Raw genomic sequence first — 71,689 nt, 5'->3', positions numbered from 1 at the left:
TCTATACACCCTCTGAAGAGTCCCCAGAATTACAAACGTAAACTACCCTCAGCTGGCAAAATCATGGCCATCTTACAGCATGAGGCAAATCACAGTCAGCTGCTGTGGACAATCTGAAGCAGCCCCACATCCCACACCCGAGATTAAAACAAAACATAATCACATAACATTTCTATGTTAAAAAACAAAACAAAACAAAACAAAACCAAGCCGGGCGTGGTGGCGCATGCCTTTAATCCCAACACTCGGGAGGCAGAGGCAAGTGGATCCCTGTGAGTTCGAGGCCAGCCTGGACTACAAAGTGAGTTCAGGACAGTCAAAGCTATACAGAGAAACCTTGTCTCAAAAAAACCAACAAAACAAAACAAAACAAAACACCCACCAAAATTCTCATTACGTTTCTCCCTTTCTGTTTTGTTTTGTTTTCCGAGACAGGGTCTCTCTGTGTATCCTTGGCTGTCCTGGACTCACTTTGTAGACCAGACTGGCCTCGAACTCACAGCAACCCACCTGCCTCTGCCTCCCGAGTGCTGGGATTAAAGGTGTGCGCCACCACCGCCCGGCTCTCCCTTTCTGTTTTAAGCCATTACTTGTACTGTGTTTAGTGAGAAATTATACATAGAGAGTTTTCAATGAATTAAGTGCTTTGTAGATCAGTGGTCAAGCTTTTCAGGAGACCTCTCCTGCTCAATTCCAATTTTATAAGTTTTTGTTTTTTTTTTTTTTTTGAGACAGGGTTTCTCTGTGTAGCCTTTGCCTTCTTGGACTCACTTTGTAGATCAGGCTGGCCTCTAACTCACAGAGATCTGCCGGCCTCTGCCTCCTGAGTGCTGGGATTAAAGGCGTGTGCCACTATGCCTGGCTCTTTATATGTTTTGATAGTACCCACAGCTTTCATTTCCTGTGGAAACAAACAAAATCGTGTCTCCAGTGCAAAACTTTTGCAGGCCTCCATTTTTATGTTAACATGTCCTCATAGTATATAGGTGTAATTAGTTCCACATTTTCTACAGCCAAGAGTCTCTCAGCTGCTGTTGTTCCTTTTTCATTAGCATTCAGAAAGTTTAGATCCCTGGAGATCTTTGCTCTTCCTTTTTGTTTTATAAGCATTTCTTTTAAACTCTGATTTGATCTTTCTACACCTGCTTGTCCTGTCGGATTGTATGGTATACCTGTACTATGCTTTATATTATATTAGGCAAAAAAAATTGCTTCATCTTTCCTGGAGACATATACAGGGGCAATATCAGTCTTAATTTTGTGCAGGTATCCTCATAACTGCCATTGCTTTCAATAAATGTGTAATTACAGAACCAGCCTTTTCAGAACTCAAAGTAGTTGCCCATTGGAACCCTGGCTATGTATCAATAGTATGGTGTACAAAGTTTAACTTCCCAAATTACACAAAATGGAACACATTCATCTGCCAGGTTTCCTTTCTTTTGGTCCCCTAGGGTTACTTCCTGCAGGTAATGGGATTTGGTTATACAAGAACAAGTAGGACGTTTTCTTATAATGTCCTTGGCTTGTTACCAAGTGACAGACTTTTTTTTTTCCTTTAAAACTTTACTGTTAACATGGTATTTTTTTTCATGAAATTTGGAGGCTTTTAAAACATTTCCTAATAATAACTGATCAGTTTCCTAATTTTCTCTTGCCAATGGACCTGGCAAAACTGTATGATATTGAGTATTGGTGATAAACCATGGAAAGTTTCTATTTCTGATTTCCTGTTGCAGTTGCATAAATAACAAGGTTAATTCTGAATGGTCAGAAGTAAATTCAGCAGTTTCTATATGCAAAACAGCCCTTTGTGTATATTGAGAGTCAGTAATTATATTAAAGAGATTCAGGAAAATCTAGTAATACCGTAAGGATTTCATACAACTCTGATTTTTTAGCTGAAGCGTATGGACTATGAGTTACTTTGCTTGACTTATTGTCTGCCGTTACCAACATACTTGCATCAGTATAAAACGTAGGTGCTTTAGGAATTGGCATACCCTTTACAATACATGGGAGAATCCAAGTATTTCTTTTTGTAAGCTGATGATGCTTGCTTTTAGGATATTTGTTAATTTCTTTCAAAAGGTTACTACAACATCTTTGCCGAACTACATTGATTATGCATAACGAGGTAATCTCAGTTAGTATAAGGTACTATAATTTTGGCTGGGTCTGTCCTGACAATTAACGTAGTCTCATTCTACCATTTATGATTAAATCAGAAACCTTTTCTCTGTAAGTTTTTAATTTTTTACTTTATGTGCTAAGAAAATCCATTGCTCAATACTATCTTCCCTTTGCCCAGTAGGAGAATGAGTTCAAGGCAAAAGAACCAAAATGCATCAAGTTTAGGAGCTATTCAATCCACATATGCATCTTACAGTCTCTGTTCCACAAGTTAACTCTCTCTCTCTCTCTCTCTCTCTCTCTCTCTCTCTCTCTCTCTCTCTCTCTCTCTCTCCTTCAGTTGTTAACCATCCTGGACTGTTTAAATCCAAATATCCTTGTAACAAATTTGAAACAAATTACTTAACTCATGAGTAGTTTAGCCAATGGTAAGCCGTAGCCAATTAATATTGCCCATTAATTTTTTGAAGCTCATTAAGAGTTTGCAATTGGTCTCTTTAGATCTGTACCTTTTGTGGTTGATTTTTTTTGTTGTTGTTGTTGCTGACCTATTTTAACCTAAATAGCTAATAGAATCTCCTTTCTGTTTTTCAGGAGCAATCTGTAACCCCCAGTATAGCAAAATTCTTTGTGTTTCCTTAAATGTTTTCTCTAAAGTATCTGATTCAGAATATGCCAACAAAATATCATCTATGTAATGATAAATAATGGAAATTGCCTACAAACTATTTCTAGCGGTTGTTGCACAAAATATTGACACAAAGTTTACAGTCCCTATGGAAGGACTTTCCAATTATATATTTTTACTGGTCCATTATTATTATAAGTAGGTACTGTAAAGCAAACCTTTCATGCCAGAGGATTGTGAAAAAGCAATTTTTAAAATACTATCATAGGCCATGACTTAGGTGATAAAGGAATTTCAGGTAGCAATAGACCCATTGGCTAAATTACTCAATTTAGTACCCTTAAATCAGTTAACATTCTCCATTTTCCTGATTTTTAGAAAAAAACAAACACAGGAGAATTCCATGGGCTGGTAGAATATTCTATTTGTTGAGCATCCAGCTGCTCTTGTACCAGCTGCTCTAGTGCCTGCAATTTTTCCTTAGTTAAGGGCAATTGCTCTACCCAGGCATGTCAGTCAACCATTTTATGGGTAGGTCCAGTGGTATTCCAGCAGTGCCCTCCCCCCATAAATTTGGAAACTCAATTCCTATAATGTCCTGTGTTTAGACAATTTAGCATAGCCTGTGATTGTGTTTGATGCCCTGTGTCAACACCTTCCTCAGGAGCATCTACCATTTTACACCTAATTTCATTATGAGCTGTCTCTGTGATTGCAGGAATACTAATTAGTGCCCCATTGTTGTAGAAGATCCTTCCACAGAAGTCTATGGGTATATATCAGCCATATAAGGTCTTAAATTCCCCATTTGACTATCTGGTCCCACATATTTAACCTGTTGTACACTTGGTTCTATTTCAAATAACTTTCCTTCTTCTTTTTTCCTCAAGATAGGGTTTCTCTGTGTAGCCTTGGCTGTCCTGGACCCACTTTGTAGACCAGGCTAGCCTTGAACTCACAGAGATCTGCCTGCCTCTGCCTCCCAAGTACTGGGATTAAAGGCATGTGCCCTACACCTGGCACCTTTCTAACTTCTAAAAACTGTATAAATCTTTTGACTTGGCCATTCTAGATTACAAGATTTTTGGGAAATGATAGTCACATCAGTTCTTGTATCCACCAAACCTTCTAGTTTGACACCATTTCCATGCAATTTAAATTTTGGCCTCTGATCATTAACCACTGTTTGCCAGAACCCCTGTTTTCCAGTACTTCCAACCCCCTGCTCTTTCTACTGGAGCAGCTGTAATGTAGGGAAACAATAGCAGCTGGGCAATCCTATCACCTACATTATTTGCATCTCATTTGTTCCAAAGGTCACAATTTAATTTCTCCTCTGAAATCCCAATCTATAATTCCTGGATGCACAATAAGTACTTGGGAAGTTAATCCACTCCTCCCCAAGATCCTCCCTACTCTCATTGAGTTGAAAGGATCGTACACTTCACTGGTTATTTTGTTTTGTTTTGTTTGTTTTGAGACAAGGTCTCTCTGTGTAGCCTTGGCTGTCCTAGACTCAATTTGCACACCAGGCTGGCCTCGAGCTCACAGCGATCCTCCAGCCTCTGCCTCCTGAGTGCTGGGATTAAAGGCGTACACCACCACGCCCGGCCCTCAGTGGTTATTTTGTAATACTGAAAATTAGGGGAAAGGGCTGGGCATAGTGGCACATGCCTTGAATCCCAGCACTCGAGGCAGAGGCAGGCGGATTGCTGTGAGTTCGAGGCCAGCCTGGTCTACAAAGTGAGTCCAGGACAGCCAAGGTTACACAGAGAAACCCCATCTCAAAAAACAAATAAACAAACAAACAAACAAACAAAAAACCAAGTAAGCAAAGCCAAGCGCCTAAAAGTGTTGCGGAAGGAGAATAGTGGAATAAATGCAGCTACTCACGCCCTGCGCCCCTCTCCACGGACAGAGCGTTGGTAAACTGGTGGGTGCTGTTTGAGCTCACTGAGAAGCTGGGTCTGGAAGCAGGGTACCCTCACCCACTCCATTTCAGACCTAAGCATGCTTGTATCAAAATGTCCTTCAAGGCCTCTTCTGGGGATGGGTATCCCTCACTCTGTGACAGGGTGGACAGAACAGGCTAAGAACAGAAGATAAGCTATCGCCAACAGCCACGATATAGAACTGCCACAGTGGGAAAGACAGACTGGGAGCTTGGCATGGAGAGCAAGCTCAGCTGGGGACGCTGGGTCATTGTCGTAGCTTCCCCACTTGGTTTCTGCTGGATGCCCACAAATTCCAGGTTTGATGACATCATCTTTCTGCAGTTGTTCTTTCCTTTGGAAGTATCACCCTAAAAGATACTGCTCTGCCTAGAACTTCTACTGGCTGCCTTAACGGTCAACTTCCATCCTCAATTTGATGGTGACTTGTTCTGTCTGTCGTTTCTCCCATATACCTACCTACTTACCTGTCTATCCCATTCTGCTTTTTTGTTCTTCAGCTTGTTATATAATTAAATTATACAACAACTCATTTAAACCAAAAGTGTGGATATTATAAATCACCTTTAAGATTCAAGTCGAACAGCCCCAACTTCTCAAAATTTAAAAAGAAATTGTGAACTAGTAAAAGATATGTTTTGTATTAACAGTTGGGTTTCTTTTGTAATGGGCGTATATTTAAGTTTTCATGTAATAAAACTACATCACTCACCAAATGAAAGTCATTAGACACTTACAACAACCAAGCAGACAACATACATTCCTACTCACACACTCACATTCATATACACACACATTCGTGTACACAATCACACATGCTCATACACACAGTCACATATTTATACACACTCACACTTACACACATACTTACACACACTCACACACATACACACACTTATACACACACTCACATATATACCCACACAACTCACACATACCAACACGCACACTCATGCACTCACATATACATACACTCATACACTGAGATACACACTCACACACTAATATGCATATACACGCTCATACATTTACTCACACACAAAGTCACATACACACTTGTACACATACATATTAACACACACTAACATTCATCCAAACACACATAAAATACACTCATAGACACTCACACACTCATACACAGTTTATTACTGAAAAGAGGTAGAGGGCTGGTGACAGGCTCCGAGGCAGAGTGCCCGCCTGCGTGTGCGAGGCCCGGGTTTCAAGTTCCACATCATAAACCCAAAATGAATCAAAATGAAACCAAACCAAGCCCCACTGCCTAACACCTGCCTCCACTTTCTCTCCAGGAGAAAGTAATAGAAAAGAGCTGATCTCTAAGAAAAACATTCTACAAAACCAACAAATTGCTTACAGGAGAGGGAAAAAAAAAATCCTAAGAAAACAAACCTATTTTAAAATACAAATGTAATGAAATCAATCACAAATTTAGAATGCTCTTCCTTTTTAAGTTTTTTGTTTTGTTTTGTTTTTTGCTCCAATAGGGACAGGGCACCATTTCATATACGTTCAAACCACCACAACAAAACCCTTGAAAGCTTTGAACATGCGTACTTAGTCACGCCTGCCAGCAACCCGAGGCCTGGCAGGCTCTTCAGAAGCCATCTTGGACGCGGCATCAGGTTCCTGCAGTCAGACACAGAACCTGGGAGGCTGTTTTGCTCATCCTCCAGGCACCATAGTCAGTCTGTGCCTTAGTCGGTTTACTTCTTTGCTACCTCCGGCATCCTTTATCTATTGACTTTGATTTGTGTTTGGACCCAGCGCTCCCTTGCCAAGGCGACAATGCGACAGCTTTGTTTTAGATTGCTACTTGGCTATCTTTGCTTCTTACCATCGGCCGCCTCAAATCATGTGCACACTAGCTCAACCCTGACCTTCGAGCAGACTTTGCTCCTTTGTTTTTCTCTCGGACTTTCTCCAGAGTTGCCAACTTTGCTCCCTGAAGCTTTCGTCCTAGACCCTACTGATTTCCAGTTGCATTTTTGATAGATTTTCGAGTGTGCTGTATCACTGTCAGGACTTTTATTTTAACACAGGGTCTTTCTGTTTTGCCCAGGTTAGCCTTGAACTCTCAATCCTCTCTCGTCTCCCCTTCCAGAGTCCTGTGGTCGTGGGCATACACCACTGTGCCACCTCCCCTCACCCTCCCCTGATTTAGTGAGTATGCTTCATAGTTCCCACATCATTTTCCCCCTAGCTGCTTTTATCAGTTTGTTGGAGCTCATCCTCCCCTACTCCACCCCCCCCCTTTTAGAGAGGATACAGACAGAAAGTTCTAGAGTCCCTGTTTTCCTTCAACTGTCTTCTTTTGCCTTCATAGTCTCTTGACAGTATGGCTGGAGATGGAATTTCATTTTGTCTGTACGAAAGGTTGACCGGTCAAAACTAGGGACCTGTCTAAAAGATGAGGAAGATGCATGGATTTGCTCTCGTGAGCAGAAAGGCGGGGAGAAGACGAAAAGGGGGGGGGCAAATCTTATGGTTTTGAAGGAGTAGAGGACAGGAAGCAGACTATGTTGTGTTAACAGTGCTTTTGAGAAAACACATTCCCAAACTCTCTATCCTAGTCTCCAGACGAAAGCTGCACTCGGCATTCTTTTGAGCATGGGGTGGACTTAGTTCCAATGAACAGAACAAACAGAGGTAACAGTGTGTGACTTTGGGAACTAAGTCATACAAAGGTACCATGGCTTCCCTGTTGGCTGCCTTTAAGAGGTGTACTGGCTAGTTTTATGCCAACTTGACATAAGCTAAGTCATCTGAGAAGAGGAAACCTCAATTAAGAAAATGACTCTATAAGATCAGCCTATAGGCAAGCCTGTAGGGCATTTTCTTACCCAGTGATTGATGGAGAAGGATTCGGACCATTGTCGGTGTGCCTGGGCTGGTGGCCCTGGGTTCTATAAGAAAGCAGGCTGAGCAAGCCATGAGGAGCAAGCCAGTAAGCCGCACCTTCCATGGCCTCTGCATCAGCTCCTGCCTCCAGGTTCCTGCCCTGCTTGAGTTCCCATCCTGGCTTCCTTTGATGATGAGCTGAGATGTGGAAGCATAAGCTGAATAAACCCTTCCCTCCCTGAGTTGCTTTGGTCATGGTGTTTCATCACAGCAGTAGTTACCCTAAGTCAAGAGATCTGATGGTTTCCATTTTCTATTCCTGGGGATGGCTGCTTTGAGGGAAGCCAGTGCCACAAAGGAGTCTTGACTTTTAATTTTCAACTTAAAAACAAAAAAAAATGTGTGCGCATCTGCTGGGGTACTGGCACTTGAGTGCAGTTGCTGTGGGGCCCAGGAGAGGGCACCGGATCTTCTAGAGCTGGAGGTAGAGGTGGCTGTGAGATGTACAGTGTGGGTGCTGGGAACCAAGCTCAAAATCCCCTGCAAGAGCAACGCAGACCCGACCACTCTCCAGCTCCGAAGTCTGAATTTGTTGAGGCTACCATGTTCCTAGGAAGCCCAAGGCAGCCACGTGGAAATACAGCATCAGACATGCTCAACCTGCATCTGTAACCAACAATAGTCAACCAAGTGGACACAGGGTGTCAGACAAAGAAGTGAAAGGACTACCTTGGGTTGGACATCCTGTCCCCAGAGTCACACTGTGAAGATGTCTGGCTCTAGTGGCGCTCCCTCAGTCATCTGTAGATCCCAGGCACTCTAGTTCATGTCTCATTTGTCTATGCACAGAGATGAGGAATCTATCCTATGCTCTAACTGATGTCTGACTCACAGAATCATAAGTATATGCTACAGTTTATATCCTTTTAAAAATAATTTATTTTAATTTTATGTTCACTGGTGTTCTGCCTGCATGTATGTCTGTGGGTATCAGATCCTGGAGGTACAGTTGTGAGCTGCCATGTGGGTGCTGGGAATTGAACCCAGGTCCTCTGGAAGAGCAGTCAGAGTTCTTAACCGCGGAGCCATTTCTCCAGCTACAGTTTTATGTCTTGACTGTCGTCCAAAGCCTGTGCTAAAGGCTGAGAACCTAACATGGCAATACTGTGAGTGGTGGAAATCCTTAAGAGCTGGGGCTTTGTGGGGGATCTTAGGCCAATTCGGGGGGTATGCCCCTTACATGGATAGTGGGATGCTAGTCTTTCCCTCTCCTATTCCTGTCCATGAGGTAAACAGGCCTCTACTCCCAGCTGTTCCTGCCATGGCACATTATGCCACCACAGACCCAAGTAACAGAACCATTTGGACTTTAGAATGGGGAGCCAAACAGAACTTTTCCTGTGTTCACAAGGATTTATCTCAGGCACCAACCAAAGTAAAGGAGCTTACATAGCACATTTTAAAAATTAATTTATTCAGATTACAACTCAATTGTTATCCCATCACATCTATCTTCCCGTTCCTCCCTCTGTTCCACCTCCACCCTATTCCCCTCCCCTAGGTCCATGACTGAGGGGGACCTCCTCCCCCACTTTATGGTCACAGGCTATCAAGTCTCATCTTGGTAGCCTGCCTATTCTTTCTTTGAGTGCCACCAGGGCTCCCCACCAAGGGGAGGTCGTCAAAAATGGGGCACCAGAGTTTACATAGTACATTAAATGGTAGTTACTTTATGCTAAGTTTTTTTGGAGGGGTAGCTTTTTAGGTAGCAGTAAACAACTGCAACACACACACAATTAAGAAATACTTAACTGAAACATTTTTAAAGTTGTATTTAAATTTTTATTGTTTATTATTGTGTGCCTGCATATGTACGGATCCACATGCACACAGTATGTTGCATGGCGGGCAGAGGACAACTTTTAGGAGTTGGTCCTCTCTTTGCACCATGGGTACTAGGGATTGAACGCAAGAGTAGAAAGCCTTTTTACCTGCACAACTGTCTCTCCATCCCTCAAATGTGTTTCAAACATTTTTGCTAGGCATTTTTCATTGCAAAAATAGCAACTGTATATTCTGTCTCATTCAACATGGAAGTATTGTTTGCTGTTTAGACCAGGGGCCTTCTTTTTCTTCTTCTTCCCCACCTAGGTTTTTCTGTGTGACCTTGGCTGTCCTAGAACTCACCCAGTAGACCAGGCTGTCCTTGAACTCAGAGACTCGCCTACCTCCCGAGTCCTAGTATTCAAGGCAGGCACCACCACTGTTGGGCATCCTTCTTCCCTGTTTCCCTCTCCCTCTCCCTCCCCCCTCCCTCTGTCCCTGTCTCTCTCCTCTCAGTGTCTCAGCCTCAGAATGCTGGGAGCATAGGTGTGAGGCAGCCTACGACTCCATTAACTAGTACAACTGTTCCTAGGTTTAACGAAAATACATTCAATAAATGAGTCCTGCTTCCCTTTCCCCTCTCTTTGCTGATTATCTATCCATCCACATTTCAGCTCTCAAAGCACTGGAGTGATGCTATCAGTCAGTGAACGTCTGCTTTTCTGGAGGCCAGGAAAACCAGGCAGGCCTTTGTGGATGGAGGGCTGGGCAGGTCTCAGGCAAAAGGGAACCGCTTCCTCTGACCTCAAGTGGCTCTGGATACCTCCCCCGAGGGAGGCGAGGCAGTGGCTTCATAAGAGCCCAACTCTGATAAGAACTCCAAGGTTAACAGCTTCAGGCTCTGCATGGGCTTAGGGAAAACAGCAGTTAAACTACAATGTCAGGAGGAATTTGGAGAGGGAGAAATCTCAGGGCGCCACCAGGTTATCCAGCTTTGGGTAAGTCCTCTCCTCTCTGCTCAGGGTCTTCCTTAGGAGTCTCTTTAGCCAAAGCCTGAAGTGGGAAAACCTGAGGTCATCAAAAGTGAGGTCTGGCAATGCCTCAAAATGGCAGGAATGAATGTGCCCCTCCCCCTCCCCCCAGTGCTTTAAATTCCTTAGAAAATGTGGGCTGACATTATGGAAAGAGCAAGTTACAAAACAGTCTGTACAGAGTGTTCCCTGTTCGTAACTTTCTCCTGCTGCTCTGCATAGAACCAAGTTGGGGAAGGCTGTTTGCCAACGTGTTATCTGTGGTTATCGAAGGGGACAGAAAACATTATTCCCAGCAATTTTAATTTTCTTTCTGGTGTGTTTCCAGATTTCCTACAATGAACATCTATTACTTTTTATGAGCGAGAAATGAAGAAGGCCTTTTTAAAAGCGGGCAGTTTGACACATGCCCCTGTCATGCTTGAGAAACATGGAAGTTATTTCTAGATAGACGTTTAAAAAAAAAAAGAGAACTCATCCACGCAGTTATGTAAATGGAAGCTGTGGGGTTGTGGAACAAATCTCACCTTTATTAGCTTAAATCAGCACACATTATCTCTCAGGTCTAGCTGAAACTTCTGCTCAGAACCTCACAGCTTCCATCAAGGTGTTGGCTAGACTGTATTCATATCTGGAATTCTAATATTGTTTTGGTTTCTGTGATGGTTTGGATAAGAGTGGCCCCCAGAGGGTCGTATATTTGAATGCCTAGTCCTCAGGAAATGCGTCACTACTTAAGGAAGATTAGGAGGTGTGGTGTTGTTGGAGTGGTCTTGTTTGGAGGAAGTGTGTCACTGAGAGTGGGCTTTGTGGTTTCAAAAGCCCAAGCTGGGTTTAGTCTCTCTCTTCTTGCTGCCTGAGGATCTGGATGGAGACCTCTCAGCTCCGTCTCCAGCGCCATGTCTGCCCGTGTGCCGCCATGTTCTCCTCCCTGAGGAGAGCGGAGTAAAAACCTCTGCAACCGCCAGCCAGCCCCGATGAAATGCTGTGGTCACCGTGTCTCTTCCCGGCAACAGAGTAATGACTAAGACCGTTTCCATGTGTCCCCAGACACTTCACACACTAGAAACTTAATCCACAAAGCCATAGGCTATTTAGAGGCCATGCTTTTACAAGGTAATTAACTATATGAGGTTATAAAGATAGGGACCCTGTTACAATAAAATCTGTTCGGCTTAGGAAGCCAATAACGGACACAAAGAGACTGAAATGTAATCCAAAGCTGCAAGGACTACACTGGGCAGAACCAAAATAAACTACTCTAATCCTACATTATACCCCAAGCACTTGCCAATCTGGTACTTCTGGGGCCGCTTCTCTCCTCCAACTCCCTGTCAACTGTCAACTGTCCACTTTAATTGTTAACTGCCGGCTCCGCCCCCTCTCCAGGAAGTCCTGCCTTCCACTTCCTGTCCTTTTGCCCAGCTGATTGGCTAAACAGCGCTTGACAGTTGTTACATTCGTTCGAGACATTCCTCCACAGGACCCTATGGTGGTATTAGTGGGGTTTATTTTTGTTTTGCTTTTTTTTTTTTTTTTTAAGACAAGGTTTCTCTGTGTGGCCTTGGCTGTCCCAGACTCACTTTGTAGACCAGACTGACTTCGAACTCAGAGCGATCCTCCTGCCTCTGCCGCCCAAGTGATCGGGTTAAAGGCGTGGCCACCACCGCCCAGCTCAGTATTAGTGATTTTATGAGTTGAGACAGTTTACTATTTAATACCCTCTGCCATATTAGGATGCATCAACAAAGCTTTCCCCAGATGTCAAGTAGGTGCTGGCACCCTGCTCTTGGACTCCTTAGCCTCCAGAACGGAAAGAAATCTCTTTCTCTTCCTTACAGAGGACCCAGTCTCAGGTATTTAGTTATAGCATTAAGAAACAGACTGTAGGGAGGCAGAGGCAGGCAGATCGCTGTGAGTTCAAGGCCAGCCTGGTACAAAGCGGGTCCAGGACAGCCAAGGTTAAACAGAGAAACCCTGTCTCAAAAACCCAACAAACAAACAAACAAACAAAGAAAATAAACAGACTGTAAGACAAATCGGAAGGATCCACTTTCATGTTTGGTCATGCTGTTGGCAGAATTTTGTTCTCTGTGGCTGTAGGAGAGAGTCCCAGTTTCCTGCAGTCCTTTGGTGGTAAGGTATTGTAAGCTCCTTGAGGCTACTCATTTCTTTTCCAACATAGCCACTTTCTTCAATAAACCATCAAAGAAAACTTCTAGAACAAATATGCTAGCAAGATGTACTATGGAATAGAATATGGAAACATATATTATGATGATATAGTATCACAATATTTTATATAATCTGACATACTCATAGGGTCACATTTGATCATCTTCGTCAGATACTACTGGTTAACAGCAGCGGTGACAAGTACCACTTTAGTGAAACAATGATACTATAAACAATATTTCTTAAAGTTCATGGTGATGATCTTGTCCACAATGACTCTTTGAAGATGGAGCTGCATCGAAGTAATAAAGGTTAACTGAGGAAGAAAGGATGAGACCCCCAACCCAATAGGATTAGTGTCATTTTAAAGAAAAGATGCCAGAGAACTTTGTCTTCACTTACACATACCAAGGAAAGTTACCACATGGCTGAGATGGCAGTCACTCATGAGCTAGGAAGACCAGTTCACCAGATACCTGTGGTCATTATCACCACAGGCTGCCAGGCTCCACGAGCCAGTGTGTGTAATCTGTGCGTGACAAGTATGAACAGCAGCAGACCCAGATTACTGAGGAGGAGATAGGCCTGTCTGATACATTCTACATTGTGAGGTTGTTGGAGTTCCGTACAGAAATTCTGGAAGCGTCTAGGTAACATGTGGAATATTATAAAGTGTAGGGATGCTGTAAGTTTTCAGTGGGCTTCCCAGTTTATGTATATGTCCAATGTGGCTTATTTTTACTTCAATTCTTAGTAGACATCTGCATTTGAAGCTTTTAAACTCTTATTTGTTTTGTTTATTTATTTATTTGTGAATGTGTGCGTGCATGGGCGTTTGAATGCCAAGGCATCTGCATGAAGGTCAGAGGACAACTTTGGGAGCCAAGTTTCTCCTTCCATCTTGTTGAGGCAAGACCTCTCTCGTTTTTTGTTGTACGCCATGTTCCAGGCTAGCTGGCCAGTGAGCTTCCAAAAGCGTCTCTTGTTTCTGACTCCCATCCTACAGTAGGAGCGCCAGGATGGCAGATGCGTGACACCACATCCAGCTTTTTTTTCATATGAGTTCTAGAACTCAATCTCAGGCCTCAAGCTTGTGAAGCTGGTGCTTTGATCTGCTGAGTTGTTTCCCTGACCCTAACTTTTGAGTCGTGACAGATCTTGAATACTTTTTTGTCATATGAAATTTCACCGGCCGTGGGTATGAAACAGCGGGCACTATAGGATTTGAGAAAAGTGCTGACATAGGAATATCCCTCTGTGTAGACCTAGCACACAGACATAGAAATGGTTTCCTGTCCCTTATTGGAGTTACATGAATGCTTGGCTCCAGTTTTCTAAGTGGAAGAAATATAAGGGAATGAGAGAGGCAAGCATTATGGTTTGGATGTAAATGGGCCCCATGGCTCACAAGTTGAAAGTTTTGATTGCCAGCGACTGGTGCGATTGAGAGATGATTGGATCATGAAGACTGCAACACTGCTGATGAATTCATAGCTAAACGGGCTATTAGGAGATGAGGCTTAGCAGAAGGACACTAGAGGTGTCTTCTTGCTTCAGGCTCAGTGTGACAGGGTCAAGGGACTATGGATTAAAACAAACATTTCTCCTCCTCCTCCTTCTAAGATTTATTTATTATTTATACAGCATTCTGTCGACATGTGTGTCTGTACATCAGAAGAGGGCACCAGATCTCATTATAGATGTGAGCTACCATGCGACTGCTGGGAATTGAACTCAGGACCTTTGGAAGAAGATGGTGCTCTTAACCTCTGAGCCATCTCTCCAGCCCAATGTTTCTTCCTTTAGATTGTTTTTCACAGACACTTTGTCACAGGGGCAGAAAGCTAACAAAGAGACATAGGTGGATTCTGCCTACTGCCTCCTGGCAAAGTAGAGTGCGCATCAGATACAGGCTGTCACATAGACTAGACCTCACATGTGTGAGGCAAGTGTTCTCCTGAGCTGTAACCTCATCCTCTTATAACTTTTATTTTGCAACAGGGGCTCCTTAAATTGCCTGCCCAAGCTGCCCTCGAACTCATAATCCTCCAGCCTCAGGCTCCCCAGTCCCATCAGACTCTGTGCTCCTGAACGTGAAGCAAGAGTATCTAGTTATCCTGAAGCCAGCGCACACAGATGAGGTGACACTCTGGGAGGCTGTTGGGACAGAATGCTATTTGATTGGGGCTCTTTGCTTTAAAAGATAAAACTGGGAGAGAGGTCTCCAGTTTCCAGGCAGAGAGATATGAACACAACCCGAGTCCTAGTTCCTAGCAATGCATTTGGTGAGGCGCTAAGAACAACTTGGTGTCAATTTCCTTTTCAGCAGACGCCAAAGACGCCTGCTACTACAGACCTGAGGTTTTGTGAAGCCTTTTCACATTCATTTTCGCATCACTGTAAGTTAGATGCACTGGAGAATCCCAAAGAGGTTGGGGATTGGGGCTGGGAGTGAACCTCCTGAGCCAGGAAGAACTGAGAGGCCATGTGACTTGACCCATTTTCACCGGAGTGTGTGCGTGGTCTCTTCCTTTCACTCCTGGCTGCCTTCTTCAAAACCCCAAGCCGACCCTGAGGCTATCTTAGATTAGTGGTGTGTGACACGTGTATGCACATGAGAGCATGCTTATATGGTGCACCTTAAATGATCACATTGGAAAATGAGTAATGTAGGGTCTACACAGAATGTGCCACAGTGTAATTATGCTAGTCATAAGGCAATCCAATTTCAAATGCTAATTCAGTGTGCGTTAAATGTGGCTCTAACGACCATCATTATCTTTTGAGCATGTCAGCGAGTACTTGTGACTGTACTGTGGCCTCAGCATGGAGAGGTTGAGCCTATGGGTCCCGAGGCCCTTAAAATTTGACACTTTTGTCAAATGGTCTGTCTTCATCCTGTTTCCTGGATCAATGACTAGATGTAATTTCATCTACTGTGTCTAAAACTTGAGGCTTCATGGATCAGGATGACAACTAGAGACAAAGCTGCAGGTCTATTCTAATAGTTTAGAATTATAACTTATATATCTTGATTCTTGCTGTAAAACTTCAGGACTTTTGTGGAGGCAGGTTCTCCATCCCCCACCCTCCAAGGGTTTCTTTGTGTAGCCTTGGCTGTCCTGGACTCACTTTGTAGACCAGACTGGCCTCGAACTCACATCAATCCACCTACCTCTGCCTCTTGAGTGCTGGAATTAAAGGCATACGCCACCACGCCCAGCTTGGAGGCAGGCTCTTACTATGTTGCTTACACTTGCTTTTAACTCAATCCTTTCTTAACTTTTCAAGAAAAAAAAAATTTATGTGTACATTTTGCCTGCATGTGTGTATGAGCAAGTGTGTGTCTGGTGACATGGAGTCAAAAGAGGGTTATGTGGGTACCAGGAATGGCACCCTGGTCCTCTGCAGGAACAACCTGTGCTCTTTATTTCTGAGCCATAGCTCTAGCCTTTCACAATCCTCTTGCCCCAATCTCTCAAGAGGCTGGGATTACAGGTGTGTGCCAACGAAGCAGGTTCTACCTGTGGATTTTTTTGTTTGATTCAGGCAAAGAAATGGGAAGCCATTGTTTGAGTGGCGTGTGGCAGGCTGCTCTGACAGGGGAGCATTGAGCCTTTATCAAGGCCTCTTACCCTCTTTGCTAAAAGGCGAACAGGTAACCAGCATTCCTGAGGGCAGTAGGGAGTTGATTTTCCTTCTACAAGATACTGAATATGACAGTGCGTGCATGTCACACATCTTAATGGTTGAGGATGAGGTTAAAAAGATGTCAAGAAAGGGGCAAGAGCGACGGCTCAGCGGTTAAGAGCGCTTGCTGCTCTTGCACAGCTCCCAGGTTTGGCTCCAGCGCCTATGTTATTCACAATTAGAATTCTAGTTTCCACAGAACCTGGCTAATGCCCCTTCCTGACCTCTGAGAGCACCAGGCACGAATGTGGTGTATATACGTATATGTAGTGAAACACATACACACACACACACCTTAAAACCCAAAAGCCAAGGACATGGCTACTGGCTATCCTGAGCCTTACAGGAGGATGTCACTTTAATGACATTACCAACAGGTGCCATTTGCTGAAGGCTTGTATGTATCAGTCATGGTATGTGTGCTCACTATCCTGTCTTCTAGCTGGCAGTGTTGGAGAGAGAGATTGTTAACACAGTGGTCCTTTGATAGGTTCAGCCAAGTGGCACTGGGTGTTTTAGTTTAAGTCTATTCTTTTTACATAACAAAATTGCCCAACAAAGCATTTCTTAGGATATATGCCTATTGTTTAGTGACACACAACTGTGTGGTTAATTTATAGAAAGCCTGTGGATTGGGGATAGTAATCCTAAATCTGTTACCTATGTTTAAAGTTTGTTTTATATAGACAAATACATCTATTGCTCTCTTTATGTCTTCTGGGGTCCCTGTTTCATGACTACCTCCTGGTTTTCTTAGGATTCATCATGTTGCTTTTAGATTTTAGTAATACTACAAATTTAGGTCACTCTTAATTTAGAAACTTGGGAACTCATCTTTAAATGCTAGTTTGCACAAAGGACCAGGGTTCTATTTCTTGTCTAAAGCCATGTCTTGGACCGAAACGGATTCTCTTCAATTTAAGTTATCCAATGAACAAGTTAACTATCTCTGCTTAATGGTTTTGGTCTTGGATCCCCAACATTTGCTTTTTTTATACACTAGTCCAAAAATCAAGATAGGATACTGTTACTAGTTGTCTTACCATGAAAGGGAGGGAAAAACTTTCCTTTTCCAAAGACTTCTAGAAGGGTTATCATACCTTCAGTTCAGTTTCAGGGCAATAATCAATTGCTTTCATGGGGGTCTGAAGTTTACTATTTTATTCTCTGGTTCCTTCAAGACATTTGGTTACCACCAATAGAAGCTCACTTAAGAATTATATTTATTTATATGGATGCTCAGCACAAATGTGGAGGTCAGAGGACAATTTGGTGGATTTGGTTCTCTCCTAGTACATAGGTACTAGGGGCCCAACAGAAGTTGTCAGATTTGGCAGGAAGTACATTTATCTGCCGAGTTCATACAAAGGGTGACTTTACAAAGGTGTAACAGCCTTTAATTGTAATAGGTCTTGAAAATGGGTATTGAGCTTTCCATAGTATTATGCATCATTGCCTAGTTTCTTTGGAACATATTCATCAGAAACACTTAACTCCTGCTACTTTGTCTCTCATTTCTTTTTAAAATCCGAAGTCCTAGCTTAGCAGTGGTGGTTGCATGCCTTTAATCCCAGCATTTGGGAGGCAGGGGTAGGTGAATCTTTGGGAATTCAAGGGTATCTTAGTCTACAAACAAGTCTCAGAAAAGCCAGGGCTACACAGAGAAACCCCGACTCAAACAAACAAACAAACAAACAAACAAACAAATCAGGACTGGAGAGATGGCTTAATGGTTAACAGCACTGTCTGCTCCTCTAGAGGACTGGTGTCCAATTCCCAGCACCCAATTGACAGCTCACAATGTTTGTAGCTCCAGACCTATGGGATCTGACAACCTCATACAGACACACACATAGCCAAAACATCAATATACATAAAAATAAGATCAAAGTCTTGGCAGGAAATTAATTTTGGTAAGACTGCTCAAACCCTGGCCAGGAGTATGAGGCCAGTGTAATGTCATGCACTATTCCATTAAAACCATGCCATATAGAGAGGGAAGGAGTAGCATTCCAAAGGAAGAGTGGAGCTTTGTCAGTGAAGAAAGTGATTTCGGGCAGGCCAAAGCAATGGATGTCCCTTATGACAATATTTAAATGGAGAAGAGAATCCTCAGTGGAGCAGTACCCAGGATGTAGATGTAAAGGTCACACTGTCAAAGCACTGAAGAGTGCTTCAAGATACAGGAGTTTTTCTAAGTGGAAAATTCAAGGTATTTGTGTAGCATCTTTAGCAATCCAAAAGGCCTTACTAACCTTTACTGCCAGGGCACAGGACTTAATAAAGTGAACTCAAGTTCTTTGCCTAATGTGGGCAATACAATCAGGATTTAGTAGTTTAGCCACCACTTTAAAATCTGGAATAATTTTTTCATGTAAATTGAACCTGATAATCTTGATGATTCAAGTTGTTTTAAACTAAGAAACAATTACTGAACTCCAAGCTTCCTGAAGTGTAGGCATAATATAGGAATACATGTATTAGACTTAATATACAGGGGCTACTGCTATTTTACAGCATTTGACAAATAGGCTGAAGGTTAAGTAACTAACCAAGGTCAAACAGTATAGGCATTTTTACTTTTAAAAGCCTTTATTTTAAAATAAAGTTTAAAAGTAAAAGTAATGTGGTAGTGTAAAATAGTTAAATACAGAAGTTGAATCTCATGTAATCTACACTGCTCAAGGCAATAATAGACCTTTCTTTGCATTTACAAAGATAAGCAGACCTTTAAATGAGTTTACCACACATTTCTCTCAGCTTGTCTCACTTAACCCCTTGTGGCCATTTTTCTATGTCCACTCACAATAAATGTACATTATTTATGTTAACTACTATGTAGATTTTTTTAATGGCTGAACCATATTGCAGTCAACCAATATTTGCTTGAATTTTTCTACTGGTAATTTTTGTGTTTCTGTAGTATATTATTCTCAGTTTCTGTTTTTCTTTTAGAAAATAACTTAAGTGTGGCCTTGACCTCTATCTTAATAATGTGATTATGTCAAGTTTCACTGCTGGTAAATACTGTATTAGTCAGGACTCAACTTCAAGTAATAGAAACCCAACTCAAAGTAACTTAAACAAAAAGGGTATTTATTGGCTCACATAACTGAAAAGTCCAGGGGATATACCACTAGCTTCAGGCACGGTTGGATCCAGGGGCATATATGTTGTCATCAGAACTCAGGTCTCTTTTGGCTCCATTTCCCTCTATACTGGCTTCATTTTCTGCCTGGCTCATTCAACATAGTAAGCCCTGTTGGTTTGAGTTTTCTTCTACAACACTAAAGTATCTAAGTAAAGAGAACTTCTCCACAACTGAGTAAAACACCTAGGGTTGATTATCATTAAACCAACTTGAATCATGCGTCCATTCCTGAACCAATCACTACAGTCAAGATGGACTTTGCTGATTGATGAGGTTGGAACAACATGTCCAGCACAAGATTCAAAAAGTCTAAACCACATGGACTGAAAATTCGAAGAGATGGTTCCAAAAAAATATCAGGAAGTTGTTGTAGTGAGATGGAATGGATGCTGGGCAATGCTGGCAAAAACATCCAGGATAAGGCCAGATACAGAGAGCTTAATCTTTGCCCATAAAGTTGACTTAAAGCGGCTGGTATTTCTTCCTTGGTAATCAAATTCCAAAAATCACCAGGAGTGATGTCTGTCCTCAGGAAACCTACAATTCACTCGAATAAACAATAATTTCTATTAGCATTATATTCTATGGATTCACCATAGGTTTCCATTCAAGTCAGATTTATCAGAGCCCCATTACATTGGCGATATGAAGCAGTAAAACCAGCCTAATTTGCAAGCAGGTCTGTGAGGCTATTTAAGTTACTGGCAAATTAAGTTCAGCGGTAAACTTCTGGTGTTGCTTTCTGTCTCTTGTCATGACGAACTTGAAATTTCTGAGTCCTGGTCAATCATATTCATTTCTGAGTTACCACAGAAAAAAGCAATGTACTCTGCTTTTAACCTGCTATACTACTGCAGATGTTTCAGGTGTTGAAAATACGCAGTGATTCTCACTCGAAAAGTTGCTGGTTGAAGAGTATGCAGCATGGTCCTTCCTGTTGTGAATATTAAGTTCTGGTGGGGTGAGGTACAGGTTTCTTCTATTCAAAATTCCTTGGTGGAACTGGGCACAAGAGAGGCTGAAACTGACTGTAGTCTTCTCAAGGCCAGCTAGTCTGATTGCAGTAGCATGGCAAAAGAGGCAGGTTAAGAGCTGAAGACAAGTAGACAGACAGTGATTTCAGCAGGGCCAGCTATACCAATAGTTAAGCTATAATTTGGAAGAACAGGTAGATTAATAATGAAGCTCTATAAATTAGTTTTTGTCCTGGGTACTCCAGAGTTAATCCACAGGGTTTACTCCAGACACAGTTTTTGGATCTGAAAGGGCCAGTTGGGTATAGCAGCTTTCATCTTCCTGCTCATCTGTGCAAGAACTGTCAGCTTAGAAGGCTATATCCTCAATGCAGACTTGAGGTTCTAGTTAGGAGTCTATGCTACATCTGGGAGCAATAGGATTGTAGAACCAGGTTTGTCATAGTTGGTTCTACTTTCTTTGGTAATCAAGTCTTCACCTTCTGTAATACAGCCCATCTCCAAGAAACATCTTAAAGGCAAGTCAAGACCTCAGACTGGCTGGATGGCACTGTGGGGAGATTTAGATGAGATCTGAGGCATGAAGATAGCAGAAAAGGCCCTAGAATTAAGGCTTTTGCCTTAAGTTTTAGCTTTTTCTACTTATCCAATCACAGATTATTCTTGATTCTTCATTTTAACTGAGTATGGCAGGAGGGAATGATTGGCAGTGTAGATTTGTTTTATTTATAAATACAATTAAAAGAGAGCAACAATGTAGAGGTGACAGAAGTGAATCTGTAATTTCTTCTTTACAAATAACAGTTGCATATACAAGTAGAAATCATCCAGATTTTGATTTGCTGACTGTAAGAAGTCTAGAATAACCAGATTTGAGTCTGATTTGCTGATTTGTGGTGAAAGTCATGTAACCACAGTTAGTTTACAGGATAAGAAACAAGGATATAAAGAAGGCAGTTCCACTGTTTACCCAGTGCACTCAGAGTAGCTGATGGCAGTTGGCCCTTAAACTGACTATGAAGTAGAATGAGATTTTTTTCAGGTCACAAACTGAAGTCTTGTTCACTATGATTGGACTTGGATATTCAGGAATTTTATCCTTTCTATAAAAATAATCTTAATGCTTTTAAGAATACTTCATAGTAAGGAATAAAGTCATTCACTCGGAACCAGTGTAAAGGGATAGTATGACACAGATGAAATTCTATTGAAATATCCACAAGGACAGAAACTCAAGAATACTGAAAAAATCCTTAGCTGCCATTTATAGATTTTTTCCCCCATGTCAGTCTACTTTTCCAGCAAAAAGGTTGGTAATATTCTACATGAAGTGCCTAGCAAGCCATCACAGCCTAGAGTAGAGTCAAATGTCTATGTCCAACTATGTCCATCACATGCAGTTGATGGTACCAGGCATGAAGACTAATCATTAGGGAATATCTCACTGGGTAGAGGAAAATTTTCCAGCTGTATCTTAAGTCACACATATGATAAAGGATGTTCAAAGAATGTGTCTTCAGGCTCATCTGTTCCATGTAGAGGTGAGTAGTTAATTTGGAATAGGCAGATATAGAAGTGCTGGAGGAATTTAGTTTTTGTTTAAGCCCTGAAAATAGTAGTTTAAAAAAAAAAAAAAGGAGTTTAATCACTACTAGTTGCCTCACATAACTTGAAATTTGAGACAATAACCAGGTTGCAATCTCCTTTAGGAAAAATTGTATTTGAATTCTGCTTCACAGTTAATGGTTATCCTTTGTACATGGAGTACCATAGTTAATGAGGAGAGGTCAAACACAACTTGGTCTAAGATGGCCTCAATGAGGCATCAGCTTCAATACCAGCTTTCAGGCAATTCGTATATCCAAGTTTCAAGACTTCCAAGTCACATGTGTCCAGTACCATTAGTTATAGGTTTGTGAAAGTCAATGGGGTTCTTCAGTGAAGGATAAGTATGAATTGCTCATAGCCAACTCCAGAAGTCCACCTTGGATGGAATGCTATTAATACAATTTCACGCAACAATGCTGTATGATCATTTTCTGGATAAGGCATACCCATCTCCAAGCATGCTCAGCAACAACTGAATATGAACTATACTGAGTTGGAAGTACATAAAGGATCAGAATGCCAGTCAGGTCAAACCCGTTGTCTAGGGCAGTGGTTTCAAGCAGTATTTTGTGAAGAATTTTACATAAGGAAGTCCCTTTAGGTGTTCACCGTGGTAGGCTGCAGATCCCTAATGCCGCTTCACTACTTCATCCAGAGCAGCTTCACTTTCACTCTGGACTTTCACACAGCTTTCCTTCAAATAACTTCATAAGCACAAAGCCTTTGGAAAACCATTGACAAGGGCAAGTTGTTCACAAAATGCTGAAATACAAAAAATAGGTCATGGAAACCAGAATGTGGGTAAGCAAGCTCAATGCTAAGAATAAGTAGACAAATGCTTTTCTATTCTTCCCTTAATGTTACAGATTGATATAATTAAAGCTTGAGTTTATTATAAATTTTGATTAAAATTGGGCTTAACAATGACTAAAAGGGCTGAACACTCTGGTGGATGGCCCCATGAGTATCTGAGCAACACAAATGGGGTGGGAGGGCTGGGGGACAAAGACATAACATTGAACGAGTTTTGGGGAAATTAGGGGAAAAAGATCAAAATACACTGCATCAAATTCCCAAGGAACTGATAAAAATAATTTCATTAAAAATGACTACCAGGAGGCCAGGTGTGGGGGTGCACGCCTTTAATTCCAGCACTTGGGAGGCAGAGGCAGGTGGATCACTGTGAATTCAAGGCCAGCCTGGTCTACAAAGTGAGTCTAGGACAGCCAAGGCTAATACAGAGAGACCCTGTCTTAAAAAACAAAAAACAAAACGACGACAACAAAAAAAGACTACTGGGGAACAAGACTGTTGGTTTTAAGTTGTCATAGCACTGGGAAATGTATCCATCTCTTTGCAAATATTACATTTGAGAAGTCCATCATTGGATGACTTCACTTAAGCGGTAAGCTCTCACTGGGCTACAACTCTAATTCTATGAAAATCTTTCCCTTTTTCCTCCTTACCTGAGATACAATCCCCTTTAAAGTTACATGACTCTAGTGAGAAGTTACTGCTAAAACTCAACTAAGACAATAGTCAATTTCCCCCTTATCCAATAAATATTTTAGAGGTTCTCTAGACAAAAAGGTAATAATCAAGATGTGTAATTCAGTCAGTTAATGACAAAGTATGAGAAAGGGCGGTTTCAAAGACAGTGAATTTATTATGGGGTCTCCAGGCCAATCTGCCAATAACTAAGAAGCACTGGTTACACAGCTCTGACAGTTTCCCATTCTGTTAAAAAGAATATTGGGACCCCTCCCCCGAGCACTGTGTGTTGGAATGATGTACAACACATTGGGCTAAATGGCTAAGTGAATCTTTGCTGCACATCTTGAGACCCTAATATATTACACTGCAGTTGGTGTGGAAGCACATCACATTTTACCATCCCACTGGACAACAAAAAGTATAAATTATATACATATATAAAAGCAAATGGCTCATTCTACCTATTAATTTGGGGACAGAAGACTATAAGCTTTTTGTGTCCAGAAACTTGATAAGATTTAAAGCAATAACAAAAACAAATGCAAAATGCAGGTCTGTAGCCAATTAGACTATTCTTGGGAAGACCACAAAAATGAATAACAAAATCTAAAAACTTGTTTTTTATTGTATATCCTTGTTTCCTGATTTTTTTTTTCTTTTCTTTTCTTTTTTAAAGCAAAATCATCAACCACCATGGAGACTGATTGTTCCTACATGTTAGGGATGTCATCAAGGGATTCTGCTCTAGATGTAGTTAACACGATTGCACTTCAAGCACTGTGCTCTAGTAAGAGCACTATATAAATTGGAAACATGTACACCTGTCAGTCTCCAGCCATTTTAATACTGTGGATAAAATGAAGGCTAAAATAAAGCCAAGGGCAATACTGGACTGGGAGTCAGAAGGACTACCTTCTACCATCATGTCACCTTGCATAATTGCTTTTATAAACTTTTGTTCTCCCATTTTAAAAAGTGGTGTGCCTGTGTTGATAACTGACCTAACTGCATATGAAAGTGCTTTGACCCTGTAAAGTGCTATACAAACAGAGGAGATTACCAGATAGGTTCTATCTTGATGTATCAAGAAGCCTTTTCAGGAATCTGGTTGAAGCCTTGTGAGATGGTTAGGTAAAAGGATTCCTTAGTATTTCTTAAATCGGTGTGAAAAGTTTTGGTTCCTGAGTAACCCAAAGACGATACTATGAGGAAATCCACGTGCCTTGGTTTTGGTCCCATTAGGTTAGAACACCTGCTTTCTCATTCAGTAGACAGCTACAGATTTGAAATAGGAAAATTACAAGAGTCCAGTGACCTTGACAGGATCCTAGGCAGCTCATTAACTTCAACCATTTGAGATTGTGGAGAATGGTCCAATGCTGTTCTGAGAGATGATGCCTTTCTTCAGACAGTGTTGATGATTTAAACAAAACAAAACAAAATCCCCTGGTCCAAGTTTACTAAGTGTCTCTGAAGACTTTAAACTGCAGAAATGAACTGTACATTTATGGAATAAACTTGGCCTTTGTTGTGATAAAATAGCTTCAGTTATTTGGCTTGAAGACTCTTGACTGCACTATAAAGGGCTGTGCTGATTCTGGGCAGAGTAGGACAGGAGTGGAGGTAAAGGCCACATCATGATGGCTGAATGCTTCTTAGGTCACAGTGGTCCACTGGAATGGTGTCTTCTTCAGTAGTAAGGTGGTAGGAATCACCATGGACAAAAATCCAGGTACCAGGTCTGTAGGTTGATGGAATAGCAGAAGGAAGGTCATCAGAGGGTCCAGGTGAACATTCAGCAATCAGGAGGCACAGGACTGGAAGGGGCAGTGAAAAAACAGGTAAGGTAACACACATGGATTATAATAAACATAGGAGTCTAATACTGGGGTGAGAGTCTGCTGTCAGCATATCAACTGCCTGATAATCACAAGCCCAGAGCAATTGTTATAGGTGAGGTCAGCAAAAGACGAAAACAAAAAGCTGGATGAACAAATGCTGAAAGTTCTCTGACAAAAGTAATTTTCTGTTTCAAGGATGAAAAAAATAGGAAAAGCCTTAAAAGTCCTACTTTGGGGCAGTTATATGTTGATAGGGAGAAAGTGTTTTCACAATTGGCACAAAAACCCTTTTACCCTTAACTTTTCCAGTACTGTTCTAACGCTGTCTTTATGCTCTGTCCTTTAAAAACTGCTCTAACCTTCACTTTGTAACAAGTTTTATCTCAAGCAAGATAGCATAAGGCCTTGGTCAGTCCCTTTCTTGTCTCTAAACCAGCTCCACCCCCCATCCCGCCTCTGACTCTTCTCAGTTCCTCAGTTTTTGGGTGATATGAGTCTCTAGATTTTTTTTTAAGAACTAGAATTAAGAAATAAAACATAATAAAAACATGGCTTAAGTCTAATGAATTATTTTTACCAAGGCTTTTACTTTCAGCATTTGCTATATGGAAAAAGAACAAACGCATGCAAGGATCTTTTAGCAGATTTTGTACATAAAAGATTAAAATTATCCTAAGGAGGGTCTTTTTAATGTTAACTAGAGTCATAGGGATGAGAGCATCTTAGTTGGAAATGAGGAAATAACAGAGCTGTGCCAGGTGATGAACCATAGAAGTGCATTTTCAGGGTAAAGAGAGTAGGAAAAATGGCAGAAGTGCAGAATGGAAAGTAAGGCATTTTGGAAAATGGCAAATACCGTAGTTCACTTTGGATGGAGTGTTGTCAGTATGCACTGAGCGTCTGGACAGAAACTGGAGTCTTCAAGTTCCCAGTAACAGTGCTGGTGGCAGTGCTTGGTGAGTTGTTGCCTCCTTACTCAAAGCAAGATCAACAGTTCCAAATTGAAAATACAAACTACCTCCAGAGTTCCTGTCATGTCTTGACAAGCTCTTCTGGGTCACAGGTGCAGTTCTTGAAAGTCTGGAAACCTGGAGTCCATGGTGACAGCTACACTGAGAAGTGCGTCCACTCCAACTACTGCAAACACTTCGTGAACCTCCAATCCTGGACATCTGTTTTGTCACGGGAATTTCAAGCTTTTAAGTTCCAGTTGATTTTTTTTCTCCTTTCTCCAGAGGAAAGCCTTTTAACATCACAGTCTTAAAGAGTCTTTTGAGGTACATCCAGATTTAATTACAAAAGAGCTAAGACCAACACATTTTTCTCCAAAACAGTCATTTCTCTTGAAAGAAAGTCATTTGTCTCTGGCCCTTTGGTAAAGGGAATAGTCAACTTATTTTTTTTAGACATTTGAATAAAATATCAGAATTGGTAACATCTAATACAAAATACACTTAAATATGTTTGTGTTCACTTGCTTAGAGAGCTGTACCACTTGATAAGCACCACTCCACAAAACGAGAATGTTTGAAATCCAACTGTTCAAACATTTTTTATAGTGTTTGCTGGATAATGGCCTGGAATTTGATAAAAGCAGCTGACAATTAACAAACAAACAAATAAGCAAACAAACTGGCATTTTGGCCACTTCAGTCTCACACCTGCAAGCAATTACAATACAAGGCTGGCCAGGAAAAAGTTAAGCTTCATATTACTTCCAAATATACTGATTTTGTGGTTTAGCCAGAGACCAACAAAACTTTTATTTAAGAGATTGTGAACCTTCAATTAATAATAAAACCAAACCAACCAAACCAAACCAAACCAATAACCCCAGACATCTTCAAGAATCCAATGTCTGGTTCAATCTGTTCCAAGAAGCCCACTTGCTAGAAATCCACGTGTACCATTAGCTGGGTTTGGCAGCACCATTTAAAAATAAACCTGTTCACTATCAACCACACAAACCAGGGATACAAAAGAGGAGCAAATGATAGCTGTCAATAATGGTCGTAGAAAAATGGTCAATGAAAGAAGTCAGGCACCAGTTACAAGCAGCAGAAAACAATCGCTGGGCCAAGGATTATACTTTTTGATAGCACAGAACACATTCACTCCTAATTGTAGCTGCTTTATATTGGGTGCCATTGTACCATATGCGTCAGCCACCCTTCAGGCACCCTATGGTGAGAGGAAAAGGTCTTAGAATAAAAGCCAAGCAGTGAAGTGATGTTACCCGAAATAGCCATTATGCATTAAGAAGCAGCTCACATATACCAGGGACTCAGATAGGGGCTTCATATTGGTTGTGAAGGGTCCCAAATGACATGTAGGCCTCAGTTTCCTCCCGGTGGCAAAAAACAAAACAAAACAAAACAAAAAAACTGTTCTAAAGTCTTCTGGGTCATAGGCCCCTTTAAAAACTTACTGTCAAAACATCCGCTCATTCCCCTAGATTACACTTTCCCACGTGTTTCTGTACACAAATTCAGTGAGCCTTCCGACCTCTGATAAAAGGTTCCCGGATTTAATTTCAGGGAATGAGCAATTGCTAAGTCTTCTTGCAACTCAAAAGAAAAAAAAAACGATAATCACCTTTTATGTAAACGGACGCTTTTGTGAAGCGCTTTCATTCCACACACACACACACACACACACACACACACACTGATAGGCAGAGAAGGAAACTGAGGCGCAGACAAATTACAGAGTGACTTGCCTAAGGTCACTCCGCCAGCGGGTGGCTAGGCCCGGAAGCAAACCCCCATCTTCCGACTCCGGGGCTCGAATCCCCCACCCCGGAGCTGCCGCCAGAGCTCCCGTCCCCCACTAAGGTGGCATCAGGAGGAAAAGGCAAAGGAGAAAGCCCACCACCAACCATCCTCCAGCTCCCTCCTGTCCCTCCAACTGGGTCCTGGCAGGCCCTGAGGGGTGGCGCCAGGCCTCCAGGCCGGCCGCGGCCACCCCAGCCTCCCCCGCCGCCTCCCCGGGAGCGGGGCGGAGCAGCTGCCCGCCGCCGCCGCCGACCACCCGGACGACTCCTCGTCGAATCGCAAAAGCATAGGCCGCCGCCCGAGTTCTGCGTACGAGAAGAAAGACGCGGCGCGAGCGCCAACGGCCACCGGGCGCGCGCCGCGGCGGCCGGGCCTGCGCCCCGAGAGCTGGATGCCAGAGCAGGAGAAAGAGCCGCCAACCGATCGCTCGATCGACCGCACGCCCGCTCCTTCGCCCTACCAGACCGGGAAGGGGGGGAGGGCGCGCCAGGGCTTCTTCGAGTTAGGGGCCTGACTCCCCGGCGACAAGACAAGATGGCTCCTCCGCTCTGCGCTGCAGCTACCGTCCCGGCTGCGTCGCTCGGCCCGCCCCCGGTTACTGTTCCTTTAAATGGCGGTAAGGGTCAGGAAAGCAGGAAGAGAGGCGCGCGCCTTCACGTGACGGGGGCGGGGCCCGCCGAGGCAAGATCCGGTCACGTGGGCGGACGTTGCCCGCCAATCAGAAGGCGGAGTCTCAGGGCGGGGGCGGGAAGACTTGCGGTTCTGTGATTGGCCGAAGGCGCCGCGAAGGGCCTCGGAGGCACGGGCCGTCGGGAGTGAGCGAGGTGACCGGCGCTGCGTGCGCTGACGGAGACAAAGCGGTGGCTGAGGCGGCTGAGGCGGCGGCTGCGGCGGCGGCGTGTGCCGCAGACGAGTCCTACACGCTGAACTGTGTGACGCTGCTCCTGTCGTCTTCTGTTGAGGCACGGCGTGTGTCGCGCGGGCGGCGGAGGCGGCAGCGGAGCAGGAGGAGGAGGAGGAGGAGGCGGCGGCGGCAGCAGCGGCAGCACATGGTTCCAAGAGCGCGCTGCGGTGGTTGAGTTCCAGTTCCGCGGGGAGGGACAAAGCCTCAGCGAGCCGCAGGCAACGCCCGATCGCATCTGGTGGTGCGCTGGCCACTGTCCCCAGTTCTCCGCCTTGGATCTTGGGACTAACTCCCTCCTCCCTGTCAGGAGCGAGGAGGTGGCCAGAGGGACCCTGGCCTGCGAAGGCCTGAGGGCCCGAGGCCGACTTCCTGAAGGGAGTGGGGGAAGGGCGCGCCTGAGGTGATTGGAAGTGGGTGGGGTGGGGGTGGGGGTTACCATGAGGTGTTTTCTGTGGGCCACTGGGAGTAATTTCACCCACCACCTGTGGTGATTGGTGGCACAGTAGCCAGCTGTGTTGGGCCTGGGGGGTTTTGGGAAAAGGACTCCGCCAGACAGCACCAAGGACCTTTCGGTTGGGAAGAGGTGAAGCCGGAAATAGCATCCACCCCCCCACCCCCCCCCCCCACTACCCTGCCCAGTAGACCACTTGTTTGTGAGGAGCCTAGCATCTTCGGTGGCGACGAAGTCTTCGGTGTGGTAATGACGTAGCTGTGAGCCGTTTAGCTACATGACAGAAGTAGGTCAATTTCCTGGTTCTTTGAGGAAAGTTAGGAGAACAGAAAAGGATTCGAAGAACGTGACGTTGAAACTATAACCAACCGCCAAGTCTGAAGACCATTCAGAATCGTTCAATTTTGATGCGAGTAGGAGTTGTGAAGGAAGATTGACCCTCAGCGCTCTCTTAAAGACTGTAGGTTTAGGATGTAGTTCTTTCCAAAATAATTACATCATAGTCTTTGAAATGCTTAAATCACTTGCAGTTTCAAATACCTGACTCTATTTTAGGTAGGTTTTAGGGAAATTTGGTTTCATGTGTCATTAAGAAGCACCGATTTACCCTTTACTGGACAGAGCCCTGGGAAAAGCTATTCTGCTCTATGTACTTCCCTGTTTACCGGTAAAGACTGGAGACTCATTGCAGTCATGGCCTTCACCAATTACAGCAGTCTCAACCGAGCTCAACTAACCTTTGAATATCTGCACACAAATTCGTAAGTATCTTGTAGGTGCCACTGAGGTAGCCAGTAACTCCTCCTTGATGATAGAAATCCTTTCTCCGGGAAATTTTGCTTTTTTATTCTTTGGCATGAGTTGTTGGAGGGAGATGTATCACTGGATTTCTTGAGCTTTGTTTGGAAGAACTGAGCTCGGTGAAATATTTGTTGCTAATCTAGAAGAAAATGATTTTCACTTACTGGATCAAAGTTTTCTAAATACAAACTTTATTTGGAGTCATGTTGATTTGTTTCATCTAAGTGTTTAATAGGAGTCTAACAAAACTGCTCTTTGGATCGCCAAATTTTGGATCATCTAGTATCAACTGTTGTACATCTTTAGTAAAAGCCTAGACAATTGGGTTTATAACAAGTGTTTCTAACAACTACAGCAAGATGATGATGACATGTAAATGACCAACTTGGAAGAAGAAAGCTTTTGATATTTCTCTGCAATTTGGAAAATTGGCAGGACACCCGATGCAATTTATATATGCTAAGCCAGGGTGGAAAGTTTTTTAAAGCCCTTAATTTTGACAGTGATTTCCCAAAATACGTGAAATCACAGAACCATGGTTCTTGAGTTAGTGAGGAGATTAACATTATAAATCAGTGTGGTCTATTTTAGGTTTTTAAAGTTTTTTTTTAAAGTTAGTTATTTTGGAGCCAACAACTGGCCAGGAACTCAAGAGATCTGCCTGCCTCTGCCTTCCAAGTGCTGGGATTAAACGTGTGTCACCTTCCTTAAGTTATCTTGTAGGGCCAAAACTAGTCTTTTAATACATTCACCTATTACTTTTGAACTCAAGGTAAGTGTTAGAGTACTGGGATGAGGTAATGGAGACTTAAATGAATCAATGGTCCAGTTAGCAGAACCATCTAAAGAGTAGAGACCATAATAATACAGATTTCTTTTTAGCCTTTTGTGATTCCATAATACTTAAGAAAGTAACGTTTTTTTCCTGAGTATTGATTTGTCCAATGATGAGAGGTTTGATTTTGCATTAATTAGGTTTTTTTGTTTTTGTTTTTGTTTTGTTTTTTTTTTTTGAGGTAGATCAGGTGGTAGCACAGAGATTACCTTAGATACAGATTGTGGATCTGGAACCTGGGTCACTAATCAAAGATGCTAGCACAGCCTTTGGCCACACTTTCAGGGTTTCTTATATTTGAGCTACATATTAAGAATAACCAGATGAAAGTACTTAAATGCTAGGGGTTAGATATGAATTTTAGACTGATAGGGCAAATTTGGAGTTACAGATTTTCTGAAACTTGGAAGACTCTGAACTGGCCTTTAAAAGTCTGTCTTGTTCTAGTATTACTGCAGACTTCCTGTAATAACAGTATCCACATCTCATTGCTTGTAGCTACTCACTTTTAAATGTAAAGTAATTTTTAAGGTAGACCTAGAGGTTTTGAATTATTCTTGTCTTGCATTTGAGATAACTGAGGATCAAAGAAATTAAATTGTGCTTTTGTTTTGTTTTTTGAGGCAGGGTCTCTCTGTGTAGCCTTGGTCATCCTGGACTCACTTTGTAGACCAGGCTGGCCTCGAACTCACAGTGATCTTGCCTCTGCCTCTTGAGTGCTGGGATTAAAGGCGTGTGCAACTTTGCCCTGCTCCTAGAAATTAAATTGTTTTAAAGCTTATAGAGAAGCTGCAGAGGCAAATTAAAGGTACCTGGATTTAAGACTGTAAGGTGCATTTGGCTTGAGTGCTTAGTATTTTTAACCTAAGTGTTACCCAGAGCTGTTACCTTGAAGGTTTTGTTTTCTCTGTAAGGCAGAATATATAGCTTCCTGATTAATAAGTCTTCCATTTTGGTTTATTTTATTAAGCTTCTAAGGATTGTTTCTCCTTTTGTTGTATACATTATTAACAGTATGTGAACATTGCCAAAGCAAAGAAGTAAACTGAGTTACTTGAAAAGATGGTTTTAGAGAATTTTCTGTGAATTTTATCCATGTTGAGTTGGAACTTTGTTCTTGTGTCAACATAGAAGAATTGGCATATCATTTCGGGAATGTAGAATTTCTTACTTGGATCACAGACTTGATTTTTGAAGTGATTCTCCTTTAAATATGTCTAGTCTTACCTGAAGAAAATATATGACTGCACAGGGGAGCTTTTCTGGGCCTCAGTTTCTTCATTTGTAAGATGGAGCTAATATGATAGTGTTTGAAGATTATGCCAAATATGTAGACTAAAAGCTAATGCAGTCTGTTCATTGGTCTTAGACATTAGATAAGTTTTTAAAAATTTATGTGTATGAGTGTTTTACCTGAATGTATGACGATGTACCATGTTCATGCCTGATACCTAGAAGAACTGGAGTTAGGGATGGTTGTGAGCCACCCTGTGGGCACTGGGAACTGAACCTGAGTCCTCGGCAAGAGCAACAGGTACTCTTAAACCACTGAGCCGTCTCTAGGTCCTGAGCAGATACATTCAGAAGTATATATTGGAGACAGTAAATAGGTTTCAATTTTTGTGAAAATTAAGTCCTATGATACTTTCTGTTGATGGTTATTCTTGGTTATATTTCCATCAAGGTTGGAAGCGGGCTTGCAAATTCTCATGATAGACTGAAAAAAATCTAGTTTCTTTTTATAGTATATACTGAATTTTATGGGCTTATACAAGTTAGGGTTTTCACATTAAAGGAATCTTAAGCTCTTAAGTGGAATGTTTTGTGTCTGCCTTTCTTGTTTATGGTGGTAGAAGTAATGTTCCTTTGGCATAAGATGCATATCTTTAGTCATTTGATTTGATTTGTTATAATGTAGTCAGGTGAGCTTAATGCTTAATATAAGATGATCATTTTTATGTCTTTTACTCTTGGAACATTATGTGATTTACCTTTGGCATATGGTTTTTCTGAGTGATTTTATCCACATGAAAAGTGAATGTACAGGGACCTATAATGTTAGAGATTTCTGTTTCATATGACTTATAAGCCTACAGGCATATAGGTTGACCATATATTTGTGTTGGTGTGTATACCCATATATATATGTATGTATGTATGTGCACACAGGTGGTTTGAATACAGGCGTACACTACCCTGCCCGCCCAGCTAGCTTTCTTCTTTCTTTCCTTTTTTCTTCTTTTGAAACAAAGTTTCACTGTGTAGTTCTCTATGTCCTGGAACTTACTTATGTAGTTCTGTCTGTCTTGAGTGGAACTCAGCGATTCCTGCTTTTCTTTGCCTCCCCAGTGCTGGGATTAAAGGTGTTTGCCACTAGCTTTATTTTCTATTAATTAAGGAAGTAACTATTGTCAATGTATTAAAAAAAACTCAGCAAAATTTTTCATGGCTTTGAGCTTGTGAACAACTTTTTAAAATTTAAATTCAGGTTGGCTAAACAGAAGCCATTTTCTTTATATAACAAGCAAAAACATGTGAGTTTGTTGCTGGAAATACTAAGCTGTAAAACTGTTTCTTTTTGGGTCACAAGTGGTAAAATCATGATTGAAAGCTTCAGTTTATAAAAAAGCCATTGTGTTTTACCAATTGGTTGATCTTGGATAATGTGCAAGTGATAGTTCAGTCTGTGAAGAAGGTTTGTTTGTTTGTTTTTTGCCTTTTTGAGACAGGGTCTCTGTAGCTGCCAGCTGTCCTAAAACTCACTATACAGACCAGGATGGTCTTGAACTCACAGGGATCCTTTCTTTGCCTCCCAGAGTGCTGGGATTAAAAGCACGTACTACCATGCCTGACTGAAAAATATTTACTCATTTGAAATATTTGGGAAAAAAGAAACATGCATTTTTATGTGTTTTTATGACTTTTAAGAAATATTTAGGGAGCTTGGCGTAGTGGTGCACACCTTTAATCCCAGCTCTCGGGAGGCAGAGTCAGGTGGATCGATGTGAGTTCGAGACCAGCTTGGTCTACAAAATGAGTCTAAGACAACCAAGGCTACACAGAGAAACCCTATCTTGAAAAACCAAAAAAATAAAATAAAATAAAATAAATATAAAAAAAGAAATAGCTGGGCATGGTGGCGCATGCCTTTAATCCCAGCATTTGGGAGGCAGAGGCAGGCGGATCGCTGTGAGTTCGAGGCCAGCCTGGTCTACAGAGTGAGTCCAGGACAGCCAAGGCTACACAGAGAGACCCTGTCTCAAAAAAACAAAAACAAAAAGAAATATTTAGTATGATGACTTCAGCATCTATAAGCTCCATTTATCATTTGAGATTCTGAGTATTGCTTCTGACTTTACCAAGAACACAAAGGCCCTTTAATGATGTCTATTATCATATGAAAATATTCCTTAGGTACATTTTAATATCTATAAGTTTGTCTGAAGTATGTGTGTGTAAAATACCACTGAACTGGTAGCAACAAACTTTGAGGAATTATTTTCTTAGATTTTATATGTACAAAGCACATTTCTAAACTTTGCATAGAGTACAGTGAAATTTTAGCTGAAAGTGCTTTGTGCTTGCCCTTTAAATAGTCTCCTTATATGAAACAAGTGGAAGTAGTGTAATGATAATTTTTTGTTCTTAAGGCAAAGGGTGTTATAATTTTTCCCATAATTCTTATTTACAGTTTTTACAATCAAACACCAGCAACCTTTTTTTCTTTTTTTTCTTTCTTTGTTTCTTTCTTTCTCTCTTTATATTTTTTTTTTTTTTTTTTTGAGACAGGGTTTCTCTGTAAAGTCTTGGCTGTTCTGGACTTGCTTTGTAGACCAGGTTGGCCTCAAACTCACAGCAATGCACCTGTCTCTGCCTCTTGGGTGCTGGGATAACCTTTTATTTATTTATTTATTTTTTTGAGGCAAGGTCTCATGTAGCATAGGCTGACCTTGAACTTGAAAAGTAGCCAAGGAGTAGTACCTTGAACTTCTGATCATGTTGTGCATGTTAGTCAAGTACACTATTGAGCTACATCCACAGCCCAGAAATGTCATGTTTTTTAAGTCAGAAGAATTTGAGCTCTGTTTTATAGTGAAGTGGTACTCCATTCTGAAACAAGCTATAGTCTTGTTCTTAATATCGTGCTCTTATTACTGTACTCCAGAGACTCACCTTTTGAGATTCATTGACTTATGTTAAAAACATATTCATGTTTAAATAAATAAAAACTACTAAAAGTAGAATTGGCTATTTTATATTTCTACACATCAGTCCGGATTGTATAGAAACCTGATAATCATGCAACTGGCTTACATCAGACAGGAGGATGACTGAAAAATTGAGAACTAATATTTGAGTTCCCTCTTTTAAATAATTTTTTTTCAGTCTCTATAGCCTTTCAAAAATTGCCAATGCTGCTGGGCTTGGTGGCACAGGCCTTTAATCCCAGCATTTGGGAGGCAGAGGCAGGTGGATCTCAGTGATTTCGAGGCCAGCCTGGTCTATAAAACGAGTCCAGGACAGCCAAGGCTACACAGAGAAACCCTGTTTCAGAAAAGAAAACAGAGAACAATTGCCAGTGCTGAGTATATTTCAAGTCATCATGGTGAGGTATTATAGTTCAAATTGTAATAATTGCACCTCAGATAAAACTTATTGGCTATGATACAGCCAGATTCCTCTCTTAATAATTTTGTTTTAAAGACAGGATCTAGCTGCATAGCCCAGAGTTGCCTAAAACTTGGCATTGTCTTCACTTGGCCTTATGGAATACAGTTGTGAGCCATAATGCCTGGCCAGGCAAGTGCTCAGTCATTGAGCTAAAGCCTCTGTCTTTAGGATAACTTTTACATTATCTTTAACAATTCACCTTAATTTTCTAATCCATTTACCCCCTTTCTCTAGTGAGGATTAAATATAAGGACTATGCATGCTAGACAAATAATGTGCCACAGACTTATATCCCCAGCCCTCTCCTTAGACCAGTGGCTCTCAACCTTCCTAATGTTGTGCCACCTTCATACAGTTCCTTATGTTGTTGTGACTACCAACCAAAAAATTATTTTTGTTGCTACTTCATAACTATAATTTTGCTACTTTATGAATCATAATGTAAATATCTGTGTTTTCTGATGGTCTTTTGGGGTCTCAATCCACAGGTTGAGAACTGCTGCCCTTTATAGAAACGGAGCAAGTACACAGGACATTCTTTCCTTTATCCTACTGATAGTTTGTCTAATTTAAAATAATAGTTTTGAAATTTACTTTCCTTCGTTCTTTCTTTTCATTTTTTTTTTCTTTTCTTTTTTGACAGTATCTTGTCACATAGTCCAGGCAGGCCTTGAGTGCTTCATCTTATTTGAATTATGTCATTGAATGCTCCTGGAAATAAAGGCAATGCTATCCTGACTTGTAAATACTTAAGTATTTATAATAAAGAGATGACTTTTTAAGGCAGGTTTTCTTTTAGAAGTTTAATTCTTCCATGTCAAATATTTAACATTTGGATTTTAGCCGGAAGAATTTGAGCTTCATTCCATAGGTGGGTTAGCGATTAAAGAAAAAAAAAAAGTCTGTGTTTTGCTACAACATATTTCTTGTTCCTCTTGCCTTAGGATTAGCAATACATATATTCACTGATCTCATGGGAAAACATGTCTTACTAAAATTCTAGGAAGTGATAGTTATTAAAAGCTCACAGTTTAAAAAAAATGAAGAGTAATTTTGATGAAAATTGGTTTTCCTAGAGAGTTCAGTTAGGAATTTTTATAAACAAATAGTTCATAGTTTGTGTAAAACAATATAACAATAAGTTTGAGGTATTAAAGGCTAGGTAATAGTGTTATATTTCATTTTACATTTTTATAAAATGTCACCTTGACTATTGACTGAAACTGAAAAAGCAAGAATAATTTATGAAAATTGATTATATTATTTCCTTTAAAAGCCAAGCTGGCTTTCTGGATGGTTCTATGTGGACCTATTCTGCTTCATATTTAATAGAGACTATTATAGGAAATTATACAAATTAAGAAAGGGTAATTTGAGCATATCTTTTAGCATTTTGTCTTACAAATATCTGTGTGTGATCTGTACCAGTGAAAAGAGGAAATTTAGTTCATAATTCTTTTGTTGACTCTTAAAATTTATTATTTCAGAACCACTCATGAATTCTTGTTTGGTGCTCTTGCTGAACTGGTTGATAATGCAAGGTATGTAGTCTTCCAGCGTATGCTTTCTTGGAGTGGAAACTTTATGGATCATCAGGACCTTTGCTCTCTCGTGACTTGAGAGAAAGACATTTTTGTTGTATTTGTTGCAACTCCTAAGAGACTTGTTAGCAAGTATTTTTATTAGCACAGTAATTGACACTTTTCTTCGTTACCCTAAATTCATCTATTGCTCTTTGTGATCTCACCTAAAAATAGGAAACTAACCACTTCCAAACCACCCTCCCTTGTGTAGTAGAGTGTGGTAATTGTGAAAAGTAGGGAATTAAGACAGGAACTTGAGAGTAAAGCTAATGGGATACATAGGTTATAATAATAATTTATGCTGCCAAGACCCTGTACCCTGAATGTCTTTAAACGAGGCTAGAGTTTTACATCTTCTCCTAAATCCATGTTTCATTGCCAGTGGTTTTAAACAGTATCTTTCATTGTGGGCTTTTAATTTTTTGTTTATTTTAAGACAGGACCTCACTATGTAACTCTGGCTGGCCTGGTACTCTCTGTGTAGACCAGGCTAACTTTGAATTTACAGAGATCTGCTGACTTCTGTTTCTCAAGTGCTGTGTGCCGCCACGCCTGGTCTACTGTCTTCCATTGTTAGCAGCACTGTTTGGGAGAAATCATGTTTCAGCATTCTCATATTGTCTTCTTAATGTTGGAAGAATATACGTATTACTATATAAGACCAAATAAAAGCTTAGGTTTGTTTACAGACAAAGACTCTAGTTCAGGTTATATTATGAAAATATGTTCTTAGTTGTATTGATATAAACTAAATTTCAGATATATTATTTTTTGACTAGTGTCAATAACTAATGAAGAAAGAAGAAGGTAAGAGTTGATAGTAGAATTTGAAACATTTTCAGTTAGTGGACTTAACATTTCTAATTTCTGTACAACTGACGTACATTATCAGTCCTTTTGTTTGGTTTTTTGAGACAGGCCTTATTGTGCAGTGCACTGTACTCCTACCTCAGCCTCTTGAGTGTAGCCATACTTGACTTTTATTACTGCTTTTGTTACTATATGCTTATTACCTGCTTATGGAAGTGTACTAGATGACACATTGTTTAACTACAAAATAACTTTTTTTTTCATTTTTGGTTTTTTGGGACAGGGTTTCTCTGTGTAGCCTTGGCTGTCCTGGACTCACTTTGTAGACCAGGCTGGCCTCCAACTCACAGCGATCTACCTGCCTCTGTCTCCTGAGTGCTGGAATTAAAGGCGTAGGCCACCACACCCGGCCAAAATAACCATTTTTTAAAGTCCCAATTAGTTCATAATTTTCCCATGCAATTAAAAAATGTAGCTTAATGAAAATATGTTTGAAATTGCTGCTTATTGACTTAGTGTAACTATAATGCGCCGGTATGGCAGATAATTTTTTGAGATAGGGTTTCATGTAGCCTAGAGTAGTTTCAAACTTGTGTAGTTAAGGATGACCTTAAACTCATACTTCTTTCCCACCTTCTGAGTACTGGGATTATTATTAAGCTCTTTGACCTGTATCACTATGTCCTGTTTGATGCTGAGGATTGACCCCATGTTGCTTGCATGCTAAGCAAGCACTGTATCAGCTGAACTACCTTTGAGAATAGGTTCATAGGGCTGGAGAGATGGCTCAGCCGTTAAAGGCTAGGTTCACAACCAAACCCGTAAGAGAATAGGTATATTCACAGGTATGCATATGAAATTTTTGTTTTCATATAAAACCAATAAAAGTGTGCTTCTGTCTTTTTGTCTGTAGTTGATAGAATTGTATTAATGTAATTCCAGGCCTTTAAAGAGGTTATTATTCATGATCAGGTTTATATGATTTCAAATGATTGCTGGAATATAATGAAATTTCTTTCAAAATTAGGGAAGATAAAATTATGAGCTCACAGGGCTGGAGAGATGGCTCAGAGGTTAAGAACACTGACTGCTCTTCCAGAGGTCCTGAGTTCAATTCGCAGCACCCACATGGTGGCTCACAACCATCTATAATGTGATCTGATGCCCTCTTCTGGCAGAACACTATATATAATGATAAATAAATCTAAAAAAAAATTATGGGTTTACAAATTGATTTGTTCATTATGGTGTTTATGCCAACAGACTTAAAATTTCATGGTGGGTTAAAACTTTTCAAATCTTGGTAAGAAGAACAAGTAGACAAGTTTGAATATCTTTTTATGGTTGCAGTAAAGTGAGTGAAAGGAACAAATATTTTATCTGTGTGTGTGTGTGTGTGAGAGGGGGGGGGAATGCTTTGTGCTGTGAGGTGGCTGCTATTCAAGAGTGAGAATCTGAGTCCCCAGCATTCGTGAAAGCCTGGCCTGAAAGTGCATGCTTGTGACTCTAGTGCTTCAGGATGAGGGGACAGGAAAATCTCTGGTACTAGCAGGCCAACCAATTGAGCTGAATCTTCAAAATCTAGGTTAGTGAAAATAAAGTAGAAAGTCCAGTGAGATGGCTTAGTGCTCTGCGGCTAGGCTGATGACCATTTTGAACATACATGATAGGAGAGAACCATGTCCATGTACATTAGCATACAGTACATCAAATGAATGTACGAGGAAGAAAAAGTGGAAAGCAATGAAAGCGGACACTCAGCGTATGCGCACATATAATATTCTTACTGAACCTGGAGTGATTTTTATAGTGAAATCAACATTTAAAGAATGTATCCAGGACAGTTGATCATGAAGTTCAGTTTGTAAAATGTGTACTAACGTGTAAACCCAATGTTCCATCTCTAGCATTGTGCGAACTGAGCATGGTGGTGCACACTTACATTCCAAGTGTTGAGAAAGTTGAAGCAGCAGGATCTGAGGTTCAAGGTCATCCTTGGCTGCATAGTGCGCATGGAGATATTAGAACGTGTGAAACGTGTAAAAATGTATTCAGGTCCTATGTGTCATGTGTCTTAAATAATTTGGAGTGCTTGAAATAGAGCATACATATGTCAGGGAAGTTGTATGATCAAGTGTAAAAACAAAACTTTAATATAACTTTAAACAATTCAAAATAGTATGCATTGCACTTAAAGTATTTTGTATTTTGCTGATTGATACTTAATATTTTCATTTGTATCTCAAAGTTTTCTTTTTCCCTTTAATTTTGCAGAGATGCTGATGCTACCAGAATAGACATTTATGCTGGTAAGCCAGACTTTAGACCTTCTATTGCTAAACTTTCTTTTTCCTTAATGTTTTGTCTTAACTGTGCCTAAGAAGTGAGTGGGAAATAACTGGTTCCTGGAGCCTGGAAATGGCAGATTTTCTTCATGTTATATAGGTAGAAATGGGGCAGGTCTGATCACATATTTCTTAGAACCCAGGAGATTTATGAGGGTGGGAAGTAAAATGGATCTAGAATTAGTCATCTTTCTGGAAGGCAAGATCTTGTTGGAATTATTCCCTCACTACTCTTGGTAGCAGAGATCCCTTCTTATAAAGTTGCTGATGTCAGTTGCATAAAATAGCTGGTAATTGGTTTATAGCGATGTTGAGACCATGAGTCAGAGTTCTCTAGAGTAACAGAACTTAATAGAATGAATCTCTATATATAGAAAGGGAATTTATTAGAATGACTAGAGGCCTTCTTACTTCCTCTGTGGAGAATCAATCAAATGTCCTCATGGTGATCCGGATCAATCATCCCTCGTAACACGTTATTCTTTTCTTAGTCTGTTGGTTTAAGGGCATTAGAAGTCCAAAGTGGTCACGGGAAACGAAGTCTGAGCTTCCCCGTCAATGGCATGTTTGTTGTGTCTCCTGGCAGGAGCATTCCCCATTTTGGAACCAAAACTTCTAGGCCCCAGAACTTAAGGTTGAGGGAACAGGAAGCAAAAATGTTCCTAGTGGGATCACTAGGGATGATAGTGAGTAGAACATTTTTCACTCCTTGATTCTTGGACTAATGGATCCTGGCAATGGAAGAAAATACACCATATATTGGACACTGGCATACACTGCTTTATGGAAGCCCTGCCCCAGCCCTTCAGGCTACTGCCACCTACACTGTAACTGTATCTTCTAAAGGCTATTCCATCTTCCTATCAGGCCAGCTACATTAGGATGGTGGGGAAACGTAAGACCAGTGGATCCCATGATTATGAGCCCACTGTTGCTCTTCTCTGGCTGTGGAGTGAGTTCTTTGGTCAGAAGCAATACTGTGTGGCATACCATCACGATGGATAAGACATTCTGTAAGTCAACAGATGGTGATTGTGGCAGAGGCATTACATGCAGGAAAGGCAAATCCATAACCTGAATTAAATATCTTCTTCAGTAAGGACAAAGCACTGTCCTTTCCACAGAGGAAGTGGTCCAATACAGTCAGTCTGCCACCAGGTCACTGTCTGAACATCTTAGGAATGGTGCCATATCTGAGGCTTAGTGTTGGATTGGTCTCTGCTGTTGGCATATCTGGCACTCAGTGGCTGTAGCCAGGTCACTTGTTGAATGGCAATCCATGTTGTCAAGACCGTGCATAATCCCCATGTCTGCCACCGTGGCCACTTTGTTCATGGGCCTATCGGTCAGTGACAGGAATAGCTGGAGAAAGAAGCTGACTGTCCACAGAATGGGTCAGTCTATCTACTTAATTATTCAACTTCTCAGTAGAAGTCACCTTTTGATGAGCATTTACATGGCACAGAAGTACCGTCCTATCCTTTGCCCTTTTGGAAAGATCTACCCATATAATTCTTCCCCAGATGTCTTTCTCATCAATTTTCCAATCATGCTGTTTCCAAGTCCCTGATCATCCAGCCAATCCATTGGCTACAGACCATGAATTAGTGAACAATCACACATCTGACCATTTTTCCTTCGGAGAAAGTCACTGCTGGTTTAGCAGGCAATGGAGGATTAATTTCCTCAGTCAAAGGTGAAAAAGATAATATTTCAACAGGTGGGGCTGAGAGTACTACTTCCTCAGGTGAAAAAACCCTTGAGAATCGGAGGGTTCAGAGTTCTTGGCTTCAGTAGAGTCTTTCCACGCATCCAACCCCAATTGCAGGGTTCAGTTCTCTACCAATTAATGCCCTTTCTTTAACTGTGGACACCCTCCAAGTCTGGGACTTGAACTTTTTGCTGCTAACCTTATAATGGGGGTTTCAGTTTGATATTCCACAGCTTGAGCTTTGCGGCAACTGGGCACACTTAGAAACCTTTATTCTGTTTATGCACATCTATATCTGGTCAATTTTGTCACTAAGTTCTTTTGTTGTCTTTCACCATATTCTAAGATGCTAGAAGTTGGTTGATTTTTATCACATAGTTTATCTAGAGATAAATTGCACAACTAGTTAGCATTGTCATTTTCCTTATTTTTCCCCAAACTGTCAAAAGTTTTATATACAGGATCACCAAATCCATTGCCACTCACAATTGGTAAATCAGGATAATCAAGTGCATTTATCTCTGTGTTTGTAATATAGTCATACCATGGACTTTCAGTACTCTCCAACCTCCTAGGAGAGGGTGTAACTGGAGAGGCTTTGGTAGTTGTAGGTTGGCAATTGAGAAGCTGATTACAGATACTAAAGATTCATCCTTAGGTGAGTGTGGTAGCACACACCTTCAATCCCAGGGGAGGCAGAGGCAGACAGATCTCCATTAGTTCAAGGCCAGCTGTGGTCTACAGAGTGAGTTCTAGACAAAACAAAACAAAAGATTCATCACTATACTTATGTTGTTCTAGAACTACTTCTGGTACCAAAATTTGTGTTAGACAGGGTTGTCTATACTAACAGAACGTAATAGAATGCATCTCTCTATATATAGAAAATGGATTTATTAGAATGACTTAGAGGTTGCAGTCCAGCTAATCCCAATAATGGTTGGCTGCGAATGGGAAATCCAAGAATCCAGTAATTGCTCAGTCCACAAGGCTGGATGTCTCAGTTAGTCTGCAGTGTACCCTGGGATCCCGAAGAGGTGGGCTTTAATGGCGGTAATGGAATGGGCCAGGGAAGGAATGGATGTGCTAGCAAGGTGAAGGCAAGGAGGCAAAGAGCCAAAGCTTCTGTCTTCCATGTTATATAGGCTTCCAACGGAAGGTGTGGCTCACATTAAAGGTATCTCTTCCTGCCTCAAGATCCAGATCAAAGTCAGGAATCTTCATACCTCAAGGGTCCAGATTAGAAGTGGATCCACCCATTTCAAACTAAGCAGAAAATCCCTCACAGGTGTGTCCTCTGTTTCTGGATTCAACTTGACTACATCTAGAATTAATGGAGAGTGTCCATCACAGACCACCTCTTTAAAATGTTAGGCTTAAAACTGGACACCTAAAACAGCTTCTGCTGTTTTGCTTAGCTGTCTCTGTTGTTATATTGTGAAATCATCTTTCTCCCAAAGAGATGGCAACAGTGAAAGAGTTTTTAGCTATTTTCATTGACCCTTTATTTACTTTTAAAAGTTTGTTTTCTGTCTGTTCAGTATTTATAGCAACACTTTTTTGATCATTTTGATATTAAAAACTTGAAAAATATAATAGAAATCCATTCTTAAATCAAATTTAGCTAATGCGATGAATTTTATTGGTATTCTTTTCTGAAATCTGAAAGGTGTTTGGTCATATTTTGAGCATCATGCCTAGCTTTTGAAAGTCTGCGTTTATGTGGAATATGCAGTTACCTCTTAATGGAATCACTTGATGAATGCGAACGAAACATGGAACCTTTAGTGTTATATCATTAGGAAACTCTCCAGATTAGACAAAGTACTTAGACTAAAGTATGCTGGGAAAAAGAAAGTATTTAGCCAGCCTGGTCTACAAAGTGAGTCCACGATACCAAGACTACACAGAGAGACCCTGTCTTGAAACACTCCCTCCGCCCCCCAAAAAAGAATTACTTAGATCATCTTCATATCAGCTATCCTGTTGACATTCTAAAAGCCTTCTGTTGAAAAGTGGTAGAAATATTTTGGATTTGTTATTGTTACTTGGTTTTGGTTTTAGACAGAATCACACTATGTAGCTTCTTAGTTTTAGATGAAAGTACCAGAGAAGAGTCGTCTAGTGAGAGACTTCGGGATGGGTGCTAAATCTCCTGCATGGTACCACTTTCCCATGCTGCAGCTGTGTGTGCTTACAGGGGTGCTGAGGGAAGTTCAGAAAGTAGACTCTAAATGGAGTGCTCAGTGTGCTTCCGCCAGCTGGGGAAAGTCCAGATGGTGGCATGAAGCCTTTGCACTAAGAACCTAGTACCTAATTGGAGAACGAGCATGCACAAATGGTTACAGACAGATAACTAGACCTCGTGGGAGCAGGAAGAAGCTGGGCTTTGTGGAACATGCCATTAATCCCAGCCCTTTGGGAGTAGAGGCAGGAGGATCAGTTCAGTCACCTTAGCTACATAGGGAGTTCAAGCCCAATTTGGGCTCGGTGGTCTTAACAGTATTGTAAACCGCATGAAGAAACTTAAAAAATCTCTCTCATCCTCTCTCTCTCCCTCTCAGTCTCAGCATACACCTCAAATGTTTGTGTGTGTGGCAGGGGTGGAGGCCAGAGAGTTGCTTTAGAGTTGGAGTTGCAGGTGGTTGTGAGCCACAGTGTGCTTCCTAAGAACTGAACTTGGCTCTTCTGCAACAGCTCTATGTGCTCTCTGTAGCCAGGGTGGGGGTGGGGGGGGCAGGAAGGGGGAGTATGGGGAGTTATGGATGGGACGGATGGATGGACCAACTTTGAGATAAATCTTTGAACTAGGAGCACTGTGCTGAAATAGCCCAATAGTCTTAACACAAGGGCCTAGAAAGAAACTTTTTAGGCATTAATCAAGGAGTTTCAGTGGTTTGAGGGACTTTCCAAATATATTTGGCTTAAAACAGAATTTAAAAAAATTTTTTAATTTTTAATTTTGTTTTTTATCCCAAATCAGTCTTCACATAACTTTATGGCATAGTATACAGCAAACATCTCTGGGCAGGCACTAGGACAGTGCTACCATCCTACCCTGTACCTTACCCAGTTTGAGTCTCCAGGTGACACTGCTTTTTATAGATGGGAACTTGGATGGCTTTTAATACTTTAAAGACCGTTGTTCCTGCTTGCCACATTTCACTTGGATCACCCAGATTTTGATAAGAGGTACTGCCTTAGGGAACAACTTCCAGGAAGAGCCTCATTCTTCAACTTCCAAGAGGCAGTGTACATGCCTTTACTCCCAGCGCTTGGGAGACAAAGGCAGGCAATCTCTGAGTTCCAGGCCAGCATGGTCTACAGAGTGAATTCCAGGACAGCCAAGGATACACAGAGAAACCCTGTTTCAAAAGAAAAAAAAGAGGCATTTGTAATGAGGGATTCGGCCTCCTGAACATTTAGTGATACTTGAAAATCTCTGTGGTTTATGGTCCATCTAAATTAGTATTTTAATTTACATTAGTTTGTCTGTTTAGCAAAAGGCAGTCATGACTCACTTAGTTTTACCCTGAGGGGAGAACAAAAAGCATTTAAAACAGATTTGTCAAGATAGATAACTATACAAAGCATACTGAAGCCTTCCTTTAGGGAGTAGGCTTCCAAGTAGCCTTGAGCTTGAGCCTAGATTAAGTTACACAGACTTCCTCCTTTTTAGTAGATGTGATACTTATTCTTGTGCTGATGAGTGGACCGTGAACAACATCTCTAACTGGAGAGGTTGATGTTAGTGATCCTTTACATGGTTTGTTTGGGTCCCCCGCTTCCACTTCTGCCTCGCTCTTTTCTCCGTTTTATATCTAAATGTTTGACTCCCGTTGTTTACAAGACTTCATTGAGTTAAAAGGCACCCAGAAAATCAGTGTAGTTTTCTTCCATATTTGAGAACTCTAATTCTGACTGGGCAGGTCTAGCCGAGAACTGAGAACCTCTTGCTGCATTTTGTATCGTCTCACTTCTTTTCAAGGGCCTTGATCTAAGAGGGGGTATGATAGCAATACAGATAGCTCACAGTCTGTAGTGATCACATATAAACATAGTAATCGTCTTTTAGGTGGCAGCTGCCACCATTACACTCATACTCCATCTGGCATCATCATTTTGAATCTTACCTCAGATTTAAATCACAAAGGAAGATATCCTGTTGAGCTTGAACAGTTGATAAGGTATAGTGCATAATAGACTACTTAAATGACTTGGGATCCATGGCGTTGGGCAGATGTAATAGTAAATCAGAGAGAGAAGGAAGATATAAAAAGCTATGCATATGCAGTGGTTTTAAAGGTGCTTAAATACTGGTCCCTTCTAATAGATTCTCAGGAGCTTTGTTGTGAATTATCACTAGAGAAGCTTCACATCTTTAAGTGCCCTAAAGTTTAACTCACACTAGCCTAGTACTAGTAGAACTAGATTCGACCTAACCCTTTCCTTCTATTAGGCTTCACTTTGGTTCACCTTCTGTTCATAACCAGGTGGTTGCCCTGTGAGTGCTAACAGCCCAATAATGGCAGCTGCTTCTTTTACAGAGAGGCGGGAGGACCTTCGAGGAGGATTTATGCTTTGCTTTTTGGATGATGGTGCAGGAATGGATCCGAGTAAGTGGTTATGATGATTTTTTTCTTTTGCAGAGCATAACAGTTTACTATTAAAGTTGCTTTTCTGTGACCTCACTGTTGTGGCTAGAAGATCCACCTGGGGAATGAACAGCCTGTTGCAACATCTCAGGCTTAATTACACTGTGTTTGCCGGGTCTTGTCCTAACATGGGAGAGGTGTTTGGACAATATAAATGTCATCCTGAAATCAGTTAGATTACGTTTCTCTTGACAATCAGCTTGCACAACATTATGGAGCCATAACTACTGAGGGTTATTTCCCTGAGGCTGTTTACAGTGTTCTTGTAACAACATAGGACACTGTGGTGGTATTGATAGGCCAGGCAAGGATTACCTTTATATGCCTCATGACTGAATTTCCTTGGAGAGAGGTTTTTCTGGGTCACAGCCGTGCTTGTATTTAACATGACTCACAGCTCTGACTTTGAGAAGTCCGGGAAAGAAATGCTAACTTTTTTATTTTCTCTTGTCTACCACTTGAGGTGATGCTGCTAGTGTGATACAGTTTGGGAAGTCAGCCAAACGAACTCCAGAGTCCACCCAGATTGGCCAGTATGGCAATGGATTAAAATCGTACGTATATTGGAAGCCTGTCATAGGGCTGGACACAAAAGTCACCTGCTGTGCTCTTGCTGTCCTTCTCTTTGTCCCTCTAGGACTGTAAATCTGCAGCATTAGGGGAGTCAGAAAGGAGTAATGATTGGGGGTAGTTTACCAACTGCCCAGCTCACTTTGCTTAGTGTATTGACTAGTATGAATATCTAAAACATCTCTAGAACTGTCTCTTTTCTCTTCTTGAATACTGTTTTTATCCTGTGGTTGAGGGTGTGGGTGGTTCTTTTCTGGGTCTGGGGCATATCTGAGGGAGTCACTTCACAGTGTATATGCTTGTGCCAGGCACTGGGGATCCAGAGTGAATAAAAGAAACACAGGCTTGGGGCTGGAGTGATAGCTCAGATGTTAAGGATACAGACTGCTCTTCCAGAGGTCCTGAGTTCAATTCCCAGCAACCACATGGTGGCTCACAACCATCTATAATGTGATCTGATGCCCTCTTCTGGCCTGCAGGTGTATATGTGGGCAGAGCAGTGTATACATAATAATAAATAAATAAATCTTGTGTTGTTTAAAAAAAGAAAGAAAGAAAGAAAGAAACACAGGCTTTCTCTCCTGGAGTCAGCTGTCTGTGCGGACATCCTGAAAGGCCATAGAGCAGGAGACCATCTACTAACTTCAATCTATTGATCCCTCAGACCATGGTTCCTACTTGTTTAGTGCTTGGAATGTGTTGTTCTGGTTTCGAGTGAAGCCCTGAGAAAAAAGGATTTCTACTTCTAAAATGCTCCCTTCCAGCTGCACATACCCTTGGGTGGAATAAGATTTAGTGGAATTGGAGTTTGTACAAATGGAATTATGAGTCATGCTCCAGCCTTGCTGTGGAAACGTGTTGTTTTATTTGAGAGAGGGTTGTGGTTTGATCTGTCAACAGCCTTGATTGGGCTTGATGTGCATTGTGCTTTGAGTGTGGAGAAGAGAGTGCTTCCAAAGGGATCAGGGGCCTGCTTCCTGAACTCAGATTTCTTCTCAGGACAGGAACCAAATGTTAAAAATAAGAACTTACCATGGTGCCGGGAGGTACTGTGCTAAACTTCAAATGGATGATATGATTTAAGCCTCACTTTAGTCTGTGATAGGTTTTGTTAACATTCTCAGATGAAATTGAGATGTATAGAAGTGAAGTGGTTTGCCTAAGGTCTAAAGGTGTTTATGTGAAGAGTGAAGATATGAACCAGGTCTTTCTGATTAGAAAATGGGAGTGATTGTCTATTTCACTTAGGCCAGACAAAGGTTCAGATCTCAATCCAGCCATTTAGTCACTGAAGTCGTGGCTTCTGGTAAATCTATCATACTTACCAAATAGTTAAGGATCTAGTGCTTTGAGAGTCTCTAGTCTGTGATCATAGTGAGACCCTCCCCCAGAGCATCCTGAAAGGGAAATCCAAAACCTGTGAAACTGAGATCTCGATAGCCCTTTCAGTTCTGCAGACTCAGCTTTACCTCTCTGATTATTTCCTAACCTAGAAATTGGGCTCTAACTTCTGGTATTCTCCCTTGGGAGCCAGTAAAATGTGACTTAAGAAGACCGAGAAGGAACATGTACAGAGTTAGAATGCAGTTATCAACATGTTTAGGAGGCTTTTATGAAGGCCCCATTGAACTGGAGCCATCTAGTGTTCAAAGTTCAGAAGTTAGAGGAGATGATTAGTGGGGAGCATAGGATTGAGCAAGGAAGGTGTTTTGGGGTTTCTGCTAATCAGACTCTGTAGTCAGGATCAAAAATAGAAGTTTAAAAAAATTTGTGAAAAAAGTTTTGTCCAGTTGAGTAAGAGCAATGCTGTCCACAAGCTGCAGGGAAGGAGAGAGTATACTGAGATTTAAGGGAAATGAGCCCTGTCATCAGGAAGAGAATTGACAGCCCTGAGGGTGTCTATGGAGTGTCTTGGGAGTTTCCCTGAGTGCTTGGGAAGTGGGAAGCCTGGCATACCAGGCTGGACTGTGTCCAGAGATTAATGAGGCTCCCTGCCATTGTCTTCTCCAGGGGTGTTGTAGGGACTAATGAGACAATAGCTGTAAAGGCCAGAAGCTGCTCAGAAAAAAAGGAACTAAACAGCCTCATTGTTGAGTGGAAAGTCCTTCTACTGCTGCTTCATACTTCTGCCCTGCCCTGTTCTGCTTGGAAAAGCCTGTCTCAACCTGTTCTGTAGAAGGATTATTATGGCCAAACAGGAAGGAAGCCATTGATTCCGTTTAGACTTTTGCCAGATGAGTTTTGTTTTCCACTGATTCTTGGGATTGAACCCAGGTTCTTGCACATGCGAGGCAAGTGTTCTACCACTCTGCTGAATTGCCAAGCTTCAAACTTTTTCCTTGGTAGAAGACAAACTCAAGGCTGTAGAATAAGCTCAAAGTAGCAAAGCAATTCTCAGACGGAGAATGGGTAGAGTTACTGACATGTAGGTAGGCCTCTTTGAACTATCTTCGGAGATCAAATTTTGAGCTGGGCTAAAAAGTTAGCATTAGTGTTTGGTAAGTGTTATAGTCACACTAGTTTTTGAAAGACTGGTGTGAGACTAGTCTTTTGACTCTACTCTTGGCAGTGTGGCCATTTAATGAGTGCACAGGAGGAGATTTTGCATTAGTGAAGGAAGGGCAGGATAGGAAGAGGGTGTGGCCCAAAAGATGTTGTGTTCAAGGTGTCAGCTGCTGGAGTGGAGTTTAATGATCCTAGAGCTCAAGCTGGTTCACTTGTTTAGGGTTGTGGCAGTAAGCTGGGAGGGAAACTCACCCAGGGCATGTGGTCTGAGTGAGTATGTCCTAGGAGGATGGTGAGAAACTGGAACCCTTGTATAGAAGGGAAGTTTTCTCAAGACGGTTGTAGGCTAGGAGGGCTGGCTGAGTGGGAGGGAGCAAGGACTGTGGAACTCAACCTCAGGACTCAACCTCAGTCAGTCTTGAGGAGAGCCCTCTGATCAGCTTCAGTTACGCCCTGAAGGTGTGCTCCCTTTTCAGATGAGCTTTGAGTCCTTGGGAATAATCTGTTCTGTTTCCCTTTCAGGGGCTCAATGCGCATTGGGAAGGATTTTATCCTCTTCACTAAGAAGGAAGACACCATGACCTGCCTCTTCCTGTCTCGTACATTTCATGAGGAAGAAGGCATTGATGAAGTATGTTTCATTCTTGTGGCCTGAGTTGCTGCTTGAGATTTCTTGGGTTTGTCTGTGATTCTGGGCTCTTTGAAGCTGTAGACCTGGAGCAGGTGCCCGCTTTACAGGATGAGATGGGTGAATGCATGGGTTGGAGGTAGTGAGGCAGACAATCCTTTAATTTGAGAGGAAGTGAAATCTCAAGGTACTTCAGACAACAGCTGTTCTGTTTCTGAGAATGAATGAGACTATGAAGTGGCAGGAACTGAGAGTTGGGGGTCTGGAGAGATGGCTCAGTGGTTAAGAGCGCTCTGCTCTTCCGTAGTACCTGGGTTCAATTCCCAGCACCCACATGGAGGCTCTCAACTGTCTGTAACTCCTATTCCAGGGGATCTGACACCCTCACACAGACACACATGCAGTTAAAACACCAATGTACATAAAATAAAAATAAAGCATTTTTAAAAAAAGAACGAAAATGAGATTTGGATTTTGAAGCTTTTCCTTATTTTCATACTACCCCATTTTGTGGAGGGTATCTCCATAGAGAACTGTTAGCAGGTCGGATATTTTGGGCTTCCCTAAGTGACTGGAAATTATAGCTGATGGTAATAATAGAATATCAGTGTCTTTCCTCCTAAGATGATTATTTTGTGGAGTATGTTGTGAGCACATTTTCTTTGTGAGGAAATGTGTTGATCTAACTTATAGCACAAGCCATGAGTCAGACTTTATCCAGGCAGGTGGTGAAACAGGGAAGGGTATGGAGGACACCACTGTGAGCTCATCGTTAATAGTGCCTTCTGCCTGGGCTCGCTAGCAGCTGCTTCTTTGCCCCGGTGATTATTATTGTCCTTGAAGACAGGCTCAATAATAAATCTTGCTTTTAGAATATATTGGTAATTGGGCGATGGTTCCACAGCTGCTCTTCAGAGGACCAGGGTTTAATTCCCACCTCCCACATGGCAGTTCTCTAACTTCAGTTCCAGAGGACCTGATATCTTCTTCTGGCCTCTCTGGGCACCAGGTATGCATGTGGTACATAGACACACATGCAAACAAAACATCCATATACATTTTCAAAATTATTTATATTTTTGGTAATTGTGTGAGCTGAACAGTAACCTAGCTGATTCTCTTTGTGGTCTGGTGGCTCAAATACTGAAGAACAGTTTTTGTTTTTTGTTTTTGTGGTGTTTTTGGTTTTCTTGAGACAGGGTCTAACTTGTTATGTAGACCTGAATGGTCTTGAACTCACAGGGATTCACTTGCATTTGCCTCCTGAATGTAGAGAATAGGAGTTACAGACTGGGCTTGTCAAGAGCTGTTTCAGTGGGGGAGTAAGCAAGGTCTGCCCAGCTTCCTTTCAGGTATGAGTAATGGAAGACAGACCTTGAGAAAGACCTGGGATGTGTAGAAAGAAATTCATAGCTGTCACATAAGAAGTTGGTCCAATTGAGAATATCAGTCTATCCCTCTCTGTTGCTTAGCAGTGATTGAATTTGTACTGGTCCTGTTGAAATCTGAGCATAAATTTGTGGCAAACTAATTGATGTTAAAATGGGAACCTTTTCCTACCATTTTTAATCTATCTAATTATTGGATTTTTTTTTTTTCATCTATTAGATGAGGTTTGTTACCTTATTCTATATATTTGGGGAGAGATGCACTGAGGCTATAAAGAACAAACTTCTAGGAGAAGATAGGACCGTAAGACAGCCTGGGCTATGGTGTTTGGAAATGTTGCCTGGTGAAGGATTCTTGGAATAAAAACATCCTTTTTAAGCCCCTGAGGTTGATGCTGGGTAGAGGTAATCTTCAGAGAACAGGGCATAGCCAGGTTGAGCTACTGCTCAGGGCCTTGTTGGAATAAATGGGATTTTAATCAAGTAGTTCCTAGAATTAGATTCTCTTTAGAAAAGCCCATGTGGTTACTTGGCAATGATTGGATAAGAAAGATTTGGAGTGGACCAGCTGAGAGGTTCTGTTTATGGTAGCCAGCTAGGAGGTGAGAGCTATGGAGGTGAGAGCTGTGGAGGTGTCTTTCTAGAGTGTGAGACTCACTGATGACAGTAATTGATGGTTATTGGAGGGAAAGGAAAGGGTTAGAGAGACTTGCAGGTTCTGGTGTGGCGGTTGGAGGTAGTGGACCATCTGGACCTGAGGGAGGATTGAAGGGCGATACAGAGGGAGGGCAGCGTAGGTTGCTTTGGGCCGTGCAAAGTGAGATCTGCATCTGGAGTTTGGAGGCAGTATTCGTTCTAGGCTTCCCATCTTCCTTCTTGTCTTTCTGTCATTGTCGTTTTCTTCTCCTCCTCCCCTTCGTCCTTTTCCTCCTCTCCCTCCTCATCCATCCTTGGTCCTAGCCTCCAGGATTGTTAGTAGCAGATAAGATCACTTTAAAAAGGAAGTGGAGGAAGAAAAGGATCTAAGCAGGCCAACACTGAAGGTATGGGTGAGGAGAGGCAGCGAGGAAGAAAACTGGGAGATTGTTGACATAAAAACTGAAGGAGAAATGCAAAATATGAGCAATAGTGAAAGTTAGTGTCTACAATTTAGAATGGTGCGGTTCTCACCTGGGAAGGTATAGACACAAGTTCACAGAAGGCACATGGAACTTGATTCCCTTGGTGGGAAAGCTAGATTGAAATTTTTTCCTTACTTGGACCTAGGAGGTCACTGTTTTGGATTGTACTCTAGAGCAAACTCTGCCAAGATTTCAAAATAAGATCATTTTCAGTCCAAGAGGAATGTGTCCAAACTAGCTCTGTGGTTTAGTGATTTCAGCATGAAGCATTTTAGAAACTAGCAGTGTTAGAACTCGTAATGAGTTACCACCCGGGCATGCTGACTTTCTCCTTTGTCTTCGGTGGGGACCGTTTGGCTTGAACCCCTAAGGTGTTTCATTTGGTTTACTACACAGAGAGAATCCCTTCAGTCAAGCCCCGCTGGTTCTGCAAGGGCTGCTGGCTTTGAGTGAGGGATGAGGAAATGATGAAGCCACTAGGAAGATTTTTGAAGAAAGGGAATTTTTGTTTAATTAGACATAAATCAAATTCTATATATGTTGAAGAATTATTATATTAAAGTACTTACGTAGCCACAATTATAAACTGAAAGTTAGAAGTCTCCTATGAACACTTGACGAATGTAGTCCTCATTGTACCCTGGGGGAGATCGCCTTCTGGTAACTTTTAGGATGATCACTTCCTTTTTGAAGGGTGGGGGGCATTGTTTGTCAGTAGTGTTTGTGTATTCATTTGGTTTTGTGTATGTAACTAGGACTGACTATATAAATTCACTTGTATCTCTTTCGATAGATAATAGTGTTGGTGAGATTCATCCATGTTGGTGCTCATTTTTATTATCATAGACTACTTTAGTTTTGCTACTCTGTAGTGGATATTTGGGTTATTCCTGTATGTGTATGTTGGTACATATGTGCAAAAGTTCTGTTGGGGGTATTTACCCTGAAGTGAAGTTGCCGACTTTGTATCTCTGGATTCACTAGATAATAGCAAATATATTTTTCCCTAGTGGTAAAAGTAGAATTTTTACCAAATTAATGAAATGGCCGAAGACATCACAGATAGGCACAGAGACCTCTGAGGTACAAACCAGCAGAGGAGTTTGGGGAAGGACAGAAGCTACAGACCTGATGCCAGACTATACAACTAAAGGGACACGAAAGCTGTGTGTTTAGTGGAAGGTGGCTCTGGAACCCCAATCACAGTATCTGTCTGTGCTCACCCCAAACAAAGGTGATTGTCCCATTGCCTACCTGGAATGCTCGAACACGGGAGCCTGTCACAGACAATGTGGAGAAGTTTGCCATTGAGACAGAGCTCGTCTACAAGTACTCTCCTTTCCACACCGAGGAGCAAGTGATGACCCAGTTCATGAAGATTCCTGGGAATAGTGGTGAGTAGGCTTTGGACCTGCAGCCCAGAGAATCTGAGAGCACTAGAGCCTCTGGTAATGTGGGGAGTGAGCCAGGGTTGGCTGGCAGAGAGAAAGGATTTTCTGTTCCCCAGGAACATTGGTGATCATCTTTAATCTCAAGCTCATGGATAATGGAGAGCCGGAACTAGACATAATATCCAATCCAAAAGATATCCAGATGGCAGAAACCTCCCCAGAGGGCACGTGAGTATGACAGGGAAGGGTGGCAGGCCCCGCAACTGGTCTTCCTTGGGAGATGATTTCAGGGAAAAATAGAAGAGCCCCTTTCATGGCTTCTTCTTGGTGTCAGTATTGATAAAGCTGAGAGCTCCTATCTGCTACTAGCAAGACAGTGACTCCTCAGCCACGCTAAAGCAAGGATTAATGGTTCCCTGTTCTCTTTCATTTGACAGAAGAGATTGAGTCCTGGGTCTAGGGGTGGTGAAAGACACTGGGGTTCCTATAAGGGCCAGGTGCAGCGCCTGTGCTAGGGACATAACAGGGCAGGATGTAGTACCATGATGAGGGGCCATTCTGGCCAAAGTGACAAGAGACGCCAGGATGTGAAATGAAAGGTGAGGAATTGCAGAGAGGCAGCCCATAGCTTTGCACTGACTGGTGTGGGTGACAGGCTGTCTCAGTTCCTGCTTTCTCCAGGAAGCCAGAGCGACGTTCCTTCCGAGCCTACGCTGCTGTGCTTTATATTGATCCCCGGATGAGGATCTTCATCCATGGGCACAAGGTGCAGACCAAGAGACTCTCCTGCTGCCTGTATAAGCCCAGGTAAGGGCTTAGCTACCATTATCTGGACTGGGAAGTGGGGCCTGGCCAAGTTTCTCTGGGTGTTGTTAGGGTGATACAAGTGAACGCTCTAACACTGCTGATTGTATCTGTTAACCAGAGAGTCAGTTCTCTAGGAAGGATAGAAGTGACTGGCGGGCTGTTGGGTTGGGCGGCCAGGACAGTTAAGGGAAGTGCCTTCTGAAATGTGGAGATCAGCCCTGGGAACTATCTTATCTCAAATTCGGGACCTATAGACCCTTGACAGGAAAGGAAAAGCCATGGCTTATTACTGAGGTTTGTTCCTGCTGTGAGATTAGTGATACCTGCTGAACCCCAAAGACAAATCAGGAGGTCAAGGACAAATTGAATTAGGAATTGAATCATTTTGCGAACAATGAGCTTGGATCTGTTTCATCGTCAGGAGCCAGGGCAGCACCACATGGAGGAGGCAGGCTGCTTCCCAAGCTGCTGCGTTGGCTGTCTGCCCCACTGCTGCTTGGCCCTCAGGTTTCTTTTCCACTCTTCAGGATGTACAAGTACACATCAAGCCGTTTCAAGACTCGGGCAGAACAGGAAGTGAAGAAAGCAGAGCATGTAGCACGAATTGGTAATGCTACTCCCTGTGTTGGGTGGAGGGATAGAGTTGGGGAAACAGCTTGTATCCAAAGCCAGAGGACAAGGCTGTTCCTCCGACCTTGATCTAGTTCCTCTCCAACTCTCCCCATATCTAACCTTGTCAGCACTTCTCTCCAGACTTGACTTTTTCCTCCCACTGTTTATAAGATTTTATATAGGGTTGGGAGTGGCATAAAACACACCTATAGAGTCTTAATGTAAAACAAATACCAACTCTTTGACTTGACCAGTTGAAAATCTCATACTGCATACTGCTTTAGTTTGTCCCGACTCTAGGACAGAAATCTCAAGGTTTCTCCCCAGGAATAATCATAGTTATTTTTGGCTGTTTGATGAGAGTAATTATCTAAAGCATTCTTCAGGCTCTAGTTCATGCTAAGATTGAATTTCCATTAGATGCATTTTGGGTTTGGTAGTTTTGTTTTGACTCCTGTAAATAATTTGTAAAGCTTGAAAAGCATATCTGGCTGTAAATAATGCCTTCCTGGGGTTAGGAGATAGACTTACTCCCTGTTCTATGTTGGCCTCAAACTCAATGATCCTACAGAGTACTGGAATTGTAGGTATATACTCTTGGCCATGACAGTTTTGAATGTCAGTTGTTGTTGCTTTTCTGAAGCAACTCTGTAGTCCAAGCCCAGAGGCTAACCTGGTGGCCATTGCTCCTCTAGGTGGCCTTTTTCTTGTTAGCATATATCCCTTGTGCAGCACGGACTGCTTGTGTGGATCAAGGAAGGATGACAGAATTCTGAACCTTTGATTTCTTTTCGGTTTTAGCTGAAGAGAAGGCCCGGGAGGCAGAGAGCAAAGCTCGGGCATTAGAAGTTCGCATGGGTGGAGACTTGACACGGGACTCCAGGGTAAATCCTCAGACCCAAGCTCTCCTTCCTGGCATGTGTGGTGTTGGGGTCCAGTATTCTAAGCTTAGTAAAGTGAAATTTAACTTTTAAGTTTGTTCTCAGTAATGTCACTTTTCTGTAATAAGAAATAATCTTCAGGTATGTTTTAGCATCCAGGTGATATCAGTGTAAAAAATCTCATATTATTGTAGCATAGAGCATCTCCTCCCCTCACCTGATGGTCGTCATACATTTGCAGGTGATGTTGCGGCAGGTCCAGAATAGTGCCATCACCCTTCGTAGAGAAGCTGATGTCAAGAAAAGGATCAAGGATGCCAAGCAGCGGTGAGTACCTGGACAGCCCTTTCTTTGTTCTTTTAAGATTATATAGCATTAGCTGGGCATGGTAGTGCACGCCTTTAATTTCAGCACTCCAGAGCCAGAGGCAGAGGCAGGCAGGTCTCTGTAAGTTTGAGGCTAGCCTGGTCTACAAAGTGAGTCCAGGACAGCCAGGGCTCCACAGAGCAAAAAAAAAAAAAAAAGTAGCATTTTACACCAACAGGTTGACATTTGGCACCAAGTTTACTTTGAGAAAAGCATCTCTGTTGTGATTGCCAATGCTGTCAGATGCTTCTTCTGACCCAGTGGAAGGCAAGCAGAGTTGACACTTCAAACACTAAACTCATTTCACTCACACTGTTGTATTTTTCTTACTTTGGTCTATTAAGGCTGTAAAAAAAAAATGCCCGTTGTATAAAACTTGAAAAATATAAAGCATTTAGTAAAAAGTATGAAACTCCCTTATTCTTCTGAAAATATGTATTATTTTCTTCTATAATTCATTCTTCCCACTGGCTGCAAATGTAGAAGAGCTATAGATGGGTTTTGTGCTTTTTTATTTAGAATGTATTATTTTGCGTCTAAATTGTCGGGACTCTGATCTTAGCTCTGTGTTGAACATCTCAATCTCTGGGGGGATGAATTGTTAGCCAGGCGACTTCCTCACCACAGACAGAAGTTTCAGGTCACTTCAATCTAACTTATTCCCAACATTTTCTTCAATGTCGTATGAGTATCTTTTCTCATGGTTTTGTTTTGTTTTTTTGCCTTTAAAACTATTACATAAGCCAGGTGGGGGCACACGCCTGTAATCCCAGCACTCAGGGAGGCAGAGACAAACAGATCTCTGTGAGTTCAAGGTCAACCTCGAGCCAGAGCTACACAGAGAAACTCTGCTTCGAAAAACCAAAATCAAACTAACAAATAAAACCTCCAACTATTACATAAGCTGGGTGTGGTGGCACAACACCTCTAATCCCAGCACTTGGGAGGCAGAGGTAGGTGAGTTGGCGTGGTCTACAGAGTGAGTTCCAGGATCCTACCTTGAAAACCAAAACAAGCTTGAGTATCACTGTTACATAATTGGAATTTAGAGGAAGGCATGACTATGACATTTATTCTACCATGTAACTCTGCAGAGATTTGCAGCCGTTTCATAGTAACTCATTTGTATTTAAATCATCCCTGTTTTGCTACATTAACACACACACACACACACACACACACACACACACACACACAGCATTTGATGTTTGTATAAAGGCTCACTGAACAGTGCAGATCCTTACCAAGTCTGACCTCACACACTGAATGAAGATGTAAAATCTTAATGTGCCTCAATTAAGCTTAACACACCTTCATCACCATGAGCTTTTTCTGCTAATGAGTTCCTGTGCTTGATTTTTCCTCCTTTATTAGAGCACTCAAAGAACCCAAGGAGCTAAACTTTGTTTTTGGGGTCAATATTGAACACCGGGACTTAGATGGCATGTTTATCTACAACTGTAGCCGCCTGATCAAGATGTATGAGAAAGTGGGCCCACAGCTGGAAGGGGGCATGTGAGTACTACTCTAGGAGAGTTTTCCAGCCCAAGGTAAATGACAGAAGAGTTTTGGTGACAGAACTGTGACCTCTTTGTCCTTACAGGGCATGTGGTGGGGTCGTCGGGGTTGTTGATGTGCCCTACTTGGTTCTGGAACCTACACATAACAAGCAGGACTTCGCTGATGCTAAGGAGTACCGGCATCTGCTTCGAGCAATGGGGGAGCACTTGGCACAGTACTGGAAGGACATCGCCATTGGTAATGTGGCTGGACTACCAGCCCTCAGCCTCTCTTTTACCTTGAGTCTTAAGGTGCTTGTATGGCTTGAAAGGGTAAATTTAGTTAGGAAGATGTTATATTGTTACACATTACAATTGCTTCTATCTGAGTGGTGGGCATTTGTCTTCTAGCCCAGCGTGGAATCATAAAGTTTTGGGATGAGTTTGGCTACCTTTCTGCTAACTGGAACCAACCCCCATCTAGTGAACTGCGTTTCAAACGCCGGAGGGCTATGGAAATCCCAACCACTATCCAGTGTGGTGAGTTGAGTGGTGGGAACTCTTCTCCAGACTCCTGTCATGATCCTCTTCTCCCCAGCCTCATGCTGGTCTTCTGACTTGACTAACATTCATGAACTTTAGTTCCACCACGAACAGGATCTGTTTGGCAGTGGCTGTGTGAGCACAGTCTGAGGCTCTGCTAGATGCTCCTGTTTCTCTAAATGAGGTGGACAGTCACCTCACCTTGGAGACGCTTCATACCACAGCTGGGCCAGGCTCAGTAAGTTTGGTACTATGTCTGTCTAACATGAGTAAATGACTGAGCCCGAAGGAAGGAAGGGGTGATAGCATTGAGATTCCGTGATATTTTAAATCCTTGGTGCAAGCACTGTCCATAAAGTGAATCACTGTTTTGTAATAATAGAGTGTTGAAAGTCCAGGACATTTTTGCTGTGGGCCTAGCTATGAGGAGCCTGGATTCCAGTAGATGTTGATAGGTGTGGCTGACCTGTTGGGAGGGGTATTTTTCTCTTGCAGATTTGTGTCTGAAATGGAGGACCCTCCCCTTCCAGCTGAGTTCAGTAGAAAAAGATTATCCTGATACCTGGGTTTGCTCCATGAACCCTGATCCTGAGCAGGACCGGTGAGCCTTTTTTAAAACAAGGATGTGGATACTCCTCCCTCCCTATTGTAGTTTTCTTTCTGTTGCTGTGATAGACATCAAGACCAAAAGCAATTTGGCTTACTTTCCCAAGCACAGTCTATCATTTAGAGAAGTTGGGCAGGAATTCAGGCAGGAACTTGGAGAACCATGAAGAAGCACGGTGTCCTGGCTCAGTACCTTAGGCTCATGCTTAGCCATCTTTCTCACACAGCCCAAGACTGCCTGCCTAGGGGTGTTACCATCCATAGTACACTGGCTCCCCCTCCATCAATTAGCCAGTCACATGGCATGCCCACAGGCCAGTCTGATCTAGGTAGATCCTCAGTCCAGGCTTTCTTCTCATAACTCTAGGCTGTGTCAAGTTGACAATTAAAGCTAACTCGGACATTCACCATGCCCATCACTGTTCCTCCTCTCTTGGAATATTTCTTGAGGTCAGTGTTTTCATAGCCTCATATCCCTGGCTGCTGCACATAGTGTGTTTGCAAGAAGGAAGAATAAACATGTCCTGTAACACATGCCGTTTTTATATATTGGCAGCTCTGTGGTGGCTCCCAGACTACAAGCCTCTATCCTGTTGGAGCCTTCTGTTGCCACCAGTCTCTTCTCTTCACAGCTGTGAAGCTTCTGAACAGAAGCAGAAGGTTCCCCTGGGGACATTAAAAAAGGACCAAAAGACACAGGAAGAAAAGCAGAAGCAGCTGACAGAGAAAATTCGCCAGCAACAGGAAAAGCTAGAAGCTCTTCAGGTATGTGGTCATGGACAAGTGGGCAAAGCCAGCCTTGTCAGCAGTCTGTCCAGGATAGGTGCCTTCAGTGGCTTTCCTGTCCCTTTCATTCACCATGTGCTTCCACCAAGGTTTTCCAACCCTGAATTCTTGGCCAAACAGTTTTCCAATGCACCTTGTTGATTACTTAGATAACTATTGTGTTTATATATTCAAAGTGGTCTAATGTAGCTAAAATGTATAAACATTTCAGAAAATATCCTATTGTAGAAGAAATTGCCATTAATTCAATAGTTTTATAACGTTTTCCATCCTCCTCTTCTCCACAGCTCCCCCCTTCCCCACCACCACCATCCCCTTCCCCCAGCATCAGGAATTAACCTAGGGCTCTGTATGTACTAGGTAGACAGGCACTGCCACTAAGCTATATCCCTAACCTTTTTTTTTTTGCTTTTTTAAATTATTTTCCTGATTTAGGATTTCACTGAGATCAACTTGAGTTTCTCTGGAGTAGCTAGGATCACCAGATTTAGCTCCTTACAATTTTTAGTAGTCATGGGAAACCATCCCATGTGATATATGCATATACTATGTCTAGTATATAATAATTTCTTGATAATTAGTAAAATTGAAAGTTTGTAAAATGTTAAGGCTTTTAAAAAGATTCTTCTCAAATTATTTTGTAGAAGCTATATTTAGCACTTTTTATCAATATTTAGAAGAGCATTATCTTTATATTTCAAATTTGATAAGTAAAGATTAGTTTTTTACTTATTTATTTTTGGTTTATTAAGACAGGGTTTCTCTGTGTAATAATAGCCTTGGCTATCTGGGAACTTTGTAGACCAGGCTGGCCTCGAAGTCACAGAGATATTCCTGCCTTTGCCTCCCAAGTGCTGGGATTAAAGGCAGTGCCACCACACTCAGCTAGTTTTTATTTTTAAGACTGATCAAATTTTCATGTGTGCCTAATCTTTCATGGTTTTATGGGTTTTAAAAAATGATTTATTGATCAAATATGGGGCACCAGAGTTTGTGTGAGAGTTAGATCTTCTTCTCCACTCAACAGTGGAGAATGTCCATCGGCTAGTCCGGGTAGGGGTTCAAGGTTTTTACTGCCTATTTTTTCCTTGGCTGTTGCCACAGTTTGCGGAGGACCCCAGGGCCCAGACTCGCCTGTAGTTTTCCAGGACCCACTGGATCCTTCCATTTCCTCTTTCTCCCAGGCTTCTCACACCTAAAGTTTCAATAGGATGTCCTCCCCTCTTACCCATTATTCTGGTAGGTACAGTTTTTCATGGGGACGTACACCTTGGGCTAGTGTCTCGATATAAGTGAGTATATACCATTTAGCTCTTTTTGCTTCTGTGTGAACTCACTCTTGGATGGAGATGCCTGGTGGCACTCAGAGGAAAGATAATAGGTCACCAAGGAGAGACTTGATACCGTATGAGCATATTCAGGGGGAGGAGATCCCCCTCAGACACAGACATAGGGGAGGGGAGTAGGGGGGGGAAGTGGGAGGAAGGGAGGGATGGGAGGATACATGGGATGGGCTAACAACTGAGATGTAATATGTATAAATTAATAAAAATGTATTAAAAAAAATAAATAAAAATAGAATGCACTGTTTAAAATATTATATTTGCAGATGTTTATTAAATACAGCCATTTTTATACTGACCAAAAAAAAAAAAATGATTTATTTTTATTATTTTAAAATTGTGTTTGTGTGTGTGAGCATACACACGAGGAATGTGAATGCAGGTGCCTATGGATTCCAGAAAAGGGCATCAGATCCCTGTTGTGGGTGATGGAACGGAAACTCTAGTGCCCTACAAGACCAATCAATAAGCGCTCTCTACATCCCCCAATTTCATATTTGTTACAAAAGCATTTTCTTTGGTCTGTGTCTGTACAATGCACTATACTTACTAACTGGAAATGTCTTAGGCATGTTGATCCCACATACTTTTCTGGCCTCATGACAACTTTCCGTCACCAGTCCTTTCCCACCTTCTGGATTTCTTTTTCTTTATTTTTTTTAAAGATTTACTTATTTAATGTATATGAATGCTCTACCTGCATGCCAGAAGAGGACATTGGATCTCAGTATAGATGGTTATGAGCCACCATGTGGTTGCTGGGAATTGAACTCAGGACCTCTGGAAAAGCAGATGGCACTCTTAACTGCTGAGCCATCTCTCCAGCCCCTTGATTTCTCCTAGGAAATTTAAAGACTCCCTCAGTCTCTCGGTTGTTGAATTAATCACCTAAGTACCCTTTAATGGTGTGTATTGCCTTTCTAGTGATAATAGAACGCTTTCAGAAATAGAACTGCTCATTGTCCCAGGTACGTAGTGAGGGTTCAAAAGATGTTATTTCATTATACCAAAATAGGTAAACAATTTCATCATATTTGTTTTTGCAGAAAACCACACCCATCCGCTCGCAAGCTGACCTGAAGAAATTGCCCTTAGAAGTGACTACCAGACCGCTGTGTGAAGTAAAGCCCAGGGACAGAAGGGAGGCGGGTCTCTTCTGGTGTCTTAAGCCAGGATCAATGTTCCCACTGTCTGTGGCTTTTCTTTTAGGAGTCAGTGCGGAGACCTCAGCGTCCTCGGTCACCCCCGTTACCTGCAGTGATCAAGAATGCTCCCAGCAGACCCCCTTCTATTCAAACTCCCAGACCAACTAGCCAACTCCGAAAGACTTCTATTGTCAACCCTCCAAAGCCACCTACTCCAGCAGCCCGAGGAGAAACTAGTGCTTCCAGGCTACTCCAGCCTGCTGAGGCACCTCGGAAGCCTACAAACCCTCCCATCAAGGCTGCACCACGGCCCACCCCTCCTGTACAGCCCCCACCACTATCTCTACTCCCCAATTCCAAGACCCTTCGAGAGGTCCCTGCTCAAAAAGCCATCAAGACTCCAGTGGCCAAGAAGCCAGAGCCACCTGTTAAACAGTCCGTGGTGAGATGTTTTTCTTCCTCCATGTTCAAGCTTATTAGCAGTATTGTAGGGGTAAAAGAAAAAGTTATACTGGGGGAATACAAGGTCACCGAATTTTAAAGCCTCTCTGATGCCTCTGAAGAGAAGCAGCCTACATAGCTGTAGAGACTGGCTCAGAACTAACACAGCACTTTTTTTTTTTTTTAAACTCAGGAATCTCTTCATTTTTACCCAGCAGACCCAACCATGGTCTGCTACAAACTTGAGTCAGCTCCACTGGCTTTTCATGGTTTGGGCGTAGTTTGTTAATTTGGTGACATCGCTTTGGTAGGTTATGGTAGTAGTCATTGTGTGTCAAGGTGGTCTCAACTGGCTGACTAAGCAGGAGGGAGAAATCTGAGAGTCTTCTCCTGTGACAGCTGTTGTCAGAAGTCCTCATAGTGTAAGGACTAGGAGATTGCTTATGTGTACTGAGTAATTCCAAGAAGGGAATTAACATAAGCTGCTCTGAATAGTTCCTTTAGGTTACATAAAATCTTCATGCATCTTGGGAGCTGAGCAGGGTCCCCTCATGAGCCTACTCTTCTGCTGTAGGCAACCTCAGGTCGGAAACGGAATCTTGTGGTCTCTGATGAGGAGGAGGCTGAAGAAGAAACTGAAAGGAGAAAAGAGAAATGCAAGCGGGGCAAGTTTGCTGTGAAGGAGGAAAAGAAGGAAGCAAATGAGGTGGGTGGTCCATGAGATTGGCAGAGATTACCTTCCTGAGGCCTGTGCAGCTCCCGTCATGTGTTCATGACTTGAGCCTCTGAGCCTAGTTGACCCCTCAAGGACTCTTGTTACCCAGATGATTAGAAATATGGGCCAGAAAGGATCTTGAGACTGGTTCTAATTACAGGCCAGTATACACTGGGGTACATGTAGGTGCCTAGATTCGCTTGAAATGTGTTCCTTGTCTGTTGTTCAAAGGTGGCAGAAGGGTAGATACCTGGGACAGTATAAGAAGACATGAATATTACAGCTGATGACTGTGGGTGGCCAGTAATACAAAAGTCTACTTTTTAGGAGCCAGTTGAAGAAGCTTCTGATAGACTGTTCTCCTTGCAGCTCTCAGACAGTGCTGGGGAAGATGACTCAGTTGAACTCAAGAAGGCTCAGAAAGGCAAGTTTGGGGAGATCCCTGTCAGCCTGTCATGGAGATGGAAATAGAGCCGTCAGTGTCAGCAGCTTCCTCCTAAAGTTAGCAGCTTCTTGGGCTTGGGCTCTATCCCATAATTAGTCCAGCTATCCCTTCATGAGGTTTTGTTTCATTGTGGTCCTGTAGATTTTTGAGCAGACATTCATTATAAAGTCCAGTTTGGCTTTGAACTTGTCATTCTTGGGCTTGGTCTCCAAGTGCTGGGATTTAAGGCATGTGCCACCATGCTTGGGTTGTGTTTTTTAATACTGTTTTTAACATTAATTCTTTGGCGTTTGCCCTTGTCAAGCCACTCATCTTGTGTCTTGGCTTCATGACAGATGGAAGACTCAGCATTGCTAAACTTCAAGGTGTACACCTAGATAAATCCACCTGGAGACTGCTTTTTACAGACACAGCCCCGGCTGAGCTAGGAGCACTGCTGTAGTTCTCTGATTCTCATTTGTGTCTCAATTCTCAGACAAAGGGCTGCATGTAGAAGTACGTGTGAACCGGGAGTGGTACACAGGCCGTGTCACAGCTGTGGAGATGGGCAAGAATGTGGTTCGGTGGAAAGTGAAGTTTGACTATGTGCCCACAGACACAACACCAAGAGACCGCTGGTAATGCCCTCTTTTGGGAGATGGTAATAGCAGAAGTCACCAAGGGCAAAGGGAGGAGGTACCCCATGTTCCCTCCCAGCAGCCTGTTAGGAGCCTAGGACAAACATGATAAGCTCTGTGTCCTCCATAGGGTGGAGAAAGGCAGTGAAGATGTACGACTGATGAAGCCACCTTCCCCAGAGCACCAGAGCCCTGACACACAGCAAGAATGTGGCGAGGAAGAAGAGGCTGCAGTGGCTCAGCAGGCAGTGTCCTTGCCAGAGCCCTCCACCTCTGATGGTCTTGCCATTGAGCCTGACACCACTGCCCCCAGTACCAGCCATGAGACTATTGACCTCCTGGTCCAGATCCTTCGGTTTGTGTTTCTTTATCCTCTTCCTTGGCGCTGACACTCTTCGCTCTCTCCATGCTGTTCTGAGTTCCTGTCCTTCCCTCCCTTCCTACCTAGGAATTGCTTGCGGTATTTCTTGCCTCCAAGTTTCCCCATCTCCAAGAAGGAGTTGAGTTCTATGAATCCAGAAGAACTAATATCTTTTCCTCTGGTGAGTCTGGCCTAAATTTTGTTTTTTATGCCCAGTTGCCCATATATGTGTGTTATTACCATCTCATCAGCTTCCCTTCTTACTGAGAGTTTTGAGTAGATAAGACCGGCGTGCAGAAAAGACAGCTTCACTCCTTGAGACTCCTTTACAGACTCAGGGCAAGGGCATCTCTTTTTTTGTTTCTCAAACCTGTCCTACGTAACATTGAGATTAGACTCAGTATACCAAAAACGTGAGACTTGGAGAGATGTAGAGAGACGCTGGTGGCATGTAGAGATGACATGAGGACTCGAGCAGCCCAGTGGACTCTGCACCATCTTCAGATTTGCTAGAGGTGGAGTTGCTGCTTGTAGGTAGCCAGCCACGTGACTGAGAGAAATGAACATTGTGGCAGTGTCCAGAGAGTATGGGCAGATTGGGTAGAGAAGGAAAACACTCACCTAAAAACCTAACCAACCACAAAACCCAAACCAGGGCTCCAGTGGGTGGCTGCTTTTTTAAGTTCAGGGGGTGGTCTGAAAGGGGGCAGGAGGCTTTTGTGAGCAGTGATAGGCTGGAAGGATTGGTGATATGGTACAGCTTGAGTATCAGTCTTAGCCTCATTTTTATGTAGGAAATGGTTGGAGTTGAAGGAATTGTTGATCTGAACCATGCTGAGGGCCAGCTAGCAAAGAATAGGTTTTGTAGGCTGTATGGTGTCTGATCACTGTGTAGCTCTGCAATTATAGTATGAAAGTAGCCAGAGGTGGTCCATCTATGCCTTTACAGGGGCGTCTTTAGTAGCATGAGTCCTGCCACATTCTTGTCTCACAGTATGCCAAGCCCAGGCTTTGCCTTTTGCCCTTGTTTAGACCGGGCTCTCTAGCAGTCCTTGGAGAACAAACATCTTTTTGCAGTTCGATTTGTTACTTTTGGCATTAAATGGTGAAACTCAAAGCAAAAGCCAGGGTACAGCAGGACCTCAGCAGAAGGTACTGTTGCCCAGCCCAAAAACAGAATCAGTGTGACTGTCCGAGTCTAAAAATAATATCTAGCTTGTTTTTTTAAAAAATACTTAACCAGTATTAGTGCACAACTCTGATCTTCTGGTTGCAGTTGCTAAAACCAAACTTCAGTTTTGTTCATTTTTGTCATCAGCATGCACATGGTGTTCTCTATTAAAAGTTTAATATAATTGCCTTCAAGATATTTGTATTTGACTTAAAATTTATTTTGTGCAGCCAAGGTATTGTGAAGTTTCTCTTGCCATCATGGGTGTGAGTGAGGATAGTCTAGACTGTAAGGTCAGAAGCCCCTCAACAGCAGCTTGTGAAGCAACCTTCATAGAAGCAGATGGGTGCTAGAGACCGCAGTGGGCAGCAGAGCCTGTGGGGAGTGGGGGTGGGGTCAGCCCATGAAAGTGACTCTTCTCAGTGGGTGTTTTTGAGCAGACCATACTGGCATACTACTTGAGTTGTCTTAAATATGTCTTAACTACTTCATAGTAAACCTCTGTTGCTGTACAACTATTTACTATATAAATCTGGAGATACTTGCTGTTCGTAGGTGCTTGGTAGGTCTTTGGTCTTAACACTGTTGCATATGGAAGTCCTATTTTGGACTTAGGAAGTTGTGATTGAGCTGGGAGTATGATGCCAGGCTTTTTTTGTTTTGTTTTGTTTTTTTCTCATGTGGAAAGGTAAGACATCTCCACTTTGCTAAGCACTTGCCTGCGTCCATGTGTCCTCATCCTCGTGGTATACCCAGAGGACTGTCGCTGAGGTCTCTTTACCCTGGCTCTGGGTGACAGCTTTCTCCTTGTCCTAAAATAAAGCCAAGCATCCTGTGAGCTCATCCTCCTGCCACCACCATCATGTTTGCTTCCACAGAAAGAATACTTCAAGCAATATGAGGTGGGGCTCCAGAATCTGTGCCATTCCTACCAAAGCCGAGCTGACTCACGGGCAAAAGCCTCAGAGGAGAGCTTGCGCACAGCTGAGAGAAAGCTTCGTGAGACAGAGGAGAAGTTACAGAAGTTGAGGACCAACATTGTAGCACTCCTGCAAAAAGTTCAGGAGGTGAGCCAGGAGCCCTCTCATAGAAGCTAGACCAACTGGTCTCAGGGAAGGGGTTGGACTTCAACTACTCACAGGAGTCTGTGTTTCTAACCCTAGCTGCTCAGACTCCTGACTCTGAGGCTTGAAGTGATAGAGCACTTATCCCAACCAGACCCCACAGACCATACAGCTTGCTTTGAGAACCCTTTAAGCCATAAGGACACTTCTTAGGTATCTGTCATCCCAGATGGGGCTGAGTAATCAAGAAGTGGGATGTTGCCCCTTAGGGGTCTGGTACATCTTTCTTCTACACAGTAGACACGGAGACCATGATTGATCTCTGGGGACAGGCTGGTGGAGGAGCTAGAGTTATTAATGGAGTAGTGCTATGCAGCAAATAATGAGAGACTAAAGCCTGGGGAAAGACACTTGACTAGGGTGCTCAGGGTGGACTCTGAAGAGATATTTGCACTGAGGCTGTGTAGGGAGTTGTGGCCAGTAGGAAAAGCAGGACCTCTAAGTATATGGTTTGAGCCCAAGAGAAGTCATTGGAGGGGTGTGGCCTAGTCCAGTTTTCAATAAAAGGCACTGCTTTGTTGAGGGGTGCAGGCTTGAACCAGGAAACCTGATAAGAAAATTTCCATTCTTTCTGTGCATGCACAATGAATGTGACAAAGGGTAACATTTAGAAGCAGGGCAGGAGCAAGAAATAAGCTGACCACTAGGGTGAAGATCACAGGGTGGGATTCTGGCTCAGCCCCACTCCCCAAGCTGTGTTCCTGCCCCATCTAACCCCCACCACACTCTATTCCAGGACATAGACATCAACACAGATGATGAGCTGGATGCCTACATCGAGGATCTCATCACCAAAGGGGACTGAGGAACCAGGAGTCAGATCTGGTCTTCTGCACATCTGCCCTTCAGCACAGCAGCTCCTGGGGAGGGATTTCATTTGTGAGTTGGTGGACTTAATCTTGGTTTGACTCATGTGGGACATTTGTGCTTTGGGAGGAAGATTCAAAGAATCCCTAAGTTTACATAAATATTTATTTTTTAAAAGAGAAGATGTTAATGCCTGCTGTGAGACCATACTTTTTGGTCTGTGACTCTTGAGGAAGAGGCATAGAGTCTGAGCCAGTCAGCTCCTGGCACCTCAAGAAAGGATTGAAGCAAGCACCATCCTGAAGTTGGAGAGGCTCCAGGGCAGGATGATTCTTTTTCTCCTACAGGATTAAAAATGGGATATGAAAGATAAATGTTCCCAAGGACTCGGATCTGCAAGACCCTCAAGGGGGTGATCAAAGCAGGCCTAGTATCAAAAAGACTTCCTGTAACAGATCTCCTGATGTCCAGTCTGGGCTATGAAGGTCTTAGGCTACCTGAGCCACTGTCAGAGTCATCCTAGATGTGGCAGTATCCAGACAGCCTGGAGATGATTCCTGATGCTCAAATTTCCCAGCGCACCACCTACTTTGATACTGAATGAGTCAGCCACACTGTCCAAGCTCTAGTGAAGACAGCTCGCTGGTCAGTCCACTGGGCTGGATAGCACTCTGAATGTTGAACTTCGAAGATTCTCAGGGTGTGCAGGTATGAAAGAGCTCTCTGGAGGAGGAGGAGGCTTCCTCAGTGGTGCTAGTTCCTTGAGAGCCTTTGCTGCTGTTTTTCTACTATGTTCTCTGTGGGTTCAGAGAGCCCTGCACCTCCCATGCTCTGGAACGGTGAGGAGGAGGGACCATGTGCTTCAGACAACTACTCAGAGCCAGAAAGGCAAGAGTTTCATCTGATGGCTCCAGTCCCGCCAACTCTTCACACTCCTGAAGACTGACTTTATACTCTTGATGCAAAACACCTTGGGATTTGTTTTCACCATCTACCCAAGCCAAGGCTGCCACCTTGTGTCCCATGGTGTCTGCAGAAGATGGGAAAGTGGTGGTGAAGGAACAGTGCACATGTGCCTGGTTGGGTTCTAGGCTACCCCAGACTATCCGATCCCATCAGGCCATCTCTTGTCTGGAACATTCTCCAATAGATGGGTTTCCTGAGTTGGTGCACATACCCCCTTCACCCCCAAACCAACTTTCTGTTGACCCTATCCAGGCAGCGTGTGGTCCATTTTTGTGTGTAAACCCACTGTTTAAAAGGAAATTGGTCCTGCATTTTTATTGGCAGGTAATACTCATTTTTTTTTTTACTTACACATGTAATCAAAATGTGTTACTATAAATTTGTACCAGTGAGATTCCTGCATTCAGTGCATTCTTATGTGAAATATAAGGCCTTTGTCTTCATTCTGTTGCATCTCCACTGTTTATTGTTTTTAGCTTCACTTCCTTAATACCTACAGACACAGAAAAACTGCATTCCCTTGATGTTTTAGCTTTAACTTTGTGGATGTGCTAAACCTAACTTAAGCTTTTCTGAATGCTACTTGTTCTCTCAGGCAGAGATCCTACTGTGGGGGTGACAAGATAAGATGTGTTTCCTGGGAATATTGTGGAATAGCTGACCTTGGAACTAGTTCATCAGTCATCCGCTGGCTCTAAAGAAAGGGGTGGGGGTTAAGATGATAAGTGACAAGTGGCTATGGTAAGAATCCAAATACTACAGAAGGCTGAACCTGAAAAGTAAGGCTCTCTCCGTGATTCCCAAGTTCTCCCTGGAGAGCAGAGCATCTGTCCTGGGCACCTGGCCACACATTAGCCCATTTTTGTCATATGCATCATCTATTGTTTCAGAATCGCCAGTATGGGTCTACTTTGTTCTGAGCCATCACAGGGCATTTCATTATCTTGGGTGCTGTGGTATGTGTGTGCCTTTATCCATTACGTTTGTATAGAGGGTGAGTTCCAGAGAGGCCTGTCAGATACCTTCTCATTCAGCTCCCAGCAACTCCCAGTTTCATTAGCTGTGTGGACCTCCAATCCTAACTTCTCACTATTTCACTAAATGATTTAGTTTTAATGTGACTGAGCATTTTCAATGGCTTGCCTAGGTTTTTAGTCTTGTTTGTTGTTGCAGAGGTATATTTAGGATATTTTTGTAGATCACGAGTTTATAAAATCCTCAGGGGGGAAAAATCTAAGTAGGATTTAGGACTTCAAACTCCATTTGGGGGTAGAATGCTGTCTACTATCAGATCAAGACAAGGAATCCACACTCTAGCTTTCCAAGGAGTAGTACAGGCTGAGGCAAGACTCCTGGTTTCTTTTTTTTTTCATCTGTCTGAGAGACTTTTTCCCCCAGCACTCGGGAGGCAGAGGCAGGTATATTCCTGTGAGTTCAAGGCCAGCCTGGTCTACAATGCGAGTCCAGAACAGCCAAGGCTACACGGAGAAACCCTGTCTCGAAAAACCAAAAAAAAAAAAAAAGCAAAAAACAAATAGCCAGGTGCAGTGGTGCACGCCTGTAATCCCAGCCCTCTGGGAGGCAGAGACAGGCAGATCTCTTGAGTTTGAGGCCAGCCTGGTCTACAAAGTCAGTCCAGGACAGCCAAGGCTGCAAAGGGGAGACACCCTGTCTCAAGAAACAAAATACAGAAAAGAATGTGTTATTTTAATTCCAGGTGTGGAGATAATGGGGCTGCTTCAGACTTCCACAGCAGCTGTGCATGATTTGCCTTTGCTCTAGCAGAGGCGTGTTTTTGCTGTGTACACATAAGTTTCTGCAATTTATATTTGGAATTCTGGGAACTTTTCAGAGGGCATATAAGTGCTATAGACCTAATAGGTGTGGTTGGTTGGTTGGTGATCATTGGGGAAGAGGGGGTTGGCTCTTGCTTAAAGAGGAAACATAGGATTCA

At 42.4% G+C, this 71,689-nt stretch overlaps 2 protein-coding genes across 2 annotated transcripts; one reads left to right on the top strand and one right to left on the bottom strand.

Annotated features, from left to right (window-relative positions):
- Positions 1-19,364: 19,364 nt before the first annotated feature.
- Positions 19,365-28,630, bottom strand: TUG1 (taurine up-regulated 1; the record flags this gene model as incomplete). The annotated part of the gene is made up of 3 exons (XM_084798946.1): positions 19,365-22,784; positions 24,577-25,333; positions 26,214-28,630. A coding segment is annotated over one exon (444 nt), but the record flags the coding sequence as incomplete, so codon positions are not given.
- Positions 28,631-29,444: 814 nt separating this feature from the next.
- Positions 29,445-70,178, top strand: MORC2 (MORC family CW-type zinc finger 2). Its single transcript, XM_084799914.1, has 26 exons — positions 29,445-30,247; positions 37,281-37,334; positions 40,461-40,495; positions 46,790-46,858; positions 47,361-47,451; positions 50,495-50,603; positions 54,344-54,503; positions 54,617-54,728; positions 55,182-55,307; positions 55,835-55,914; positions 56,721-56,803; positions 57,042-57,127; positions 58,541-58,681; positions 58,770-58,924; positions 59,077-59,205; positions 59,704-59,809; positions 60,447-60,579; positions 62,990-63,064; positions 63,153-63,530; positions 64,104-64,235; positions 64,614-64,668; positions 65,165-65,306; positions 65,437-65,661; positions 65,755-65,848; positions 67,717-67,905; positions 68,699-70,178. The coding sequence occupies exons 1-26, from the start codon at positions 30,180-30,182 to the stop codon at positions 68,765-68,767; spliced, it is 3,096 nt and encodes a 1,031-aa protein (XP_084656040.1). The 5' UTR covers positions 29,445-30,179; the 3' UTR covers positions 68,768-70,178.
- The last annotated feature ends 1,511 nt before the right edge of the window (positions 70,179-71,689 follow it).

The sequence above is a fragment of the Acomys minous genome (genome assembly GCF_964271855.1).
Source record: "Acomys minous genome assembly, chromosome: 10".
NCBI lineage: Eukaryota > Metazoa > Chordata > Mammalia > Rodentia > Muridae > Acomys > Acomys minous.
The sequence above is the reverse complement of the archived record's forward strand: the minus strand, read 5'-3'. Positions and strand labels throughout refer to the sequence as shown.

What these genes read in the sequence shown, in the direction of transcription:
- MORC2 (XM_084799914.1), top strand. Translation starts at nt 30,180, where the DNA reads ATGGCCTTCACCAATTACAGCAGTCTCAACCGAGCTCAACTAACCTTT. An exon ending in AGGAAGAAGGCATTGATGAA is followed by an intron (nt 50,604 to 54,343) that starts GTATGTTTCATT and finishes CCCCAAACAAAG; the next exon opens with GTGATTGTCCCATTGCCTAC. An exon ending in CTACCAGACCGCTGTGTGAA is followed by an intron (nt 63,065 to 63,152) that starts GTAAAGCCCAGG and finishes CTTTTCTTTTAG; the next exon opens with GAGTCAGTGCGGAGACCTCA.